Here is a 67,024-nt window from a genome sequence, read left to right on the forward strand (position 1 = left end):
TTTTTGGAATATAAGTGTTATTATTATTTTTTTATATTTATATGGCATTTAGGGGAGATTCATTTTGGAACGTAAGTGTAGTATTTTTGTAACATTTATCATTTTCACGGAATATTATTCGTATTACTGCTATTATTATTATTATATTTTCTAATGGAATATTTAGGTATTTTGGAATACTTGTACTATGTGTGTAATTTTGGGGATATTTATGTTGTATTTCGGGAATGCTGTATTCATACAGTATTGTTACTGTCATATTTTGAACATTTTCTTGTATCGTTTGTGGTTAATTACAGGTGGCTCTTTATGTATGTCAATTTTGTTTTTCAATGTTTATGTGGTAAGCATCTTATTTGGTTCCTTGCCATGACCAAAGTAAATGTATTGCCACAACATCCACATACATTATGCATAAAGGCTTGAATTGATGCCAAAATAGATATAAAAGTCATTTGCAAGGAAAATGTACAATATGTCTGCTTGATGAGCAATAGAGTTGTTTGACTCTACAAAAATTGGATTTTAGGGCCCCAAACCTCAGTTTGAGAACCCCCATGTTCAATAACAAATAGGAGAAAGAGTGATAATCAATAACTTGTTTCTTTCTTTTTTTTTTATTTTAAAAATGCAATTGATTTAGATGTACATATTTCATTGGAATGTTATTATGAACTCTGGCTGCTGTTCCTTATTTGGACATGCACTTCCTGTAAATGAGTCAGAGCTCCTCATCTGGACTCCTCATCGCGTGCGTGTGTGTGCGTGTGTGTGTGTCCGCGTGAATGTGTGACTGTGTGTGTGTGTGTGTGTGCGTGTGTTGGCATGTACTGCCTTTGTCTGACAAGTCAAGCTTGGGGGGGAGTGCTGCAGGGGGGTGGGGGTCTTGTCGCTTTTAGAGGCACACACACACCGACACGGGCTTCATTCCCGGTGCGAAACCTCCACGCGAGCGCATCCCAGCTGCACTGGGAAGAGGGGAAGAGGGGGCCCGGCCGCCGCGCACGGATCGTGGGGAGCTACAACCGAACCGAACCGAACCGAGCCGAGCTTCCTACCGCACACCGGAGCCGTTTTTCCTCCCTCGCGATGAGCTTCCCGCTCGGTCTGCGGCGCTGAACCCAAAGAGAGGGGTGGGGTGGGGTGGGGGGTGGGCGACGCACCTGCCAGCCCCTCTTGCGGACTGCACCCCGCTACCGGGGCAACTTTTGCGGTCTTTCCTTCTTCCGGACGAGGAGGAGGAGGACCGGGGGTGTGCAAAGTTGTCCCTCGTGCTGCGGTGGTGGCGGAGGAGGAGGCGGCGACGACAGCATCCTAATTTTTTTTAAAATTATTATTATTATTTTTTTTTTTTGCATTTTTTGACATTGTAAGCAGGCGACACGGCGGCTTGGGTTGATTTGTTTTCTTTCCTTTGCTATCCGATGGATATTCACTGCAAGGCGGACCACTTCGCGGCCATGCACCGTAAGTAGCACAACCCCAGTTTCATTGCTGCTATTATTATTATTATTATTATTATCATCATCATCATCACACGTAAATCAATGTGCATTTTTAAAAAAACTGCGTTAATGACAAAGTTGCATGAAGCATGTGTTTCAACGTGCAAGAAATATCCAGCTGTAATGTAGCCAAAATGATGCCACAATCATTCCAATGTACTCGACTCGCACGTGCAACTTGATATGATTTTATTCCAGTGAATAATTGATGTTTTTTTTTGTGTGTGTTAGCCTCGTGAAGCAAAAAAATAATTGTCGTGTAATATGAGTTATTAGAGCTCGATCAATTATTTACCATGAAGCTGTGAAAGTGAACCTCAGAGGAGCGAGCAAGCTGCTGCACGTGGACTGTGGGAAAGTTGTTGTTTTTATGGTGAGAAATACATTTGTAAAATATGTTTACTTTTGGTTTGATGTACAAAAACATCAGTGTTTTAAAATGAAATTTATGAGAAGCGAGACAGGCTTTTTTACACCTTGTTTTTTTTTTTTTGGGGGGGGGGGGATTTATTTGTTGTTGCTTGTTTTAGAATTGTTACATTTTGTTTATCCGGGACTATTTGGTGGACACTGGCCTCCTTCCCACAATAAAGTGAATCCATTACATTTGTCATGAGCAATGTGCACTAAGCTTCCACAAAACACTACTTGGCTTATGCTGCTGATTTAGAACAGCACAAAGTCAAATCCAAATTTAGCATCTATATGAACATTTGATTTGTTTGGAGTGGCAAACACATGAACCTGTTTTGATTGATTGATTGATTGATGGATTGATTTTGAAAACACACAAATGAATGTCATCAAGTCAGCTTGGCTGAGATGGCACGACTGCATCTGATGTTATTCAGTCGTCGTTGTTCCTGGCTCTCTTTACGGCTTTATGTAATGTTAGGCTGCCGGTGTGCGCGTGTGCTGCTGTTGTCTCCCACGTAGGGCACGGGGGTGTGAACCAGCTCGGCGGGGTGTTCGTTAACGGAAGACCCCTCCCGGACGTGGTGCGCCAGCGCATCGTGGAGCTGGCCCACCAGGGGGTTCGACCGTGCGACATCTCCCGGCAGCTGCGCGTCAGCCACGGCTGCGTCAGCAAGATCCTGGGCAGGTACGGACGAATTCACATTTCATTGAATCTTGGCTTCATTATTTAAAAAAAAAAATGAATTTTGGGATATTAAGCACTAAATTGTACAAAATACTCACTGCTGGCATCGGTTGAACAAAATAACCCAAAAATGTTTTACGATTTTGTTTTCTTTTTTACAAATGCAAAAAGAAATGGATGCTTTTCTGACAGTTTGAAATGTTAGCACAAACGAATGAATGTGTACAATTGAATGCATTTTAGTCCAATGTGTTTTTTTGACATACAATAAAACAGCATTTCTGTGGTTGTATTACTTAAATGTATAAATATATATATATGTTGTTATCAAGGAGTGAATTTTGCATTTGCACTAGTGCTCATGACTGATGCATTTTCCACTAATGGGAATTGAACAAAAGCTTTAAACAATGTACTCATTTTGACGATTTTTAAAAATGTAGTATTTTATAGGATTTTTATTATTATTATTTTTAACGCAAACCGAATTGTTCTTTCCACAAAGTTTGCTGGAAATGAAAATCGTCGTTTTTTGCAAAAGTTCTGCTAACAAACAAACATACATCTGTAAAATCAGCACCTCTCAATCAATTTTAGTAAAATAAGTCAATTTCTTTGGGGACACAAAATCGAAGTATTTTAAGTACAAGGTAAATCCTCAAAATAGTGGGGTTGCATTATTTATTAAAAAAATATATATACATATATATATATATATATATATATATTTTTTTTTTTTTTACCAAAACTTAATATGTGCTTGGTGGAGGTAATTAATAATTCTTTATGAATATTATTGGACTGGGCATACGGAGGGGGGAAAAAAGTCCTCTTAATTTCACGTACATTGGTCGCATACGATTAAAATGTGCTAAAGTAACATGTTTTGATTATTTTCGAGGAAAAGAGGGGAAATTAGATCAGTTCACCAGATTTTAATCATGTGCAAACAATGTAGGCGACATGATCAAATTAGATTTTTCAGCGTATAAAGGTGACGTGTGGGTGGGCTTGACTTGCTTTTTTTTTTTTTTACCTGAGCTACGCCCCCTGTCTCATATTTAAAGGGCCTGTTTTGCGTGATTGGCCATAAAAATGCTGACACCCAGGGGGCAAAAAATCGTTACAGAAAAATTTCACATGAATAGGGAAACCAATTTAAGTCTTATTGTTTTTTAATTATTATTATTATGATGATGATTAAAATTATTATTTGCATATGCAGGTACTATGAGACTGGTAGCATCAAACCAGGCGTGATCGGGGGCTCCAAGCCCAAAGTGGCCACGCCGAAGGTGGTGGACAAGATAGCGGACTACAAGAGGCAGAACCCCACCATGTTCGCGTGGGAGATCCGCGACAGGCTGCTGGCTGAGGGCGTCTGCGACAACGACACCGTGCCCAGCGTCTCGTCCATCAACCGGTAAGAGTGCATTTAATGGCAGGAGTTTTAAAACCAAATACATCATGCGAAACTCGTATCAAAAATATATATATATTTTTTTTTTTTCATGTAAAATAATTAGAATCTGTATATGGTCCCTAACGAGATCTAATTGTATTAACAAATCTGACTTGACACGTTTAATGCAAATTATTATTATTATTGGCATACATTTAATATTTTGCTATTGTGATTATTGAGGTCCTGCACGTGTCACACTTAGGAGCTGTTCTTTAAAAAAAAAAAAAAAAAAAATTAAATGATAATATTAGGAGCACTTCTCTGGTAGTCTCCATCAAAACGCAGGATGACCAATTAAGAGGGTCAAACCATTAGGAACAGCTTCCACTACGAATTTGACTTTCTTATTTTTTTAAATGGCTCTGTAAAGGCAGATTTGTTTTTGGAGCAGATGTTCCTAATATTCTGATCAATAATTAAAATATCTCTAGTGTCCATCAAAACGAAGCACATTCAGAGGGTCAAAACATTAGGAACAGGTCTCATGTGATGCAGTGCAATATTTGTTCAGGTAGATCGTTTATTTTTTTAATTTTTTTATTTTTTTCCTGAGTGGGGACAGCTCGTTCAAGTGTCCCTAATGAAGTGGCCACACAGTATTGCACGCACCTGCTCGATGGTGGCGGTGGTCCCTCAGCAATCAGCACGTGGACAACGAGGGGAGATCAATATGAGGGCGCCCACATCCGTTTTGGCGCCATCAAGCAGGCCAATCGTCTTTCTGAGCATGCGCGCAGTGGCGGCAGGGGGGCGGGGCTAACACTGCAAGCCTGTCAGTAAGATTTCAAAAGAAGGTGGGAAAGAAAAAAAGCAGCTTGGAAAATAAAACGACATCTAGACTTCTTTTTTTTTTTTTTTTTGGTGGTGGTGCATTTAAGGGAACTTTTTGTATAAGGGAAAAACAGGTTTTGTTTTTATCAAGTTCATTCAACTATGTGTATATTATTGTTAGTGGGGTGGCCACATTTGGCAACACGAGAGGGTCAAAATATTAGGAACGGCCCTCAGTCCCCTGCAAACCACAACCGCAGTCAAACATAACGATACATTTGCAACAAAAAGATATCTTGAATGCACCATCAGGGGGGGAAATATTTTCATCAAAATGGAATATTAGCCTCACACATTTTGATGTGTGCATGCCTGTTAAAGTGCAATATACGACTGTCCATATGTATATAAATATTATGCTGCATATATCAAACACGCGCACACGCACACACACACAGACACACACGCACACGCAAACACATCCCCAGTTGATGAACTTTGCTTAAAATGCACTGTTCCATAGAGGCATGACTTTTTAATGAGCTGATGGCTGAGAGCGTGGATGGACACACACACACACACACACACACACACACACACACACACACACACATTTTTTAAATAAGAAAGGGCTGAAGAAAATTCATTTCATGCTCCGTGCTCGCTTAAAAAGGCAACAGAGACACATGCGTGCGTGATAAATCCAAAATGTACGGATTAATACCGCCCCCCCCCCCAAAAAAATAAATAAATAAAATAAAAATAAAAGCCCCTCTACTCTCCTTTTTGAATTCCAATTAAAACATTCGATTTGGAGTTAGCTCTCTTTGTTTATGTGGGAAATTGAATTGAGAAGCGTTATAATTCCATCAGGCAATTTTCTAGTCCTATCAGGGGCTCAAACGGTGGAATTTATTTTTAGGTGCCATATCTCCAGGTAAATGTTTCACGTCTTTAGAATATAATATAGCATTAGCCTAATAGCGTAATTGCCTAAGTCGTTTTTTAATCGTTTTTGGAAAACAAGAACAAATATATAACACATTACACAAACAAAAAGAGTCCAGTTAGCCTCAAGTTAACCTTTGCGGATTACCTTGACCTAGAGGACTTGAGGATCTAAGCAAACATGAAGAAAACGATTTTAGTAGCATTGGTGGTTTTTAATTATTATTATGACAGTAAGTTAAAATGGCTCGGGCACTTACGCTAGTAGGCAAACGATACGAAACAAAAGTTTTGTGCTCAAAACCAGGCCTCCCCCTTCACTTCAGACTGGATTCGGTCTCGTTTTCCGCTCCAGCGCTCCCGACTGACCCCAGAACAGTCGACAAAATAGGACGCCGTACTCAAACACCTTTGGCCTGTATGATGATGTCATAGCCGAGACCAGCTACTAAAAAACACATGGCTTGTTATTAAAATACAAAAACCATTTTTGGGTGCTGTCCAATAGTATTGATTCAGAAACTTAGCGATTTTAATATTTCTTCAGAGGGGGAACATTCATTGATTCCCTAAAATTGTTTTGGAACATGGACGCCAAACTAAGCGAAGCTAACGCGAGGGACGGAAATGAGAACAAAAAGGACTGATAAGTAGTTTTAGAGTTTCCAAATGATGGTGACGGGCCTCCTTCTCGGCGGGTGCGCCGCTCAGACCGAACAAGTCTAACGTGAGCTAGCGCGGGGGCAATAAGGAACTATTGCTTTCCTGTCACGTGTAATTTATAGTTCCCCATTTGCATCTCTCGGCCCGCGTGCGCAAATCCCGGACTTTTCCGATCGATGCGGCCTCATCAGCCTCGGCGTGCTGGGAGGTAGGGCGGGGATGGCGGTCCTGCAGAGGGTCCCGGGGTGGGGGGGGGCGTCAGTAGGGTGAAGCGTAAGGGATTAGCCAGATATGGGTTCCAATCCGGCCTTCCATCCATATTCCCAAAAATTTCAAGTTTGGACAAAATTACCCATTTTGAATCAGAGCAACACCAGCTCACCCGTGACCCTAATGAGGACAAGCGACGTAGAAAATGGATGGATGGAAAATGTCTTATTTGCAGCATTCGGCCGGAAAGCTTAATGTTTCCATACCCGGGTAACATCTGCCTGGACTTGCAGGATCATCCGAACAAAAGTGCAGCAGCCCTTTCATCCCTCGCCCGATGGGACGTCCCTGTCGACGCCAGGCCATACCATAGGTAGGTACCGGGGCTCGCAGCATCACCGTGACCATTCTCATCATCATCATTATCATCATCAGTGGCATCAGCAGGAGCTTGGAATGGACTCACAGCAGGTCTTGATGAGTTTTTTCCCACCTCCCCTTCCCTTCCGTCTCAGTGCCAAACACAGTGTCTCCTCCAGTAACCAGCGCCTCCAACGACCCAGCGGGGTCGTACTCCATTAACGGCATTCTGGGTATTCCGCGTTCCAACGGTGAAAAGAGGAAAAGAGACGAAGGTAGGATATGTTTATTTAAAAAAAAAAAAAAAAAAAAAAAAAAGGCAGTCAAGTCTTGCCACTGGAGTGTCAGTTTGTAGCTTTTCAAAACTGGGAACATACCGGTGCCTTCAAATAGTTGCCCCGTTAGGCTCCACTAGTACCTCCTACTGTAAGCCTATGGCTATTTTCTCCCCAAAATACTGGACGTCATTGTACCCGGCATTTTCCCAAAAGCGCCCTTGTACCCTGAGTGATACAAAGGCTTGTCACTGGGGTGGTGTCCTCAAAGGTTTTGCTTTTATGCTCTTGACTTTTTCAGCTTAGTCTTGATCCATTACTCTTAAACGCCACATCGGAGTCCAACAGATTATTCCGATGGGGTACATCGGTACAGTTTTGCGGGAGTCCTACGGTAACCGCATGTCTGACAGTGAGGCATCGGGCATCGGGCATCCCCCCCCCCCCCCCCCCCCCCCCCCCCACACACACACACACAAAAAGGTCTACTGTTTTCCACTGGCTTCTAACTAGCGTGGCATCCTCAAATGTTCTGCTTTTGTATCCTTCACTTTCCAGCTTGGTCTTGATCCACTGGTTCTAAAAACCGTCCAGTCCAGTAGTTATCCCATTGGGGTACATGTCGATTTAAAGGACATAAATTGAATCCTACTGTGTCAAACCTGGAACCATTCCCGAAAAAGTGTACTGTGTACTTAAGGATACAATGTCTTGTCACTGGAGGTGGAGGGGTGTCCTCAAAGGTTTTGCTTTTGTAACTTTGACTTTGTGTGCTTGGCTCTGATCTATTGGTCCTAAAAACAGTCCAGTCAAGTAGTTATCCCTAAGGTATGAGGGACAGTTATGGAATCCTACTGTACCTCTAATTCAGGGAAAAAAAAAAAAAAAAAAAACACAACCTCCAAGGTTCTACTTGTACTCTCGACCCGTCACTTTTCTAGCTTTGGTCCTAAAAGCCGTCCAGTAACATCAGAGTCCAATAACAATCCGTCCATTATTGTAGATTTGAGGGACATAAATGGACTCCTCCTGTAGCCCTATTTGTACCAGCGCAGGATTGGTTCATGCCTCCAAAAAGATGGAAAAAAAAAAAAAAAGTGAGCCTCTTTTTTTACGCGCTGTGCTGAAGTTGCAACTCCGGCTCTCAAAGGCGCCATCGTTCCAGGCAATGACCCTTAATAAAGCACCTGAACTCGGCTACACTGCTGTGTCAATCCGCCGAGGAGTCTTTTTGATTTGAAGGCACGACCTCCACTATTGTCTCCTGCAATTAATCTTTATGGAAGTGATTAAAGGGCTTTAGATAATTACATGTCAAGATGATGTAGCCGACCACCCAGGTCAGTCAAGAAAGCATCTGAAGCTCTGTTTTTTTTCCCCCTCCTTCTTCTCCTTCAACAAAAGTACCTTCATTGGCCAGAAAAAGGCCTGAGGCTTTTTATAGATTATTGGTTCTGAAAGCAATAGGCTTCCTCAATGACGCTACATGCTCGAGCTGCTGATGAGAACAGCTAAAGACGTGCGCTGGTGTTGTGAGGTGTATTTTGGAATGATGCGAAGTGCCTTCTTTCCAGAATGAGAGCTAATCAGAGCACGGCGGTCGTTGACATGGCGTCGTCTTTGTTCCGGCTTTTGCGGGATATCGAAGGGGGGGAAATTGATGTTGAGGAGGTGGCGGGTGGTTGGAGGCGGGGGTGGCTAAGGCAGGGATGACTAATGACCTGTCAGAGGTAGATTTCCTGGCAGAGATCTAAAAGCCAGCATGACGTGGGCACGGCAAATGACATAATCAAGGGAAGCGATGCGATGGCGAGGGCATAATGCGAACGTCTGGTGTTTTCCAGGGTTCATTTGGAGCCGTGGCAGGACCCCTCGTATTAAGCGTAATGTCTCGAATGATGGAAGGTGCATATTTTCATGCAGATTCCTATTGAAGGGCAGGACCATATTAAAGGGCGCAGAGGAAGAGCTGAGCTGTTGAGAGGAGGTCCTCCAGGTGCTTCTGTGGTCTCAATTGATTCGCCTAATGTGACGCCATTTTGTGTGATTCGTCAAGCTTTAGTGTCAAATTCATTTTTTTCCTGCGGGCCACGTTGGAGTTACGGTTACCCTCAAAGGGGCCGCTATGACTATGAGACTATATAAATGTTTAATTAGCTCCTCATAATATTGCATATACACAAAAAAATTGATGGATACATAGTTTTGAAATCAGAAGTTGAGGAAAGTTTTTTTCAACGATTGTTCAAGTTAAACTAAAAAGGGGGTTGGTAAACGCAACAAAAATGCTATTAATGTTATTATTCATTACATATGACGATTTGAAATGTTGGTCCAGATTTTAGTAGAATCATGGAAGTTGACACACGATTTGCTTTCGCGGGCCACATAAAATGATACGGCAGGCCAGATCTGGCCCCCGGGCCATGCGTTTGACACCCGTGCTTGAGAACGTGGCTCAGTTCGGTCGATTTCCATTGGTAAAGGGGCCCCATAATACCCAACTGTCCCACTGCTCAGTACCCTTGGATGGGGTGCTTCAGTTCACTTGTGGAGGATGGCGCTCCAAACACTGATTTCTGACGATTCTCTGTCATCTTCTGCATGATAAAGAAGTTATATGAAAACAAAAAAGAACCAGGGGATAGCGGTGGAAAGACTTGTTGCTCGTTTGCAATACTGACAGTACACTGTTCTGTAAAGCGTCACATTTATTTGTAATTCTTGAATTTGTTGCCTTCTGAAACACTATCTTGTTGGTATGCGTACTCACTATCAGAATCTGGATGGAAATGCAACCTGTTCTGAACGGAACTGTACAACTTGCTTGAAATGGTTTTTTTTTTTTTTTTTTTTTTATTTATATACACAAGTGTCGCGGTCTAGGGTGGTGCCAGTTCTGGTACTGTTTTCAAAGGCAAGTTTTTGTACTGAATATCATTAGAAGAATATGTCTGAACCATACCATGGTAAACTTAACCCAAAATGCACCACTTGCTGGGGGGGGGGGGGACATGGAACTAAATATTATTAGAAAATATGAGATAATTCCCCTAACATATTGGTATTTATGGAACAATTTAGTGTATTCATGGCAAAAATGTAACATTTTCCTCGTAAAATATCACATTATCAGCATGTCAGCCATGTTTTCAGAGCGGGTTGCGGCGGTGCTCGCCATTGTTTTTGGATTTGGGCTCACGTTTATCTTGTTGGAAAGTAGACCATTATTATATATTGCCCTACCTTTTGTACTTTTTTTTTTTTTTACTAAATCCAAGGACTGTGGATTTTTGCATTTTTGGGTCCCGTTCATTGTGTTGTATTAAAGCCTATATGAGTGCATCGCCATTTTTGTTGATGATGATGGTCCCATTCCAATAGAACTGTATGAATGTTGTTTTGAAGCAAAATGCCACTCTGTGTCAGCTAATATCTCTGCGCGGCCACGTTTGCAGCTCGTACATATTGTGCACTGCTCGCTAGGCCGTAGTCCACAGTCAGTAAACGCCGCCACCGCATTTCCTCGCAGCGAGGCCTCATTTCACTCGGTAAGCCGCGTGATGATTATGGCGAAAGCAGTCATTATCAAGGCTTGGGGGTGGGGTGGGGGGGGGGGGGCAACAAAACACACACACACACACACACACACACGGGGACGAGCGGCAAAGGAGGGGAAGGGGTTAGTGCGAAACAGAGCGGCTGAGTATTTGTTCCCGTGGCGCTCTGCCAAGTAAGTTTCCCAGTCAGCAGTGCCCTTAAAAAGAAAGGTCCCGAATTACGGCGGCCATGTCAAGATAATGCGCTGCGACACGCGTTTATGTACACTGGGGCCGGGCCAGAGGAGCTTCGGGGACGCGGGTGTCATAAGAGCCATTATCGGCAGCCATTGTGCCGCGGCAAATTAAAAGTAGCATGTAACACTTGGCAGCCATTGTTGGAGTGGGCCCCCGAAGATGGCTCCGTCGGTGACCGCGGCCGTCCACGCGTTGTACCGAAGTGACATGTATTAGAATGTGCACCGCTGCAGAGAAAAGCGATTATCGCGACACATTAACATCTGTGTACATCCCCCAACTAGTGAGCTCAGAGGCTTCAGTAAAGACAAAGGAGCTGCTTTCTTAAGTCTCTGTAGCGTCATACAATATCATGTCCAAAATTCATCAATTCATATTTCAAAAGTAGTATATACATTATTATATATACTACTTTTTTTTTTATACTACTATATACATTATTATACTTAAGGTATATATTTACTAAATTAAAACAAAAAGTCCTTCAGTTAGTCCTGGAGTTGTTTTTTTGTACTTGAGTTAGGGCTTTTATAAAATCTTTTATTTATTATTATGAGTTTCAACAAGGGGCTTTACGTCTAACTTTACGACTTTATTATCATATTTTATTACTTTAAATATATGTCATCCATATATGACTATATTTTCCTTGTAAAATTATGACTTTAGTCTTCTAAAATTGCAACTATTCACGTAAAATTACAACTTTTTCCTGTAATATGATGACTTTATTCAGGGAAAATAAAAATAGAAATTCTTGTGGTATTACAACTTTATGTAATACAAAATTTTTAAGACTTTAATCCCATAAATAATGTTTCTCTCATAAAAAGAGGTATTTCTTTTGATAAAATATTTAACATTTTCTTCAATACATACATCAGGACTTCATTGTTGTAACCCCTCCACCCCAAATATCAATCTTTTAATGCTTTGAGAAATGAAATAAGAATGATAAATGCATGTGGTCTTATTTTAGCAGTGGCACCATGAGTACCCACTAGCTAACGGTCCAACGTCACTTCCCGGCCAACAACCCGCTCTGTCAGCCCCGCCTTGGCTTCTTAAATTAGTGATTTATGAGCGAAATAGGGCAATACGTTTAACGAGGCCATCATCCCATATTTCAATAAATTGGCGGGCGAGCGGCGCCGGGAACGGATGGATGAGATACGTCGTTCGGGACGCAGCGATATTCATTATTCGACATCTGGGAGCGTCATGAGGTGCCGTGCGGAGGATGAGCGATGGAGTGGGCCACTATTGCAAACTATTGTCTTGCTGAATCCTTATGGAAATATAAGAAATCAGAATCAGAAATCAAAACAAGTCATTTAGCTCAAGGTTGCCCAAACTGTGGGTCAGGGGCCAAAAAAGAGCTCTGGCTGAACTGTATTGCAATCGCCAGTCGTGCAAGTAAAGGTATTGAGCAGGTCTTTTTGATTCATGTTTGCTGTATTCGTGTTCTTGAGCAAAAATTCATGTTCAGTATACATGGACTATTTGTTGATGACACAGCGATACATATGTATTTTTGTACATTTAGAACAAAATTTCAAATTTGGTGTTTTAAAACACTTTGCGAAACACTAAAGTAACGGATTGCCTTTATCTATAGTCTGTGCTCAATTAAGCTCGCTTGTTTAAAAAAATATATCTATAATATATATATATATATATATATATATATATGTTCTTGATCAAGCAACATATAAAAATGCAGAAATAGAGTGATAATACAAAGGTAAACACGAACTTTACTCATTAGCTTGTTCGCTATGCATTTGAGCGGCTAGTTAGTAGCTTCTAAGCATATCTCGTCTTTTCTCACCAAGATAGCTTGTGCTAAATCCTATTTTCCACATCCGACAATGTATACAAATGCAGAACTACACCCAAATAAAGTGATAATTCAAAAGTAAATACAAACTTGACTCACTAGCTATTTCCCTATGCATCTGTGCAGTTAACTAGTTAACGTACCTATCTTAACCATAGAGGAAGATAAAGGGTTATCTCTCTCTCTCTCACTCTCTCTATCTCTCTCTCTCTCTCTCTCTCTCTCTCTCTCTCTCTCTCTCTCTCTCTCTCTCTCTCTCTCTGAATTTGAAAAGCTATCCGCCTCATAAAACAAATTTTGGCTCATGAAAAAGGTCTTCCTTGACTATCTATTAATTCCTGTCCAATCCATTCATCATAAATGGTCTGTTGAAGCAAAATGAACAAGTTTCTGTATTTCATTCATTCATGTTTACAACATCAGAAATTATATTAGAATGGGAGGAGAGGAAAAAAAGGCAACCAAGTTGATTTAATTTGATGCAAATGAGTATTAATTTGATTTTCCTTTTCTGGAAATGACAATGCGTTGGGTCAGGCGAATGTATGTGTGTTGACATGTTATTTAAACAAGGAATTCGACTGCGAGGAGCAGACCATTAATCTGAGGGCGGGGGTTGTGACCTTAAGGTGGCAGCTCTTATTTTATTGTGTAAACACTTTTACTCTGAAAATGCTTCTCTACAATGTGGGTAAAGTAGCTACTCTCTCCCAGTTTACATTTCTTTCCTTTTTTTGTTTTGTTTGCTTTTTGGCGGGACGTACCACTCGGCTCTGACTTCCTGCCGGGGGTCGCGACCTTCAGGTGGCGTACCCGCAGAGAGGCGTCTGCTTGCTGGGGGCGGTTATCTGATCTGGTGTGGGGGCGGCTCCCTCGATGTCAACTTGAATAGACTGTGCTGCCGCCATGATCAATAAACACCCTGGAAACTTTGTGAAGTAACAATAAGTATTCATTAGAAGACGCTTGAACACGTGGAATTACAAAAAAAATGGTAAAGGAGAATCATCATCTGCCATCGCGATGGTCCAGTTGATCCATCAGCTGGGAATCTGATCGTGGGAGGGAAAATGTCATCGATCTGAAGAGCGTGGGAAGTACGGGAAGTTCCCTTGAATAATGTGGGTTTGCTGTAATAAAACAGCAGAATTAAGCTAGCATGCTTTGAATAACATATCAAACAATGTATAAGCACCCCAATTGCTTGTAAATATAGTGATAATCCAAAGATAAGCGCAAACTTCACTTGTTAGTGTGCTCATTTATCATTTGCACAGCAAGCTAGCATATGTTGAACTAAGATAGCTTGCTCTAAAGCATATCTTGTCAGTCCAACATCGTGTAACGCCACAAAAGTACTCCTATAAAAAGTAATAATCAACTACAATAATAAAATAGTGACAATCAAAAGGCAAGCACAAACCTGTACTTGTGAGCTCGTTCACAGTGCATCTGTGCTGTTAGCTTGTTAGCATAGCAATTCAACGCTAAGCAAAAAAAAAAAAATAGCTTGCCCTAAATGTTCTATTATCAGTCCGATAACACGTAAAACCACAAAATCAATCTTTATATAACGCAACAACCCAAAGCTTTGAACGTTTCTAGCCAACTATGCTCTTTAGCTTGTTCCCTGTGTACCTGTGGTAAACTGAGACATCGCCACTTAATTTCATGATTTATGTGCGTACCTAAAGCAAATACACAGAGAATTTATACTGTAAAATCTGACTAATTGGGTTGCTTTTGGGAGATAACAAACACTGCAAAGATGTTTTTTCACCCAACAATCAGCACATTTGGTTTATCCTCGGGTTGGTGTGGAAAAAAACTAAACAAAACAAAAACATTCAGTAATACCCCTCCCGAATGGTAATAGCAAGATGACATGATTGATCGACTGAATTCCGTAAGGGGGGGAGCAAAAACGTGGGATTAAGTCGAGTATTATAGGCGCAATGAGTTGAGGCAGGATGTTCATTTCGAGTCCATTTCAGCTCTCTCTTGCCACCAGATCAGACAATCAATAGAGCGCTTGCATATCATACATCACCGCTCTCTCACCGCAGGGGAGAACATAATCTACCGCAAATTTAGAAGGACGGATTTGCAAAGGAGACCGTGCTTTCTGGTTAGCAGACAGAGAGCAGGAATATTGGGGTGTCAAGTGAAGCTCTTTCGAGTACAGTACTTTATTTCCTCAAATAGCGGACAAATTGACAATCAATGCCTCCCTTTTCCCGCGGGGTAGTAAGTGTAATGATCTCAGTTCGTAGACGCCATTGCATATTGTTTGCACGTGTGTGGACATTAAAGATAACTGCTGAGGTTACTTGAATTTGAGTACTGTTATTGTCATTTGCTTATTCTTTAAACAAAGGGGGGGGGGGGGGGGGGGAAATGATTAAAACCAGATATTGGATTTATGTGGGAAAAAATAACAATTGAAGATTCGATTTTTTGGCCATATTGCCCTACCTTCCTCCAGTCACTATTTGCGGTTTTGACAAACGTGGCGGGAGGGTCAGTTTTCTTACCGGGGCCAGCGTGTCGACTGTCGCTCTCTCTCCTTGTAGATGGTTCAGATGGTTCTGGTCCAAACAGTGATTCTCAGGGTAGTGTGGAGAGTTTACGGAAACACCTGAGGGCCGACGCCTTCACCCAGCAGCAGCTGGAAGCGCTGGACCGGGTCTTTGAACGCCCCTCGTACCCGGACGTCTTCCCTACATCGGAGCACATCAAACCGGAACAGGTTAGTGGAACCGTTTGTTTTGTGTTCTTCCTTTGAATTGAACACAAAAACACATTGACACTCTATATCTAGAGGCTAATTAAAGATGGCTGAGGGGGCCGCCACAAGGAAAAGCAGCAGGAGGGTATTGCTGGGAAAACTCCCACACGTTATTGATTTTGCCATGAAAAACACGTTCCTCGTATGGCCTATAATTGAGAATAACAGTACAGCAGCATGAAATGAAATCAACAGCAAGCCTCTTGCCTTAATTTGCCAGCTTCGTGTGACATAGGGGATTAAGTAGGATTTGGTATGAAAAGGGTTACGAGGCTGTTGCTTTTTTTTTTTCTTAATGAATAATATATTATAATATATTGGTACATCGTACAAAGTAGTATTTGGGCTGCACAGAAAATCGAAAGAAAAAACTCAGAAGAGTACAAGTTACAATAACCTTGGGTATCACGAGAATTAAGTTGGAACATTACAAGAGAAAGGCAATTTTTACAAAAATAGTTTTGATATTAAAAAACTCAATCTTAAGACAAAATGTGACCATTTGATGAGAAAACAAGTTGTAATAATACAAAAAAAAGTCGATTTTATAAGTGTAATGTCATGATATTAAGAGAAAAGTTGGAATTTTAGAAGCATAAAGTTCTAAAATTAAGAGACAAAATGACAATATTACAGCCATTATGTGGTAATATTTGGAAGAAAATTTGTAACTATTGTATAAAACAAAAAAAAGGCAAATTGTACAAAAATAGTCTTATTAAAAATTTTTTATTTTAAAACAAAATGTCAACATTTTACAAGAAAAAAGGTTATAATAATACAAAAAAAGTATATTTTATAAGCACAACGTCATAATATTAGGAGAAAAGTTAGAATTTTGAAAATAAAGTTCTAAAAAAACGGCATTTTTATAACCACTAAGAAAACAAATCGTCATTTAAAAAGAAATGTTTTCCATGAAAAAAGTTGTAACATTCTATAAAAAAAGGGACGATTACGAAAACAAAGTTGTTAAAAAAATGGTTCATCTTTTACGAAAGAAAAGCCGTAATGAACTATATGCACGGCAGCACATTAAGCATTTCCGGTGAAAAGGTCAGATGGCGCAACAGTTTCGGCTGTCAATATGTTACAAGCGAAGCCGATTGACTGCAAAATATCCTTTGTCGTCAATTTACAAAAAGAAAAACAAACGGACACTTTTTTTCAATATTTGTTAACAGAATCATGATGACTTGACAGTCGTAAATGATAAATGTAATCTGTGGCCCATCTTGTACCCCTAACTTGATATACAAGAAACCACCATGTTCAAGGAAAAACTACCAATCAGAGACAGAAGGCGGGACTCACAAAGTGTCAATCATTAGTCAATACAAACAATTTCTTACTATATGCTTGTCATAGATTAGTTTAAATCTGCATTCATCATGGAACATTTTTTTGGGCTAAATAGATGAATGAAACCCTCCATCCCTGCAAAACGAGGACGCATTTGGCAGCAATCCCCCCCCAAACCCGACATTGCATATTAAAAACTGTGGCTTTATTATAATGGATAACTTTTATTTACATTCCTTATACTATTAAACAACAAGAGACTATTCATTTCTCCCAGCAAACTACAAGTCGGCGCCATAAAAAGCAAAAAGCAAAAAAGCCTAATTGAGTTCATTTTAATTTCTCTCCAATCGGGCCGAATTAGGCAGGTGATAAATCAGTGGGACAGGCCTCACCTCCAGAAGAGGGCCTAATTTGCAGCTAATTACAAAACTGATTTCTACTGGAAGATCAATACCAAAACCAATTGGAAATGACTTGCAATCACAAAGAGCGTCAGGGAGAGTATTAAGCACGGCATGAAGAGAGAGGGGATTGACTTAAAAAAGGAACCGTCTCGAAAAATCAGTTTTAATTTAATGCAATATTAATCAGAGCACTTTCCCTTTCATGGGGGCCTCTCACTCCCCCCGCCCCAGTCTTCCTGTGCAAAATGTGGCCCTATTAGCCAAGTGTCTGGGCGCTGTAGCGACGCATTAAAAAGCCATTCTGGCGATGCGGTGCTCAATGGACGGAGCCCTCCCACACTTCTGCCTGCCATGTGGTCATCCTTTTCACAGCACCGCCTCCCATCTGCATGAGAAAACGTCTGGCCAACATCCGACCTTGTGCCAGCGAACAGTTGTAGCGGACAATTAGAGTTTATCGGCGATAGAGGCAGACAAGAGCGGGGTCACAGGCGTAGAAACCCCTCCAATAGCCACACCCCACCCCTCATGGGATTAGGGCCCACAGAGACACAACCCGGGCTCCCTGAACTCACACCGGACCTCGAACGAACATTGTCCCACACCGGAAGTCTCATCTCATTAAAGAGAGAGAGACGGAAAAAAACAAACAAACAAAAAATAAATAAATGAAAGACAAAGTGATTATTTTGGATAGTTGGATTAAAGATCTTGATGGAAACTGAGTCAATATTTGAAACAAAATTGAGAGACAAAGTCAATTTTCACTAACATTTGGCGGCAATGTTTGCATCAAGAAGTAAACGTTTCAGCAACCAGATTCAGGGCCCCATTTGGACATTATTATTAGGAAAATTCGGAATTCTATAACCTTTTACAATAAAAAGACTCGATTGAACCCCCACCCCCCCAAAAAAAATTCTTACACCAAAAAATGTTACAATTTGTAATACAATATACACTACCAGTCAAAAGTTTTACAACTCCCCAATTTTTGCCATTTCTTTTTTAAATTGAAATTCATGCAGTTCGATGTCTCATCGCACTCTGAAATTAAGGCACAGAACTAATTTTAAACAAATCTAATTACAAAAAAAATGAGGGGCTCAATCTATAAACAAAAATGTATTCTGAACGTTTGACTCATTCAAGCATTCATATTTACAACAGCTGAACACACTTCATAGCATTCTTTCTACAATGGAAACCAAATATTCTTCCAGAATGTTCTTTTCATCTGTTGTGGAAGTTCCCATAAATGTGTGGCGCTTGTACTGTATGTTGCGTCAATTTCACTTTTTTGGTGTTCAGGTCTGGATATTGCATCATTTTATTATTCTGAAATGTACATTAATTTTCAGTTTTAAGTAACTTTACCTGTTTTTTTGGGGGGAGGAGGGGTTGTTTTCTACCTGTGGCAGTTCACCTTCTGTATGGACAATTTCAATGCTATTCGTTGGATTTGAACTGCTTGACTTATTTATTATTTAAATAAAAAAGGAAAAATAGGTGTTCTAAACCCAGTATGTCCGATTTTTAAACTCACCAGAGAAATGAACGTACTAGAAAAACATTTTGTGGTATTATTTTGTTTAGGCTATAGTGGAGAATGTTTGCTCTCATAACAGGAAAAAAGAGCTTCGTCTTTCGTACTACTTGCTAGCAATTGTGCTTCAAATCTATGTAAGAACTTTCTCCTACGAAGTCACCCTTTAAAGTTAAAGCGCTAAGCGTGACTGAGGCATTAAAAAAAAAAAAAAAAAAAGTAACTAAATGTGTAAATCGTAGGGAGGACACTCCAAATTTAAAGGCGGATGGTGTCCCGCACAGGGGTCGGGGCGGGGGGCACATGGCGTGCGTGCAACAAAGCGTATCCGCTCAAGACGAAGGCTCGCGCGCACAAAAGGCCAGCTGACGCCTCGGCTTCCCATGCAAATCCGCCGAAAGCCCACTTCCTCTCAGACAATACCCAAATACATTCATGATATGCTTCAATTGCAGCCTCCATGCACACAATTAATGCTCTCATACAAATGTATACTGGGGCCGGCGCTCGCATCAAGGTATTGTCTGGTTGCGTAACCCCTCCGCTGTCCGTTCTCTCAGGCTAATGAGTACTCGCTGCCTGGCCTCAATTCCAGCCTGGACGAAGTCAAGCCCAGTTTGTCGTCCAACGCCAACCCGGAGCTGGGCCCCAGCGTGTCGCAAAGCTACCCTGTAGGTAAGATCGAGCCCCGCGTGCACACCCTGCGACTGCGCGCTACGGGAATGTGTGAACATTAAAAAGTAAAACCAACAAGTCAAGTGTGAAGGCTTTTTTAACGTTGTCTCCGTCGGAGCTTAAGCATCTGTCGTCCGAAGTTGTTTTGCTGAGCAAGCGGCTCGGAAATTGGGGCATGGTGACAAGGTCCTTTGGGTGTCACGAGATCAGATTCATCAGTGCGGGGAGCGACTGCTGGTTGGCTGCCTCTGTGATTTGTTCACTTTGTCACCTGGAGGTGGTGACGGGCGGGGGGCGGCGGTGGAATGGGGGTGCGGCGGTTTGTGTGTCTTGGGACACGAGTAATGCGCTTCGGTAAATACGCTCTGGCACCTCCGCCGCCTCATTCTAACACCGTGATCATTTACTTCACCCTCCTGTGTTGCCCGACGAACACCGCCCCCTCCTTCAATCCCCCACCCACCATCGCCGCACCCCCGGCCCCATCTCGCAGCCTACCTCTCGCCTTGTCACAGGTAATGATGGCCCGGTTAATTGAAAAATATTGTTTTCTTGTCGCTTGTTGCTATTACCGATACGACCGGCTGTTGACGATTGTTTTTGCTAGTCACCACAACGCAATGAGATCCAACACAAGAGCTGTATGAAAAGATCCGCAGTTACAAAGATAACTACACTGGTGAGTTTTTCAAGTTACATTGAAGGGGATTGGGTTCTTACTTGCAGGGGATCCTCGCTTTTCGAGGAGCGTAACCTGAATTTGTATGCAACCCGCAACACACCCTGGTGTATCACTAAGCTATGCTAAAGCAGCAGTTATGTCATAATTACAGAAAATATTTGTATGAAAACACTAGTAGGCCATAAATAATAATATATATTTTTTAAAAATCTGTTGGGTTAATAGCACTAATAAGTGCCTTTGGTGTCCTCATCAGCATTACTCATTTTATTCAATCGATATAAAGATTGCTAACATTGGCCAAAAATGTCCACCCTGTCATTGTCCACTCTGTCAGCAAGCTAACATATATTACCGTTTGCATGTAAATTCTCTGCTTGCAGTTCATTTCTAAAAATAAACTGTAGGAGCTTGACCAAAATGCATTTCTTGACCAAAATGCATTTCTAACATCATAACATCTACCCAATACAATGAATATGAAGTTTGATGGAAAATAAGTGTATACGTATGTGTATGTATATAAAGTCATGCTCAAAAACATTGGCACCGGTACCAATGTTTTTAGCCATGACTGTATTGTCTATTATATATATATATATATATATATATATATATGTCTAAAAAAAAATCCTTCTTTCGTTATTCTGGCATTTAGCAAATAGAAACAATTTTGGGGATCCCAATTGACCTAAAATAGGAAACGTTTTGTTGGATTTGATGTCAGACAGCGAGGAGAAAAAACACAAAACAAAACATTTTTCTTTCTATACAGTTGTGGCTAAAAACACTGGCAGCCCAGTGGTGCCAGTGTTTTTTAGCATGACTGTGTATGTATGTAGTATATATAATCTGAGTGTTGGTTCTTCCCTGATTCTTGGCAGGAAGTGAACATTTAGAGGTCAAAGCAATGACGCTCCTGTTGTTTGGCTGGAGGCTGCTTCGCTTGATGTGGCAAATATTAAAAATATCTCCAGTGGCTTTGTGTTACTCACCAGAGATTTAAACGCCTTGCAGGGCAATTCTAAGCCAAGAAAAAGTGCCGAAATGATGCACAATATTTAGGCCGGGATCCAATTTCGAATTAATTGTGCGTTAACAAGAGGGGGAAACTTAAGGTTTTACATCCGTCCTTAGAATGCTTTCCCAACTAAAGTCATTGATCATGTTGATTTTATGCCCCCGGAATTTGCATAATCTATTAGACTTGATTCATGAAGTCACGGCCAGAGATCGGATTGTGACTGCACCGATAGAAATCTTTTGTGTCCTCTGCTTATCCTATTAGGCGCTTGAAAAGCAGCAGGCTCCCCAAAAAGGATTTAAGGGCATTGTGCGAAACATCGAAATTCAGAGGCGAGGTCTTCTCTCTCCTTTTCCTCCACATTAATGCGAATTACCTGCTAAATAGTCCCTCTTACCCCTAGAAGTCTCCATGAATATGTGACTAGGATAATTGCATATTGTCAGGTAATTTCTATTGTTGATATGGGAAGTCATTTTTATTTGATGAATCCCATCCGAGGTGCTCCGTCTGCTGCTTAAAATTCAAATAAGCTCCATCTTTGAATAACTTTTTGTGTGTGTGTGTGTGTGTGTGTATTTTCAACTAGTCAATGGCGAGATGGCCTCGATACGGCCGATTGTCCACTCCTTCTATTGAGAGTTCCTGAGATGAGGTGTTTTTCTTCTCATCAATCAGTGGGAGTTTGGCACATCCCCACTATGCATACAGACAAACCGAGAGTGTGTTATTCCCCGCTGGGCCTGCTAATGGAGGCCTCCAAAGGCCTTTAACGCACGCGTCAATGACACTCACCGCCATCCTTTTACACAAACGCTTGTACCTTGGGAAAAACACAACAAAAGGACCGCACAAGAATTTGTGTCCAGAAAAGTTATGGTCAGTGGGAATTGATTACGTTTTGGTGCAGACTGGGATAAAGGTGTGCATTTCGGATTTTATTGTCATTGTTTTGCAGTTACAGTCTACTTGCGTCGGGCCCAAATGAAAAAGTGACAACACATCCAGCATCCATTTTGCCGCATTCACATTGTTGAACATTTACGGTAGAATTGTGAGTCAGTTCTGGATTGTTTGTCTCGTCTTGTTTTGACTGCGCCTTATCAGCAAATGACTTTGTTGAGGTTTATCATTGGCTAAAACAAACTGTATGCTTACAGGTAATAGCACCATCAGTCGCTTTGCTATGCACATTGTTTTTTAAAGTAGCCGTGTAGGTGTCCGTACACCCTCCAAGATGAATTGTGAGTCCGCCATCACAAAAGCAAACTAACCTTTGAGCACACGTTTGATAATGAGCGACTTTCAGCCGTTGTTTGGGGATTTAAAGCAATTTGGCTCACCAAACATTCTTTACTCCCTTGTAATTAATTAGGATGTTGGGATTCCCCCCCCCCCCTTTTTTTTGGCTTGTGTACACCTCAAAGATGGAGGTCAAAGATTTGCGGTTGTTGCGGCAAACATGAAGGTGTCCCCGTCATGCTAGACTGCATCGAGCTAAAGAGGCAGTCGCTAATGACCTCGTGCTTGTGCCAAATGAAGATGAAGTTTTGCCGCTGCGCTTGTTGTTGTCATCATCAAAACTTTGTGGGATAGTTTCGTCTTTGCCCAAGTAGAAGTCCAAAATCATGTTGAATAGTGATGCGCCGGAACACCCCAAAAAAACAAAAATCACAGTTGCTACATACGTCGGTTTTAAAGGTTAGGGTTTGGGTCACATTGGGTACAATAAAGGAACAAAACACAAATCAAATAAATTGCTTTCCTTTGGTTGCCAATTGCAGAGCACATTCACACCGAAGGACAATTTAGACTCTGCAATTAACTTAACATGCATGTTTTTGGAATGTTGGAGAAAACCTGAGTACCCGGATGCACAAGTTCCTCGGGTTCACTGAGGACTCAAAAGTGTTCTTCTACGTGAATGTGAATGCGTGTTTGTCTATACTTGTTCCCTCGCTATATTGCGGTTCAACTATTGAGGATTCAGTGTATTGCAGTTTTTTTTTTTTTTTTTTCCATATTCATATCGCTGTCAAAAAGGCATGGACAATAAAATAAAAAAGCCCATTCTTGAATTAGAATTTCTGTTGAGGAGGCAACAAAAGGCGAGGATGCAGCTAATGAGGCTATCATGCATGTATACACACGTTCCCCAACCGGTGCCCGCCTGGCTCTCGAAAGGATGACATAAAGCATGTCGCCCGGCTCTAACTCAAATTGTACAGAGAATGAGCAACGCATGCCATAGTATCCTTCAGTTGCATCTTGGGAAAATGACTCAACTCTTTACAAAACCTCCTTGACGGAGGTAATCAAGAACTAAAGAACGATTGACTTCCTCTCATCAAGGTTAGCACAATTTCTGAATGAAGGTTTAAGCGAGGTGGACTGTATTGACGTCATGATCAAACTCCGGGTCGGTACCGCGGTTAGCATTGATCTGGCATCGGCTAATAATGTCTGAGCCAAACACTCTCAATCTCAGTCGCTGTTTTACTTGAAAAGGTGTGACTTTTAAATGAATTTGCTGCGTGCACATCTGCTGCCATCATATGAAGACATGGTTGGGTCGCTTGTGACAATAGTTATCAGTGTGTCTCAAACACACACACGCACGCACGCACACACACACACGCACACACACACACACACACACAATGGGCCTCATGCACCGCTGGCGAACCAAAACACTCCACCCACCCTCAGCACTCCCACGGCCCCCTTTGACTCGAGTGCACTGGCTTGTGGCAAACTAATTCTTTTCGTAGGCCCAAAATGGCCTCCCTCACATACACGTCACCAGTGTGTTTTTTTTTTAAATTTGTATAAAATAAAAAAATAAATAAATAAATAAAATACAATCTAAACTTTTGATTTCATTTTGACCTGCAGTCTGGTCATTACACTAACACTTAGACTTTTTGTTTGCTTATTTGTTTGTTTTTTTAGACAATTCCAGGTGAGCACCATGATCTCCGTACCTTGTAACTTGTATTTTATTTATTACATTTTTTTCTCAAGTGTCAGTCCCCATTCTCCTCCTTTTCTGGAAGCGACTTTCTTCAGCTTTCTGGCATAAAACAGCTTTACGGGTTGGGGGTTCTAGCACCACCCGTTGCTTTGGCAACCTGTTTTCATATACTGTAGACAAATATTTGACCATTTTATACCAAATAAGACATCATTTCAAATCTGTTCTATGTACACATTATTTGGAAAAACATGCATTTTTGGGCAGAAAGAGCAAAATAATTGAATAGCTGTGGGCAGCAGGTAGCCCTCAAGGACCACATGAGTAGTCCGCGGGTGTGCCTGTACTAAAATAGCTCACCAGTGATGGGACATTGTGATTTCCTGGAACTATTGTAGAAGTGATCTTTTGAAAATGTTGAAAAAAATAAAATGTTGTATACTGATATTTGTCTGAGTCTGAATCCCACTTTGTTAAATCATTGTTTATAATTAGTGTGAGAAATCATTTACTTGATCAGTGTCTTCACATGGAGAAATAGGATTCATTACTAATAATAACATATAATTAAAGTTCATTTGAGAAAATTTGCTATTTCAGATCTGTGTATCAAACTGGTAGCCCTCGGAATTTATGAGCTCCCGAGAAGTAGCTTAGTTTAAAAAAAAAAAAAAAGTTGGTGAGCCTGGATCTAATGGAATTAAGAATGCTCATATTAAGACACATAACTGTGCTGTATTAAGCTCTGTGGATCTAAAATAAGGAAAACTACTTGTTCAAGTCCACAAATCCAGTAATTTCTGTAGTTTCCCTTACCTGTAAAGCAGTACCATAGCCAGTTTAATTGTTTGAATTGAAATGCTTGTTTACATCTACAGTAAGTAGCAGTGTTTGGGCTCTCCACTACTTTTGGGTGCCCAAATAAACTATATCTGGAGGTATGGGTCAACTGATGTCTTCAACTCACAAAGCCGGTGCATCGTGTTGATCTTTCTACGTGTTTACGTCAACGCTTCATAAACAGACAGCGCTTTTTGTGGCGCTCTTGTCCTCATTAAAGTTCCATCGGGAGAGACTTTTTTTTTGGCTCCCCCTTTTGAGCCCTCGCCGCCACAATATAGCGGGGGCCACTGGTCCACAATGGCGCTTGTGCAGATTGAGGTTATGTGCCGCGCTCCAAAAAACATCACCGCGGGCCAGCGAGGACGACCCGCACCGTCACTCTCAATTACAGAGCTGAATATGTGCAGACGCGCTGGTGGCGCTCCGCAGAGGGGGCCAGCGGGCTCAATCCCCCGAAAGGCTGAATCAGCAAAGACAGCAACGTGCTTACATGTAGCCTACGAAACGTTAAGTACTATATGGCATAACTACAGTATATTCATCTATTTGGTCAGTTAGGGTTTCTTATTTTCCTGATATCAACTCATTTAAATGCAACAAAAAAAATGTCTAATTACAATTTTTGCAGAAGAAGCTACAAAATGCTCATGATGCTGAGTAGTTTTTGCATTCGTATCATTTGAAATCTTTTGAAACTATTTTGGACCACTTTTGTATGTTCAAGTCTTTTTATTATTATTTTTTTAGCATTGGTTTCCAAATAATATGTTTTAGTGTATGATGGCATTCATTTGCTGTCATTCCAATCAATGTTTGCTCATGAAGAATATTTATGATACACTCAACATATTTCAAAGAAAGGCTGAAAAAAAAACACTATTAATATACATAGTTTGTTTAAAGAACCCCTAAATACCAAAATGTTCCAAGAATTTTTGTGTGAAAAGCTACAAAATTCTCATGATGAACCCTTTTTTGTCTTTTGAAAAATTGTATTCATTTATTTATTTATTTTTATTATTATTTACCTTCCTCCTCAAAACAAAATGCATTATTGATGGCATTCATTCGTTGTCTTTCAAATCAATGTTACCTAATTAAGAAACATTTGCGATACCAGCAACATATGACAAAGAAAGGCTAAAACTGTACTGATTGTTTTGTTGTTGTATGTAATACTATTCAATTCTCCTTTTTTTTTTTTTGCATTTGAATTGAAATATTTAGAAAAGAAAATTGAAGCAAACAGTTTTGGAGTCACTTTACTCATCTTTACTTGGTTTCCAAATATAAAAAAAAAAAATGAAAAGAAATATTAATTTGATAGCTTTTTTTGTTTTTGTTGTCATTCAAGTAGGCTTTTGGAATGTAACAAAATTGACTTGAAAATGTATCACTTGCCTGAAATGGATTCCTAATACTTAACCAGACGAAACTTTATTGCTATTTTTTTCCCAAGTATAAAAGTATTGACAAAGTATGTCTCCTTTTGTGTCATTTTTGTCTGCTCAGGTCGGGACATGGCCAACACAACCTTACCCGGGTACCCCCCTCACGTTCCCCCTACTGGCCAGGGCAGCTACCCGACGTCCACACTCGCTGGAATGGTTCCTGGTAAGCCAAAATTGTAAAGTTGACTTTTACTGTATTTGCTGTCATTTTTATGCTGAACTGACATATACATTTTTACACATACTGTACATATTATTACCTTGACAATGATGGTTGCATCCATTTTTATTTCCTTTTTTTTTTTTACGAAAAATGTTTTATATGCAAGCCTATGTAAGTTTGGAGATGTTTTTATTTTGCCTTTTATCTTGATTGAACTGTGATGTGTGAGAGGTAAAGAATGCCACTGAACTAAACATTAATTGAAATGCTTCGGAATATAGATAATAATGAGATACACGCAATGGTTGTTTCTGACACTTTTGCATAATTAAACATGCCCCAGGTCAAATTGACCCTAGCACGAATATGATTGCTGTTCTGGAAAAACAAATGTAACAAGAGGGTTAACGAACTAAAGCATTTTGTTTTTTCACGCAATTTAGCAGAAAGGCGTGGCTTGTGACGGTGCAGATTAGGAAAGCAGAAGTAGGATTTTTTTTTTTTTTTTTTAATACAAAAGAATGCCTTGACTTCCAAGTTTAAATTTCTCTGTGACTATGCTTGTGGCGCAAAACACTTGTATCTCAAATCATCTTTCCCTATTGAAATGAATGAAAATGTCAGTCCATTCCAGTCCCACATTGTGATCGTTCTGGTGTGCGCCTTGGCCACAAGGGGCAGTATAATACAGAAATACTGATTATGTGCACCAAGAAGACGCTCCCACTTCATCAGTTTTCATGCAGTTTTCTCATACTGTACATCCAGTAATATACTCCTAGATACGAGAAACGAACCAAAAAGACAATACAGTTAGCTAGCATTATACTTTGGTTCATTTTAGGATACATTTCTTTCCAAAAAAACGATTCATCAGCCAGGAAGTCAAAAATCCTGAATTGTAATTCCCGGAATTTGACGAATAAAATCTTATGGGTGCAAATTCCCCAAGAGAAACATACCACGACTTTCCAGCCTCGCTCCAGTTGTCGTGCGACGTTCCGGTCCATTCACCCTGCACACAAGGAATGAGATTTAGTGGCGGGCGCCAAACATTGTTAAAGCAAAGCCATGCTTCATATAAATTACGGCCTTTACAGTCTCGTAAAGGAAGCAAAGGTGTCGAACCAACGCTGCAGCACTCGCCGACACTTCCATTTCTCCTGTGAAATTCTGTGGCGAAAAGCTCAATGGAAGATTTACGGCGCTGAATAAGAAATGTACGCATGAAACAGTTTATTAATAACACTCGCCATTTATTAGACCGCCTCGGAATTAAAATCGGGGGGAAGAAGAATGAGGAGATATCCATAAATGGGACACGGAAAGGCGGCCTCACTTTCACCTCCTGTATTGTTCACTGTTGCATAACTTAAGCCAAATGAAAAAGAAATAAATTACATGCCTGAACGGTCACACATCGATGACTATCGTCCCCCCCCCCTCCTCAAATGCCAAAAAAAAAAAAAAAAAACTGTAGGGGTCCCCCCCCCCCCCCATGGCATTGAAATGCTAATTGATTTGTTGTCTTGTTTTGCAGGGAGTGAGTTTTCGGGGAACCCCTACAGTCATCCGCAGTACACAACCTACAACGAAGCTTGGCGATTCAGCAACCCGGCGTTGCTAAGTGAGTCCCACGGCTAGCTTAGCCTGCTTTCTAGCTTGCTAGCCTACTACTAAATCCACATTCCCTTTAGCTAGCTTTTTTTAGATCATTAGCTAATTTTTGGTTGAAAATTAAACAAACATTTCATAGTTTTCTTTTACGAAAATGTATGACTATGGAAACATGTCACACACTGGAGTTGCAACAATTTACACTTCCTTCATTAAAAGAACAAGTTTACAAATATATTGCGCATTAGATATGACGTATACAAAATGTCTCTGATTCTCGTACATACGGTATTACATTAGCTGCGAACAACATTGCTAACCTACTGCCATGTGCCCTCGGGAGAACTTCTTCAGCTCATTTGGCTAATCTTTTAGTAGAAAAGTTCACAAAACTGTATTTCTTATTGAGAAAAGGTGAAAAAAAAATTGGTTAGAACTGTAAACAAACTGTAGTGGTTGTGTTTCAGTCCAGTTGCGATCAATTCAATGCCCTGAGAATGATATGATCTGGATGAATGAGAATATTCAGACACGTCATAATTGTTCTGCAAACGAAATGTGTCTCGTCACTGGCCTCAAAGATGGCTGACATCCTACACTCTAAAATGCTACATTTTATCATGAAAACAGAATTCAGTCATTTTGGGCTGTTAGTGTAACTACCTACATACTGTGCTGTTTTAATGACATTCATGCTAAAAAAAAATATACTGTACAATAGAAATACTTAAAACTCAAGTTCACTTTACTCATGATCTTTTCATTAACCTATGTCCTTATAAAATCAGTTATAAATAATAGACGAATAAAAAAAATAGGATATACACAATGACAACAGGCATCTTTTTCCATTAGCTAAGCATGCATCGCAGTGTCAAGCTAAATTTACATTATTTTTACATCCACACTATTCTCAAACCAAAATATTGATTTAATTATTATTATTATTATTAATAATAATAATAATAATAGGACCCGCTATTTGCAGGCGATAGGCGACCGTGAACAGCGTAAATCCGCAAATAATTGACACTTAACATAATTGCCATGAACATTTTTTGGGGGAAAAAACATATATTAGCGGGGCATTGGGTGACTAAATAACATAAGCGATGGGACTTCCACTAAAAACGGGAAACAGGTTCCAAAAAAATATCTGCGAATAGATGGAATTGCAAGTGCCAAACTGTGAATATGCGAGGGTCCACTGTATACTTTTAGAGTGACTGACATGACGTAATCAGGTCTTTGTGATGGGCTTTTCTCACTTTTCAACATTAGGAAAACTATTTGTGATCAATGCTGATGATAACATTTTAAGTAAATAAATAAATAAATAAATAATAATGTTGTTACGCATTGTTTCAAATGATGCGTTCTTCTGTTAACTTCCAGGTTCCCCTTATTATTATAGTGCCGCGTCGAGAGGCTCAGTCCCACCCACTGCTGCCGCTGCCTATGACCGCCACTAGTTACCATGGAAACCAAATCAAACTGCAGGACTACGGCCTCAGCCTCCATATTTGAGCACAGTGAGGACACCGAGCTCGCACGATGAGACCATTTTTTTTTTTTTGTTGTTCTGTTTTTTTTGCGGGTTGGGCGGTTCCAGATTTCTTCACCACCCATTTGAAATTGATGAACAGTAGACTGTTGTGGAAAAGTGAGGAGGAAAAACAAAACAAAACAACTAAAATCAGCCATTGTGGATCAATACTGTACATTCCTTTGCTTGGCAGCTCTCAGCAAGGACTGTTCGGGGCTTAAAAATGTAGCAGCGGCCTTTTATTTTCCTATTTTTTTCTCCCTTGACTCGAGTCAAACGGGAATGCCGTGAGATGAGCCGGCTGCGTTTTTATCCATCATCAAGCATGGCGGATGCCGTGAGAAGATTAGGACTCTGTGAAACACAATCAACATGTTCAAAAAAAATAAATAAAAATAAAATAAAAAAATACAGTGAGTCGCCATGGAAGGAAATGGATGTATTCCTAATGATATTTTCAATTTCTGTTCTGTTTTTTTTAAAATCATTTAACGGACTAAACTGCTGTGTCAGGATATGAAAGGCAACATTTTGTGTCGTTTTTCTTATTTTTGTTGTTGATTTTGCACTATTTTGGAGGTTTGCAACACTGGAGCGTTGTTGTACAGTATATGCAGGAATCCTTTATGCATATGAGCTTTAGGTTTGGCACTTAAAGCGACGTATCTCGACAACGTGCACTACTGCTGGATGTTTTCATTTAAGTTGATGAAGTCTTTGGCAGGAGAAGATCCAACAGCCATCCCCCATTGTCGCTTGGCACCACTCCCTAAAAAGAAAATAAATAGAAATTTGAAATTCATTTTTTTAAGTCACTGCTGATGGCCATGGAGTCAAAAAGTTGGCCAATGCCTTATCAAACTTTAAATTTGAGGGGGAAAAAAACAAAGCTTCAGCATCATCATGTTTCAGGCTTCTTTTTGTTTTGTTTTGACTGAATGTAATTTACATTTGCCAAAGACTTTTCGTTGTTTATTTACAGGCCGCCTATCATTGATATCAGTGTTATTAATATTATTATTATTATTATTGTTTCCATGGTTATTATTTTTAATATTATTAGGGACAAGCCACATGCTTCACGAGGAAGTCGAAATGTATAAATTCTATGCAGTGCAGATGGTCATCATATGCATTTGAAGCTGTTAAAGGTACAGTGGGTGGGGTTTATTTAATGTTCATTTGTAGGAGCGTGTGTGTGTGTGTGTGTGTGTGTGTGTGTGAACGTGCATCTGTGTGTGTGTGACAAAACACTTCATGTAAATACAGTAAGAACTGTCTTTCATGTTCATGGGTATTATCTCTTTCATTAATGCTGGTCACACTTGTATAATAATAATAATAATAAAAGTGTCTGAAATCTTTTACCAAAAACATGGCTGTTATTTAAACAATTATTTACTTAAATACTAAAAATATGTACGTCAGCCTTGCATTGGTTTCAGCCTCTGGAAAATGAGGATCTTGTAAATTTAATATGTTAAAGTATCTATTATTATGTCTTTTTCTGATCTTTTCATCACCTCCTCCCATGTATCGGATATTAAATATCTTGACATGCCAGTAACACAAGAGCGTAAAAGTGGGGAAGAAATGTCAAATGTATACAAACATTATACACTAATTTCCCTATATTTCAGATGTCATAAACGCTTAAACTTAAGCTACTTATAATGCAGCATTAGACAATATCATTACTCAGATGTATTACAGCAGAGGCCACTTCATAAAATGTTTGATGTATATTAAATTCTCTGTAAAGTCAATGTTGTTAACAATCTTGCCAAATTTGCAAGGGGCTTCAAAAAAGTGAAAAATCAAGTTGCGGTCTCCAATGAATACATGTAACCGTGCACCGCTAAAAATTATGTCACTTCTTTGAGCAACTTTGTTATGCCCACATGTTTGAGCCGTGAAAATACATCTACTTAAAGCCTCCGGTGCCTGGAATATACAGTATCCAACCAGGTCATCGGGGGGGGGGGGGCTTTCCATTCCGCGGGGAGCCGCCAGCTAGCTTGGGAGCTAACAGGTTTCTGGGGCTCCTCTCGGCTGGTGGACGGGTGGTGGCGGGCTCGTCCATGTTCTCACCTCCTCGCTTGGGAATTTAAATTTCAAAACCAAGATGTTGTGTAAATCGTGGCATCCCGGGAAGATGCATTTTTGGGATGCAGGCATAGCTGGCTATGTAGCTAACTGCATGCTGTCGTGGTAGAAATGAGCCTAGTAATAATTACTAAGTAACTCACAATTGCGCTGAATAACCACTGATGCGAATAAAGGAGCTCAAATTCTTACAGAGTGAGGGCGTGGCGTTGAATGTCATGTCAGCCCACATCAAACGCTCGAGGGGTTCATATACGGCCCACGCGTCGTGGATTGCTCAACCTTAAATTAGAGGACAAAAATGCATACATCATGACTTATTTCCTGTGCTTTCAGAGTATAAATCTGTGTAAAAAAAAAAAGGTATTTGTATAAATGTCTCCTGCTAACGGGCCTGTTTAGCGACAAATGAAGCGACTTCTCAGGTGTAACTGCGATCAGAGACGGGAGCCGCGGAATGTGTTCTCCGATTCGGATCAGAGAGCAGCGCATAAAGTGTTTAACCTCTCTCTCTCTCTCTCTCTCTCTCTCGTTCCCTCTCTCTCTCTCTCTCTCGTTCTCTCTCTCTCTCCGGTTCTCTTGCCGCTTTGTAAAGTTGAATTAATTATTTTCTCTCTCTCGTCACCTCGGAATTCAATTTGTGCTTAAAATTTGCAGCCGCTAGATTTATGCGTGAAATCCCTCCTCAACCTCCACCTCTTTCTCGCTCTCTCCGAGAGCTTATTTTCACTCTTTTCTTCTCGCCGTAATCCCTCGGCCTGGTACGACTTAGTTATGTCGTTATTGATTTACAGCTGGCGGACACCGTCTCGATTAGCCGTGTGCAATTGGCTGAGGATTTGGGCGTGCGATAAAAAGCACTGTGTACATGTGACAGCACGTCGGGGACGCTAATGGGATGTTTAGTGCGCTGTCGGAAAATAAGCGTACAGTAGCAGTCCATTTTCTAGCCCTCAAAACCACACATGTACCACACAGAGCTAATTGACCTATTGCTAATTCTCGGCTACATCTTAGTTACTGTTGCTAGGGCGGTTAAGCTTTTGGAAACGAACATGACCTCACGATAGTAGCACAACATTAGCATTTCGGTCGACGCGCTAACAGCGTAGCATTATTTCACAGCTGCTAGTCCTACAAGGCTGTTGATTTTTGACAGCTTGTCGACTGCGCAGCGCCACATGACAACAGACAGCAGCATATAAATATACAGTATTTGTTATACTGTATATGCTACAGTATTGGTATGATGTGATTGGTTATGGTCAAGCGTATATGAAGGTCCTTTGAAAGGTGTTATATAAATCTGAAGCTGTTATGGTTATTGTAACATGGGTTTGATAGAATGGTCCAATTTTGAACCAGATATAGTTCCCACATAGTTGTAACTTCCTCGCAAAGTCTTAGGGGCAAACCATTCTAACGTTAAAAGAAGATATATAAACAGCACAGACAAATTTGCGTTCGCTATATAGTCTGGTCCTCCAGCTTTAAACATGATAGTAAAAGTGCGTTATGTACATTTAGTAGACATGCCACTTAAAATCCTTTAACAAGATGATGCATTTTGTCAGGACTATAACGAGGCACTATGAAATGAAATGGTCTTCACCAAAAGGATGTCAACGTGAAAGGGTGGTGACTCCATTCTAGTCTCGGAACACCCCTAGTCCTTAACCCTTTATTATTGCTTGTGCTTCTTTCTTATTAATTAAACATATATTTGGCACTTTTGTTTAGTGTAACTCAAATGTGGAAGTGACAAGAGCGACATGGAACTAAGTTTAGGACCCGTGTACTTGACTTGTGTAGGACGGCGTCAGAACCACTGTTGACCTTTCGAACTGCTGACTGCACACGCCGCATGTACTTGCGTTCGCCATGAATATGCTGCGACTGCCGAATGCTAATTTGGTTAGTGGCGTGTCAAATGCACAATAAATCCTTGGGATGTTTTTTTTTGGGATGATTTTGGTGACCACCTAAAATTTGGTCCCTGACAATTTGCTAAGCATCAAATCCTTGCACCTGAAGAAAAATATCTAAAACGATGAACGTTTGCTTGCATAGACACATTTCCAAATGAGTCCTAAAGACAGTTGATTAGATATGACAGAAATCGCAGAAGTGCAAATATTGCTTTTGGGAACCAAACGTTTACAGTAAAAAATGTTTTGGGGGACAAAAAAAATAAATAAAATCCCACGGTATACGATAAAAACGATGGATTGCTCAGGACAATTTCAAACAAAAAAAAAGTCAAACAAACGCTGATGGGATCAGGTAGAGATTAGATAATTGTGAAAACTACTTTCCACGTGATACGATAACACTGAAGAACTATTGGTTGCCCGGACAAATTTCTAAATGAGTCAAAAGACTAATTATTGGATCAGATAGAAATCACACAAGTGCAAAAACAGCTTGCTGAACTGAACCTCCAAAAGTAAAAAAAAATCAAATCTTTGCGGTTAAAGAAAATCCCAAGGAACACAATAAAAACAAAGAAGAATGTTTTGTTGCATTGGCACATTTTCAAAGGTTGATCGGTTAGAAGTCAGGTGAACACCAACATCACTTGCTTTGCCAGGGAATAATTAGCCTAATGGCTATTGACGACTACATGACGCACTTAGTGAACGTATCGCCCGCCGGTGGTGCCGCACTTGCTACCTGACTGGCTGGAAAATGGGGGGGGGTTACCCTCCAAAACAGACAGAGGCGGCCTTCTAATCAGCTGTCAGCCCCGGCGTTAGGCGCTGGCAAATATTCCGAGAGAGATACTGGAGAGTAGGGAGGGTAGGGAGCAGAATCATCAAACCCCCGCCCCCCACACCACACCACCGCCCGTGTTACCCCAGAATTCCTCCTTCCTCCGCCTCCGCTCACTGTCAGGCCAAACACATGATGAATTGCCCTGTCAACGCAATTCATTCAGGGACCAATTAATTCAGCCGAAATAAACTACAGCCACCAGTCGCAGGAAAACTGCCGGCAAAGCGGCTCTTGTTGGAAAGAAAGCGATACGGGCGCGTGTGCACGGGGCGAAGGCGGCGATGAGAACCGGGGCGCCGGGGGAGTGCGGTGGAAGTTCGTCTGACAGGAATTGGTCATTTAATGCTTTAGCGCACTGGAGACAGCCCCCCGTCATAGAGGAAGCCATGACAGGACTCCCCTGGTACTTTATTTATTAATTATCCAGAGCGGCGAGGGGGCATTTAACTGTCTCACACCGGGCTTGTCAACTCGACTTCTTGTCATTAAGGCTCGGCAAACAAGTCCTCCAGGAAGCAAGGCGAGTCAAAGCAGGAGAAGATGTAATTATGCGCGCCTAGGACAAATATTATTGTTTGCAATCAGCTGTCACACCGGCGCCTCCCAAAACAACTGTGTGGCAACAGTTACGCTGGATTTATTGCTCAAACTTTCACCGGTCTTTTGTCAAGAAAACAACAACTATTTTTGACTTTTTTCGTTTTACCAAACTGTTAAAACTAAAAATTACAATTCAGTCAGAAAGTGGTTGTTTAAAACAGTACCAGCATATTTAAATATTTAAAGTCATTTTAACTTCGGTACTGTGTTAGCATAGGATAGTGCTTCAACTTATGTGCAAATTCAGGTGATGTAAGCACCGCAGGAAAGGAACTAATAGCTCAGCAGTGATGGGACATTGTGATTTTCTAGGAATGTTGTAGAAGTGATCATTTGAAAATGTAAACACTGGCAGAGATTGATAGAAATGAAGTGATGCATATTGATATTGTTCAATAATAAACTAAATAATAACATGTTATGAAAGGTATTTTGAGCAAATTTGTAATTTCAAAAGACCACCTTTGGCAACTGCCAGATGGGGAAAAAAGATGGATTGAACTACCGCTTGTCCATCACATATTTTGGTTGGTTTTCAATTTTAAAAAAATACCAAAAAACAGAATACATTTTTCATTGAACACCGATGATATTTTTTAATGACAACAGTCCTCCCGGTCGTTCTGTCTTCTCTGCTAGAAACTCGATGAGCGCGAGGTTGGCCTTATCCAGTCAATCAGCTTGCGCTGTCCCGGTTTGTGTTATGGCGGTCGGGTCGGTAAATATTTGATGGAAGCTTTTGTTTGGTGTCTCGTGCGTGCCGACGTAACAAGAAGATGTCAAGGCGGCAGCAAGCAGCGCAGCAGCTGGGACGCAGCTACAGTGACGTCAAGTGTCCCTTCACCCGCACTGGCAAACGGCCTAGAAAAAGATCGACTCGCGCTCATCTCACTGGTCATAACATTAGGTACACCTGCAACAGCCTAAAGAATTCTGCTATTAATTTCGGATTAATTTAATGCTATCTTCATTGAAGGGGAACCAAACATCAATTGAAATTTTCAAGAATACATTGTATGTGCCCCCTCTAGTTTAAATACAGCATTCTGATTAATACTGGGTTTGTGTGATAAATATTAAGCGGATGAATTCATTATTTTTCATCAGTCTCGGGGTGCCGACATGTTGCACAATATCGCCCTTTGCTGTCAAACGCACTCGAACAAAACTTTTGTAATTTTGGGTTCAAACCTTTTCATCATCCACATAGTTGTGCTAGTTATCGCAGCACACGCGGGGGGTCTGCTGATCTAGTTTCCGGTGTTTGGTCACGTGGCGTTCGCAACGCAAGCGCGAGAGCAGTTGTGACGTTAATTTTGGGCGACAGAGAGGGTGGTAATGCGCTACATGGCGGTCCCCTGAGATGGACAAAAATGTATGAATATTTTTATTATTATTCCATGAACGCGATAGTCATCAGAATATTGTGTTGAAACTAGTAGTGGCACATACAATTGATTTTACTTCACCTTAAAAAAAAAAGGGGGGGACGTTATTTAAAAGCAATACGGACATTCCCAAGTGACGCCATACTTAGAGCATGTTTCGCTCTTCGTCTCGATGATACAGGTGCACCCAATAAACCGTTTACCCCAAGACGTCGCCAGCTATAAGACGACGCACATAATTAATTAAACACGACTAATTGGGAACATGAGAGCAGGTGCCAGGCTATGGGCTGACAGCGCAGACAACAGGAGGAGGAGTAACGAGTGTAACGTGACAAGGAGGAGGGACAAAGCAACTTTCAAGTGTTTTGTCACATGAACCCTCCGAGGAATTGACGTGACAGAGAAACAGTAGACCAGGACACCACGGAAGGAAAGGGGGTTTGGGGGGGGGCAACTTGGTGAGGAGGAGAGGGGGGATGTCAGTCCTTTTGTTAGAGACTTGAGTTTCCCTAATTTGACGCTGATGCCAACAAGGGATTTTCCCCCTCATTATATGTGCGAGAGTGTGTGTGTGTGTGGGGGGGGGGGCACCTCGTGATCGTGTGCACTCTAAGGTCACCATGTGATGCTTTTTTTTGTTTTTTCATTTTTTTTATCACCAACTCCTCAAGATCAAACTGAGTACAATGCCACACACTTTTCCTCTTAGTAAAGGATTTTGAAGTCAAGTCGTGTCAATTACTTTCTTAGTTTATTAGTTTTTCATTGCGTATTTGTTGATAGCATTCCGATACATTGTATGTACAGGAGGCCATTCCACCGAATCGGTGCCATTTGCTTGTAACTCTCTCAAAATAAACACAAATCACAAAATTTTCAACTCTAAATCATCTCTGGCAACTTTATTTGTTTATGTCACTGTTTTATTGTACTGGAAAGTCATCATTTGAGTAGCAGGAATGAAAATAACAGGAGCGAGTTTTTACCATTGAATTAGCAAATAAATGAAATATAGCCACATGGCATTTATGCTAATAGCAGGGTGACACTAAGCACATTACAGTGATTCAACAAGAAATAATAATTTAGGTTACAAGACTTTAACCCCAGTCATAGTTGAAAATATCATCAAATATACAGAAAAACTACCTGTGAGCTCCGTTTTGGCCTTTCCACGGCCTGCGGACCATGTGACTTGTGGAATATTCCACATTTTAGGAATTTTAGGGGAACAGGACTGAGCGAAAACACAGGGACACGAATTTAAAGTAAATAGTTTTCTTTTTAAGAAAATAAACTTACAGTGTAGTAACACAAATATGTTTCAAAAAAATCTCTCTAAAAGATTTAAATGATAATTTATGGTAAAGTCTAATTTTAGGAAGTGGGGACTGTCAACAAATGCAATTTTTCCGATCTTCGGGGTAGTTTAAATCAACCTTTTAAATTGTATTTATTAAATAAGAAATCAGATGAATGTGCATGGCATTTTTATTGGTTTAAAAAAATTACTTTACACTTACTTTTATCATGCATTCATACATGGGGTCGCAAATGGCACAGATTTGGTGGAATGGCCCATACACAGGGTGGGCCCAAAGTAGACGCACTTATTTATTTTTATTCAGCTACCATAATAATTGGAGTCAAAAACAAAGAAAGTGGATTCTGAAGCAATATTAGACAGGTGCCGAAGGAAGGAATGCAGAAAAAGCAAAGGAAGGAAGGATGCAAAAAAAAAAAGCAGGTCTGAGGTATCAGGAAGGGAAAGAAGGGAGGAAGAAAGTCAGGAAAGCAGGTTTCAGCAAAAGGAAGGATCAAGGATGCAAGAATGTGTTTATATGTTTATATATGTTTTGGGCAAATGCCTGCATCTTTGCACATTATATACATATTTTTCATTCTTTATCTAAAATTGCTCTTTGTTAATCTTTTATATTCTTTGAATAAGTGGAGAGAGACTAGCAAAGTAAGAATTTCATTGCTCAGTGCGACCATTGTGTGTGTGTGTTTTTGTTTTTTTTACTGTACATATGACAATAAGCATCTTGAATCTTCCTTTTGATTCTTCATTGTTTTGATTGTGCCTTTTCCACAAACACTTTCTTCAGGCTTCTTATTGGCTAAAAGGTCCCTGGGGGTTATGGCCCCACCTGTTGCGTTTTTGTGCGCTTGACAGCCTTCAAATGTATTTGCAAGGCTGATTTCAGGAGACTTTCAGACATAGTCTTTACGTCATTTCAGGAGGGATCCAACACATTTCAAAGCCACAAACAATACAGTAGGTTTAAGATTGTACAAACTGCTCCCAATGGCCCTCTTTTCCCTCCTTCTTGGCGCCCAACACTTCACTAAGTCCACCTCAGAAGGGGCTTCAGCCTATTTCATCACAATTTGCAGGCTAACCACTTACAAATGTGGCATGTGATGATAATAACGAGGCTTGATGTCACTTAGCTTTCCACGAGGAAGGCGAGTAGAATAGCAAAGCGGGACGTCGGGAGCCCCGCAGGTCCTCCGAAAGGTGGCAGACACCTCGCATCCAGCGAGAGCAGCCTCCCCTAACGGCATTATAAATTACCGTAGATCCTATTTGTGTCAGTGGAGCCAAGTGAGGGGAAAATTCAACATCAGCCTATTTATTCATTTACTTACGGCCGACACTCGGCACGGGCACTCCGCCGCGGAACAAAATGCGATGCTTTTTCAGGGACGCGCAGGAACGTTTTATTTTGGGAGCGGAGGTGTCAGCCTTGAAAGGAAAAAGCCTTCGAGTGAAGCCGTTTTGTATTTTTGTGGGCAGCAAGTCACTGTTGCAAAAAAACAAAACTATTGATGTTGCAGTTTTCCAATAAAAGATTTAAGACGTCATATTTTCACAAGTAATTATTTGTATTTTATTGTATAGATTATTGCTTAATTTGAGAAACGTATTGGAGAATTAACTGCGAGCAGCTTGAAGTGTTTTATGTTTTCTTTTAAGTGTCATAAAATCGACTTGTACTCCAATATATGATTGTATGACTTGACTTGCATAACACAAGTGATGACTTGACCCGATTTGCTGGATTTTTGCCACAGTAACTTGGGACGAGAAAGTTAAGACAAACGTTTTACTTACCACTCCCACCTCTGGTTTTAGGTTTGGCATTTTGTTCCCTTACTGAACCCAGTGAACAATGAGCTTAAAACCGATCCATTTTTATGTGCACCGCTACACGCAGTAATAACTATTTGCTTTGTCGCCAATGACAAAAACCGGAGATATAGGCTGTTTTCTTAGCATACCGTGACCTACACCGGATTGGTTTTCAGTGTGTTTAAAATACAAAATTGTAAGAAAATCAAACTGGCTGCTTTAAATTATTCGCTTAGAATAGCAACACGTCCACAGCACATTTGTGATTGCACTGCAACGCTTGGTCTGTACCAATAAACTTTGAGGAAGAATTCGGTCTGAATGCTCTAAGTGCAACCGCTGGCGCAAGCATTTTGGAAGATTTCCAATTCAAACAATTGAAATTGGAGCAAACACACACACGTTGTACCGAAGGTTAAAAATAAAAAGTGATTTCTCCGTTTGAGATCGAGTTTTGTCCCTACGGCGGCCATGTAAAATGCGCCGTAGTTTATCACTAACCTATGCTAGCGCAGTAATAGTCATAAATAGCCTCAAGTAAATATGGACATGGAAAACACTTGTAGGCCGTAAATATAAAAGAACAAGCGACTGGAAAACCTGTGAATCTCGTGGGTGTTGTGAAAATTATGCAAAAAATATATCCGGATGATGACACTGACATTCTAATGTTTATACTACGTGAGTGAGGATCCTTGCGGCGAAGGCTCACCTGCCTGAACCCTCAAAACAAGAATGTCAAGTTTGCGTAATCAATAACAAGTGACAGGAAATGGATTTTGGAAGGGGGGCGGAGGGGAGTCATTTCCCAGATAACAACGCCACCAGTAATTTAAAGGAACTAAGTGACTCGATTTGTTCTCCAGCGAGACTGTTAATTCGCCCAAATAAAAAAAAAAAAGGGGGGGGGGAAACGCTAATACCGGAGAAGAGATGGAGCCCGGGGTTTAATTATCAGGGGATGACTCTGACTGTGCATCATCATTAGTTTGACTAAATAGCGGCGGTCACTGACTCAAGTGGTGGTAAATGGCACAATTAGTGGGCCGAGCGGGGAGAGGTACATTCAATTTGAAAGCCTTCTTTCCTAATCCATCTCCGGTGATCACGAGAAGTGCTGAGCGGTGCGTTTCGACGCTCGCCGACATTAATCAGCTTCATCCCCAAGTAAAATGTCACCGTTGTAATCAAGAACGAGTACGCTCCGGCAAACCGGACCCCAAAAAAATCGCAACTGACTGACGGCTTTTGTCTTCCGCTGGCAACTTTTTTTTCCTAATCTACGAGAGCAAGCGACGGTGCAAAACCTTGCGGAGACGCGCGGGAGGGGATGACACGCTTCCTTCACACGAAGCCGTTCTTCCGTTTTCCGCCTTTCCCGGCGCCCCCGCCCTCCTACCCCCTGGTGCCCCTGCGCTTAATCCCTCACTGCACTCGCTCAGTAACCCCAGCAGGTGCAGTAGGAATCCATAAACACAGCTGGTGTGCCTCAGCACCAGAACGCTCGGATTTAACTTCACCTCGCAACCTCACCCCGGCCATTTTTAACCGCGAAACGGCACATAACGTAGGTCCATTGTTGCATTTCCACACACAATTGTACCTTTGGGTTAATGATGTTCCACTAATGTCCCGCAGATGGCGCCAATGCGCATTGGCAACAGTAAAAAAAAGCTTACAAAGAAGAAGCCGTTTTTCGAAAACACGTCGATAAAGTGGCCTTTGCCTATTGTTGTTTCTTTCGTCTGTGTGGAAAAATGGGTGGAAAGAATGACCGACTAACTTTCTGGATGTTACAATTAATGAATTCGGTAACCCCCTGCATAGTATATTTGCAAGAAAAAGAAAAAGACGGTGATTTTGAACGTGAACACCAACGTACCAAACCAGAGCTGCGACTTGACTGTTTTCATTGTATGTTCCAGTTTGGTGCTGTTTGTCTAAAGTCCTCCAGATGGCAGTAATGTCAATTTGTTGGCAGCTGTCAACCAACTTAAGGTGACAACAGTTCAGCAAACTGCGGAATGGGAACGGTCATGCTAAAAATGGGCTCACGATTCAGAAAGTTATGCCTGGCTTTAGAGTTTGGGGACATTTTGTCTTAGTTAAAAAAAGACATTGACAGTGGTGTGTTTGGGAAATTTTGTTTTTTAAAACAACGCCAAATCTCTGATGAAATCCCAAAATGTAGATGGGTAACAGTTTCAACAAATACAAGTATTTTGATATTACTGAAAGATATGTCTAAATCATATGTTCTAACCCCAAAATGTTGAGATAGTTTAGAAGTTTTCATGGCAAACAACAGCATTTCTAACACATTTGTAAGTTTGTAAGTGTAACGTTGTGCTTACATTTATGTATGATTTTCTTCGGCATTAACACCTCGTCCGCTGACTCCGGCGGAGCGGTTGCAATTCCATGTTCTCTGCACCTTTGCATTCTACCTTGTTAAAGCGTCGCGGCCCTGCGCCTGTCTGCTGGCGTTAGTCTTGATTGGCCGGGAAATTCACTGCCTCCTGTCCGTAATGAGAGTGGACAGAGGTTAGAACAGCTCAATAAAAGAGATAACCAGTATTTGATTCAAACAGCCATGCAGAACATTCTCGCCGATAGCTGGTCCGAAAATGTCTTGTCAGGAATTTTGGATTTTAAATTACACCTGATTAACCTGACGCAGGAAGACTTTGGCTGACTTGGGCAGAAAAGAAACATGCGGTGGAGTTTGCCCCATTTTAACTTACAAAGGCTTTGAAGAAAGAAAAGGATGAATGCTAAAAATATCACATTTTTAATTAAAAACGCAAGTCGTCTGTGTCGCGGGACTTTTTTGACGCTCCTGTCATTCGCGTCCACGAGACGCCGTGCAGAAGTGTGAGAACAGACTTTGCTGATCAAGATCAGTGAACAGATTCATGTCTGCAGATGTCCGCTTGGTTGTCAAGAGGAAAACCGCTGCTAGGAAACTGCGAGAGACATTTTAAACCAAAGCAACATGTACAATGCCATAGCCTCTTATTCGTAATACTGTGACAACAGGAAGAATCGCACTTATTGCATTGGTTACATTAAACAATTATGTCATTCTCAAGTCTAATTATGTCGAATTTTAGGTGATGTAACCTCTTCATAAGGCTCACAAAGCAAAGGGACCCATAAAAGGACAAGCTAACAAATGCTAATTATCACTTAGTCAGTTAAAAAAGAAAAAGAAAGACTTTTTGACAGTTATGCAGCTCTTCTTTTAACACTCCACCCACTTTTGTGGTTTTTGCTCACTTATAGTCAACATTTGAAGCAGCCTTGCGGTAGTGCTGCTAAGTATTTATTGTACTGTGGGAAAAGGTGGGAGTGTTCATAGCTTAGCTAGTTGACATTAGCGGTGATTATTGAACTTCCCGTCAGAACTTTAACAAAATCACAGGGACTATTCACAAAAGACCAAAGCGATAAGATAACAAATGCCAATCTTTACTTCGTTTGTAAAATATGGATGAAACTACATTTTGTGTTTACTTCTGTTGTCTTTGACTAATATTTAAATGTGTTTGATGATGGGAAAAAATGGCATTCACTGCCATTGACGGCTTTAGAAGTCAAATATCCATGTTAACTGGGAAGGCTGGCAGTGAATGAGTTCTAAGTGTGACAAAGATGCAAACATAAAAAAAATCAGGAAGGGGGCAAACACTTTTTCACACCACTGTATGTCAAGTCAGTTGGTGAATATTGACGGTGACAATGAAACAAAGAACTGCAGACTGCGCACAGTATAGTCCGGTCTTTTCCAATTTGGAGGGTGTATTCTCACACCGCAATGCCTAATAGTCTGAGGAGAGACCACCTTAGCGCCCCCAATCATGTGGCACTCAAATTAAATGGAAAAGAACGAGGACAAACAATTAAGCAATTAAGACCAGTTCCATTTATGGGGCAAAAGGAGCGGGCAGCAGGACTGAATTCATTTGAGCACAATGATAGCCTGCTGCTCTTTTGAGGCACTTGTTTTATTTTCTTGCTCTTTTGTACCGAGACTCTTGGCTTGTCAGAACGATGTAACCAAATTTGTGCTTAAAAGGTCCTGAAGAGGTCGCTTTAAGAAGGCCCTTAAGGTAGGAATGGTCCTTGAACGGAATGGTCTTTTTGTGTTTTACTGCGAGTATGTTTGTCCAGTTTGAAGCTTCAGTCCTGCCCTCTTCCTTTGGTGGCCAACCAATCAGCTCCTTATCTGCCTGTATGTCTTTTGTACTGTGTCAATTATTGGGCAGTTCCGACGCCAGTGAGTCATTCAGTTCTTGGGTGTTGAGCTCGCCTTTAGGCTACCCAGTTAGTACTTCCAGCTTTTAGTCCATTGTTTTTTTTTTTTTTTACCTTTGATTGATTTACTGTTCTTCAACCATACACAGGATTATTTGTGATGACATAATGATTTCAATTTGGGGGATTCATCCTTCAAATGTTGTTTCCACTAAGCACGAGACTATTGTTCACTTAGTTTAGCACAAGTTTTCCATTTTCAGTCGGCATGTTTGCTCCCTAAAACAAAGGCGTGATTAACACTTTTTAGGGACTGCATTTACACAACCCAACGCACACACAATTGGAGAAAGATTACAGACGCGCTTAAATATTCCAGATAAGTTCAATTACACTCCCTGCAGAATTGATTTAGCCAAGCAAGCTAATGTTAATCAGCGTTGTATTGGGGTTAATCTAGCCGGTTATTACCAATTTGCTCAGCGCAACGGATGCGACCATAACGAAAGGAAAAAGGCGTAAAGGGGTGGCAATCATTTCCCCAATCATGAGCGCGATGGCTTATAGACACTAAATGTTTGAGAGCAAACCATTTTCTCTCCAGCTGGCCTCTTTATAGATCATGAAAATATACTACTTAAATCAAAGGGAGACACACAACGGCAGCCCTGCTGTTCAATAATGATTTTTGTATTGGAGATCATCTACCGGGGCTATCAATCATGTCAAGCATCCACCACTCTGGGGGGAAAGCTAACAGAAAACACGGACATATAAACTATCGCCTACTTGTATTTTCCCCTAATACATACAAACGGCGGTGTCATACTAGCCTGATACTTTACACTAAAGGGAGTCAATATTGCAAATTGTTCCAAATTCACTGTCAGGCATTTTCGCAGTTGAAGACTCCCTGGTTCCGCTGGAAACGTACAATTGACCCCGTCCGCCTCGCCGGGAATGGTGCAACATTAAAACCTGAGGCAACGTGTTGTCATCCAAATGAGATAAGTTTATTTTCTGCCGCCCGGCATTTGTCCCATCAGTCGGGAGGCGATAAAGCTCGAAAGGAGCGGCGGCGGGGGAAAGGGGGGGGGGGGGGGGGGGGGGGGGGTCGGACTCCTCACATGTGCTCGGGAAGGCTTGGCCGCCGCCCAAATGTCTGCCCGTGCCTTCTGTGCAGGCGCAGGCACGGAAAGCGGGAGGTTGACAATATTGAGGTACAAATTTCCTCTAATCGGAGCGTGATGGTGTACAGGCTCCAGAGGGAAGGCGAGCTGCTGCCGCACAGTGCCAACACACGGCGAGATGGATGCAATGTCGGCAGGTGGGACGATAGCGGGGGGGAGTTTTTACGGGGGTGAGGGTGGTGTTTCCAGGGATTCGGGCCCTTTAGTGGACCGCTCATGTGTGCTCTCAGCAGGCCGGCGTTCTGCCCCGAAGAAAGGCGCTCGGCAGACAAGGGCTGGCACACACACAGCGGCGCAACTTTAAAGGCTCTTATTGGACAGAGATTAATGGCTAGGTACGACAACTTTCAAATTGACTTTAAAACTTTGCGTAGGGGAGCGGTAGCGGCCTAGATTTCAACCTCCACTTGCATCCCTGAAAACACGGGTGTCAAACTTGTTTTCATCACGGACCACACTGTAGTAAACAGAAGGGAAAATAAACTGAGCTGCATTCTGTTTGTTGACGGATGAGGCGTGTTCTTGTCCCTTTACCGAATACGTTCTTTTTGGGAACCCTGATAACGACCCCATCATATTACACAATTGTCCGAGCATGTGGTCATGGTCATTGTTAAGGCTAGCTTTGGACAGAACTCAAGTAATTGCGGCAAGCTTTGAAACCAACTCACATAAAATGACGCAGAGGGTCGGATCTGGCCCGCAGGCCTCAAGTTTGACTACTGTGATTGAAAATGTCACAAAATCTAAATCTTGTCAAGTTATTATTTGACCACAGTTAGCATTTTTCAGAAGTGGTTTGGCTCTAAGCATCATGGGTAATTCGATCTAAACTCACAGTTGTGTAATATCCATTTAGGATGATTTTGATGCAACTGTTGTGACTCTCCTGAAGTATATCCCAACAGGACTGTGAATTGAAACACGGACCATTTTGCCTCGTTACCCATCATTACACAGGAAAATTTTGGCCATTTTAATTCCCTACATTTAAGTAAATAAAATTCAACAGAAAAGACGTTCAGTTTTTCAATGTTGTCCAAAACACAATGGTTTAACTTTCTCCCTTGAAAGTAGAAACAGTAAGCGTGATAAAATTATTATTATTTTTTTTAATCTAAGATGTTCATGAGAGCAATTACTTTCACTAAATGCCCGTTTTTTCGCAGGGGATTACGGTCATGAGCGTTAAAAGACCCCCCGACTCATCCGCCAGAGAGATGTAGTCTGATAACGGCGGCCTTGCAGCTAAACCAATTTAAACATTCATCACATACTTGCTGTCTTGCGATGATCCTTTCATTACGCCGCCCCAAATTTGAGAGTAAGCCGGGAATCATGGGTCACGAGGAGGTGCACGGAGAACTCGAACGCAAAGCCGTCAATTTAAAGTTTCAATAAACGTGAACTTTGTTTTTTTATGTGGGGGCGGGGAGGGGGGGGGGGAAGTTGCAGCAAAAAAGATGGAGGCCATTGATGTAAACGATTGCTAAGGAAAGGACATGGTCTATATAAGATCCTGTTAAATTGTCATGTAGATGAATTGATGAAATTTGACGAGCAGTAAAGTGGAGCGAGCAAACACACATCATGACCGACACAGTGGTGCAGTAGAGGTTGTGCAGACAAACAAAATCAGCCCATCACATTAATGGATTTGAATTTGGAATTTTAATTGACTGCTCTTTATCAATGTGCAGCTTTTTGAGGGAGAACAAGGAAAGGATCAAATAGCAAGGCAAGATTTTCAACAAGTTTTCGCCCCGCAGTATCAAAGTGGAAAGAGTGCAGGGAATTATTCCACCGCCCACAAAAAGGCCCGTAATTATTCGCAAACACCACAAATTGCCTCCACGCACAACTCCCTGCTCGTTTCACTGTTTGGCCGAGTCGGCCGTCCCAACGGCAAGCACACCATGCGAGAGGATTTCTTTTTTTTTCCCCCTCTAGCTGGAAATACCATCATGCAACAGCGAGAGCCTTAACCCAGACCATGTTATGATTTTTGTGTTGGAAAATTGTATGCTCCGCATAAATGTAGTGTATGAGCTGGCCATTTTCGGTAGCCCTAAAGAATTGCAAATGTGTGATTAATTTTTGAAGAAAGGAAAGTTTTTTGTTTTTTTTTGTTTTGTTTTTTTAAATGGGAATGAATACCTTAAAGATCATATTTACACCGCAAAACCACCAACAGTGAATGAGTTAAATGAGTTCTGCAATGTAGTCCAATCCACTGGGCCTCGTTATAGCTGTGTTTGGAAAACCCATTTGAACATTTGCGAACACACAGGAATGAGTCAACTAGACAGGAAAAGACTCACGTTCTTATTAATGTTATTAAATTATCTTAAATTGAAAGTTATTCTCTGTAATCATCAACTCATTAAGGTTTGTATCTATGCCAAAATACACCAAAATCCAAACAAAATATATGAGTCATAGACATTATATGAGTCAGGACATTTTTTTTTTCTGGTCTCCAAACCAACCAAACCAACACCAACTGTTTAAAGCTGGACATTTGGTCAAGTGCGCCAATCAGATTTGTGCGAGTTTTCAGAACAAATCTAGGCACACAAAGAGAATCAAATAAAAAAATTTTTTTGTTGTTGTTCGAATTGGTTTAAACATCACACAACGGTTTGGTTTTGACAGTTTGAAATGAGCGCTTATCGACACCGACAGCAACGACCCGAACGTACAATGTGAGATTGAACTGAAAAGGTAACCGACAAAAATTAGGAACATGCAAATGGCTCCGAGCTGGGCTTTGGTGGAACTCAGCTCAGAATCCAACTGTTTCCAAAAAGAATACCCAAATAGTTATTAGTTTGTTTTTTTTAATCGTAATAAGGCACACCACTTCCATCGCGCCGGAGCCCATTCTAGGAAATGTTCCAACTCCAAATCCGAGCTAAGCATCTGAGTACACCCGGAGCCATTTTCCGTGCACTTTGAAACGGGGAAGAACAACACCAAAGTTGACGCGTTAACACGGAAAAGAAGCAAGCATGGGAGGACTTGTATGGTCTCAAATGAGCAGTCAGGGGGGCATTTGCAAGCAGTGGGGGTGGATGAGCAAGACCCCCAATAGGAAGAAGACGAGGAGGGTGTTGGAGGGGGGTGGGGGTGATATCCATAGCAACAGTCAAGTCCCCAGCTGTCATGTTTGGGCTGAGATGGGTGCCGTGAGCCCAGGGACCACTTAACCTCGGCCGCACTTCAGCTCAGGAAGTGAAGATGCGGCGCAGCGCCTCACTTAAAATGCAAACTTTACACCGCGCGCCCCCCCCCCCCATGGAGGGGGGGGAGGACACTTTTTTTGAATTAACCCGGGGAGCTATGCAAAGAGGTCTCTCCTCACAAATAATTAACCATCAATGCTGTGAGATGTCATTGAAATAAAATGTTTCAAAAAGTTAATGAGTTAATCATTTCACTCATTTCTTGAGCCACATTTGCCAACAATTGAAAAATATGGGTAAACTCACTTTTAATTCATATTCATCGGAGGGTTGTAAATTTAAAGTGGAAAATCCATGTTTATACTGTATGTTCAGAACTCACATTTGTGTCAGCTCTTGTTCAATTTGAACAAACTCCGCTAAGGCCACATGTTGTCATGTCAAACAATGTTGAATCCAAATCCGATGCAGATTGCACCCTTTGGAAGCACCGTATATTTAACATGAAAAAACCCTGTTGATGTATTCAGAATGCACTCAATAAGGACCATCAAAATGTGTCCTTTTTGGAAAGAAATTGCTCGGATTACATGTTGTGTTCAATCTGTTTGAATCCAAATCTGATCCAGATTGCATATTTGAATTTAAAATGGAAAATTCCTTTTAATATGTTCAGAATATCTTTGTCAAATCATGTCCAATATGGATGAACTTTGCTAGGATCAACTAAAGTCTCATTTGAATTTGATCCACATTTCCCATTTGGAAAATTTCCCACAAGGAAAATCAATGTTTACATATTCAGAATTTACATCTGTGGCAAATCTGATGCAGTTTGAACAGAATTTGCTCAGTTCACATGGTAAAACCAGGTTTAATCTGGATTCAATCAAAATTGTGCATTTGAAAGCAACGTAAATATCCCAAGGAATAGCCCCGTCCCCCCCCCTTAACCCATCCAGAAGCTTATATATCTAGTTCAGTGTGCACTCTCTAATTTAGCGACTGGCTTCTTTATCTTACAATGGTTTTGTTAGATTTTGCATGGATCTCGTTAGTTAGTAGCAAATCTTACGGCTCGTGAAGGTTGAGGGATTAAGTCTCAAACTGTCCTTAAATCCAAATTCTAATGGCCAAAACCTGTTTCCCGTTTAGCCAGATTCTGTCTTTTGGAAGGATTAGGGGCCTCCAGCGAAACCCACATTGCTCTCCGCAGGCCAGCCAAAATGGTGGCAGTTGTTTTGCAAGGGAAACTGCGCCATTGTCCCTGCACGGCGGTCCCCTTCTGGGCGTGAATGGTCGTCTAATCAAGCTTCCACTTTCACTGCAGCTGCTTTAACAGCGAGCGGCGGCGGCTCTGACCTCTGAGGGGCCCGCCTTCCATCCCCCCCACCGCCCCCGGTCCTTTGGGACCCTTCAACAAGCTTTAGAGGCCAAATGAGGTGTAAGTCTATTAAAAGGGAGTTTGTGTGTAGATCACAGTCCCTCTGGGGGCGGCAGTTTTCTTTTTTTTTTTTTTTGCCTTGTCATTCAGGTGCGGTTAATTTCCGTCTGCTCGGCGAGGCCCCGCCCACCCTCAAACCAGGACCCGCTGCTCGAATTTGAAATGACGAGCGTCTCTCGGCGGAGGAGGCGGCGGCAAGTGATTTATTGTTAGAACGCCACGGTGACACAAAGAGATGGGGCTTTAATGGCGCGGATTCGTATCCCATTCCACGTGGCAGTGCCATTTGCGCCGATTCATTTACGAGACTCATAACGAGAGCGCAAATATCACCCCATGCAAATGAGGTGGGTGGCCCCTTTATTAAAAGCCCCTTTCATACTTGGGGAGGAACACCAAGTTTCTGACGTACAGTGGCACCTTGACTTATGAGTTAAATTCGTCCCAAATCCAAGCTTGTAATTCGAATTACTCAATTGAAATTACAGTGGTGCCTTGAGACACAAGCGCCTTGACTTTGTCCAGAAGGGCAAGGGTAATGTCGTAAATTGAGTTTGAAATTTTGAGATCAAAGTTTGGGGTATATTTACGGTTTGAACCACAATATAGGCAATGCAGACAATTCTAAAAAAATATTTTTTGTGGGGGGGGGGAGTGGTCAATTACTGCTGACAGCCACTCAGGCGCATATTTGCTGGATATATATATATATGGGGACTGCTACGTTATGCTGTGATGTATTAACCCCCTCCTTTTGGGCTGAGGAGCATCTTTTCCCGATCAAGCGTTGACAGAGTTTGTCAGAAGGGGAGCGGGGTCAGCGGTGCAGCATTAACCTCGGGGAGGCATTCTCTGTGCAGTGCATTAGTCACACTGGGGATGGGGGACCGGTGGTGGCGGGGGGCACTCCATAATAGATTATTGACTGGCGGGCAGCGGCCTGCGCCGCACCATGTGGTCCTAAACCTGCACTGACCACTTCATCGCCAATGTGGGAAGAGGCCCACGTGCAGAAAAATCACACAAACGCACATAATATTCTCATAGTGACTAATGACAAACACGTGAGTCATTCTTTGGGGGGGGGGGGGGGGGTGCGTGTGTGACAAAAACGTACGTTCACTCATGGTTATAAAATGGCAGTTGCAGGCTCATCAAATGGAAAGTGCTGAGGGGGGGATAAAAAAAACAAAAAAACAATTGCTTCCGCCAACTTAGACTAGCTAATTAAAAAGGCAGGCAATTTCTCTTCAACAGTCACACTCAGGATCTTTAATTGAAATCAAAATGGATGGCGCTCGGAAGGAAAACGGGGAGCAGGGTGGCGGAGGAGCGGTGCGGAGGTGTCGACACTTTACTGGTCTACCTGGAAAATGGGTTTTATGATACTTAGATTGGGGTTTTTGGGGTGGGGGGGGGGGGGGGGTTCAAGGCGAAAAGCACGAAACGGTACGGCAAAAATCAAAGTTGGGTGCGGACTTTGGGTTTAAGGTCACATTGGGTACAGTTCGGGAACAAAATGGATGTGAAGACCTGAAAGATTTATCTTAAAGGATATCAGTGTGTTTGTGTGTGTGTGTGTGTGTTATTACAGTGGTTATCTTTTTTTTTTACATATTGTTTGGACAAGATTTTTGTAATCCATTGCTCTTGCACTCTCTCAACATAGTGTTTAAATGTGTTTGTTTTAAAACGGTGTTTAACAGCCTTAAATCAATTTTCAAGTACGGTAAATATTAAATAGGGTATTTCTATTTTGCGGATTTTCAGTTATTGCGGTGGGGCGTCTGGAACATAACCCCCGCGACGGAGAAGGATTTACTGTATAGCATCTTTCCATGAAGCTAAACCTCTGAGAAGTAGAACTTGCAAAACAAATGTCATATTTTCTTCCATCCTCACTTCCTATATGACAATGTGTCCCAATATTTTTTTTTTTTGTATTTTCCACTCATAACATGCCAGTTCCACATGTGACTTCCCTTTGGCTCAGTAATTCATCTCCGAGCACTAATTTACCCCCCACCGTCAGCCCTGTATGGGCACAATGCTGAATTTCAAATGAGCTAATCGCCCCCAAAAAATCGCCGTCGCTATTTCCGGACCTGTTTGTTTTTCCTTCCGTCAACGATTAACCCTTTAGGCGAGGAATGTCCGTATGTCGTCTTTTCAAGAGCATTCTCGGGAACGTCCCTTGAGCTGGGAAGTTACGCTGTTTCGGGGTCAAATTGTTTTCTCAACGGCTCCATATTAAGTCTTCGTGATATTCATTGATTGAATAATTTAGTCTGATTCTAAAAGGAAAGCCAATGACCACCGCTATCAACCGGTTCAGGGTGTACCCCGCCTCCTGCCCGACGATAGCTGGGATAGGCCCCAGCAGTCCCGCCACCCTTGTGAGGATAAGTGGCTCAGAAAAGACATTCATACAAGAAAAAGGACGGTTGCGTTGTATTTTGCCATTGGAGAACTAACTTTAACGATCTTAAAATAGGTGCAGTGTTCTTCAAGACACCGTGAACCTGTCAAAATGCGTGTGCAGACACTCCAAAAGGGATTGGGAATACGAGGCTATCAGCGAGCCATGCATGACATTGACTGGTGGAGGGCTTCACTGTTGAAGTGGGTGGGGGGGCTGCCTGCCTGCTGAGTTTTCCCTCCTCCGGCAGCAGGCCTATAAGAGTGGTAAGTGGCAGTGATGAGACACTGTCCCTTGTGCCTCCTTCGGCTGCCATTCCCTTTAAATTGAAACAGAGGCCTGCAAATAAATGCCACGTTCTGAACCGGGGGAAGGTTGGGAGGGTATGGCGCCTGAACGTTGCATTTCATATAAGCACCCGTCGGGGAATTGGCTTTGATTCGCTCTGTTTTTTGTTGTTTATATGATGAAGGAACAGGGACTGCGCGTGGGTCAGCGGGTGTCCATTTATCTTTTTATGTTGGGTCGCAAAGAGAGCTACTTGCAGTCAAAAGCATCGAATTCCGCAACATACAGTAAGTCCTCTTCAACATTCTCCGAGTATCAACGTGCCTTAGTTTGAATCCCTGCTCATTAGCTTTAAATGGAGTCTCTCTTTAAGATTAATTGATGCCGGGATAAGAGAAGATAGCTCCCAAGTGCGTCCCCGCTGTTTGTTATTCCCGTCGCCCTGGAACAAGACGGGTAGCAGTAAATTCTCAGAGTTGCTGTTAAACTGGCGGCGTTACCATATGTGCGCCATTTCCATAGAGTGACATCCAGCTCAGCAACCCCCTCCTGGATCAAATGGGGACTATTGATCCTGCAGCACTCCATTTCAAGTTAATTGTGCTTGAAATGAGGTGCACATACTCAAGCATACCTGCGCCTGGAAGGTTTTATTTATTTATATTTGTCAGGGAACCCCTGTGTCAGATCGAGAGAAAGTATTCAATTGACTCAATCTTGAGGGGGGAAAAAAATACATTTAATCTGGACTGGATCTGACTTTTAGTGGGCTCACACAGATGACTGGAACATTTACAGAACTTTTTACGTCACGTGCCTCCTTCTCCACCCCAACAGAGTAAGTGCACCCTTTTCCCAAGGACAAGCCCCCAACCAAACCATTGCGGCATACCTCTGGTTTTCATGTTGGTTACACCAAGTAAACATATGGTCTTCTATTATTGTTTAAATTGTAACTATAACACAAACGATGATCCCAAAACAGTTTAATATCATTTCAAACTCATTAACCCTATTCCCCCCAGCCCCCCCAAAAAAACAATTAATGACCAAGCGATCATTTTGGAACTCTCCGTAACTTCCACGAACAACCTAGGCTAAATTTGGCTCGACTCTCAGTCGAGATGTGTCACTTCACTTACAATGTTCGTTTTTATTTTTGTGAGCGCGGGGTAGGGTGTGTGTGTCAACTCTCTCCGGATGTTGAAGGGGCTGCGTGTCTTTAAAGAAGTTTGGGCAAGGCTGTACCAATCAATGACCGCTTCCCCTACTGTCCGTGGGGCGACATTTCAATGGAAGAAAACACTTCCGAGGCACCACAGCAGAGCGAAACCCCCTCCCTCTGATTGTTTCAGAGGCTATTCTTTTATAATCGTATCTATAAATAAGTGGAAATACTGTAACGGATAGCATTAAACTGGCGGACACACACGCACAGAGGCCAGATTTAATTTGCATGCCAGATTAGCTTGGTCTCGGGTCGGGCCGGCGCCTGAGGGCGACTTGTTCATTAATAGGATCTAGTCTCTTTATATGCATTAAGTCAATTGAGCCCATACATAATCTGATTTCAGCGATGCTGTGTAAATGTTGAACTGCGCTCCCTTAAGTGCACCGCTGGTGTTATTGGTAGTGGTGGAGGAGCTTGTCTAAGCACCCCATAAATAAATATACGATGGGGAGGGTTGTGCTTTTGTTTCCAAAACTTATCAAAACACAGCATGATTATCGTTAAAAAGGAGCCATTTTGGTCCAAAGGTAGCTTATTGTTTAACCTCACTGACACTGCTCCTGTTTTTGTGACTAGTCAATGGATATCAGCTACCATTAGCAGTCAACTCCACTGCTAGTTGTGGTCTAGAAAACTGGTGTAAGTTTAATATATATATCTTTTTGTAACTTTGCCTGAGTAAAGTTTGACATTGGAATGCCACTCAACGTCTGAGTTTCCACTGAATAAAAATGCATAAAAGTTGCATTCCAATCGTGCCTCGCAACTCGCGGGCAGCCAGCTAACAGCTAGCGCGAGCGACTAACGTTAACAGTCGACCTCACTGCCAAGACCTTTGTCGGAAAGTCTGAAATCCGCGCCCTGATTCAGAAATGTGTGCAGAAAAGTGCGCTGGATTGACAAAACTAAGTACCCAGACACTACAGATTCAGAATTCACAGAACAATGGCACTAAAAATATATATTTTTGTTCTTTCTTTGTGATTTGATATGAGAACTTTGCATTAACGATTCTGTATTGAGTCTTATTGGATAAAACGTATTCAAAAAAATTTATCAAGGATGCCAATGAATGATTTGTTGTCGGACTACTGTAGGTCAAGTTAGACATTCATAAACAAAGCAAATACTATAGCTTAATTGCCATTTATGAATGATGTTTGCTCAACTGAAACGCTTTGAAAGTGGAACTCGTAAACTCCGAGTAGCATATCTGACTTCTGAGCAGTCTCAAATGCAGACCGCTTGTTTTATTCGACAGAGATGGAAAGTGTTGTGTTAAAAATGCTGCCCCCTGTAGTTTTGGCATATACATGACAATACAAATCTACAAATAGCACACCTAAGCTGATTTTTAGTGTTGAGAAAGGGAGGTTGGGTTATAAAGAAAGCCCATTTACAAGGAGAAAATAAATGTAGGTTGGTCCAGATGACCATACAGTATGTTTGGGGAAACTGGCTGGCCAAAGATGAGTCAGGGAAAGACTGCTGAATGCAACCAAAAGACACGGCCAAACATGGGCCAGGTCATGCCTGAATAACCTGACCAAGGCCTGAATTTGCACGCTGTGCACACCCCAGCATCTGTGCCAATGGGTAGCCACACAAATGCCCACAAGAAGATCTGAGGAAAGCTAAACAGTTTATAAATGGGGGGGGGGGGTTACAGAAATGTGCCTGAATGTGTAAAAGTCAAAAACAATGCAAAAATCTAAGCAAGCAAGTTGACTTTAATCTTTAAAAGTGACCCATAGTGATTTGAATGTCAGTATATTTGTCACTTCTTTCCAAAGCACACAATTGAAGAAAAATCCAATATTTAGTGGAGGATTCCCACACTTATATAATCCCCAATTATATTTTGTTCTCCTGTGACACCTCAGTTCTCTCGCTTCTGTTTATATGACTCACAAATATCTAACACTGAACTGTGTAGCATGTCGGTGTGGCCTCATGACTGTAGAAGAGGCTCTTTTACTTTCTGCCCGACTGAGTACGGCATAATGGGGGATGGGGGGGGGCTTGAGAGGCGGCGGGCTTAAAGTAGCGCACGCCGTCTTGACAAAGCCCTGGTGGCCTGCTGTGGAGACGGCGGCGCATCCGAGGAGGCTGCCACAAGAAACTCATTTTCAAGAGTACTCTTAAAGCCGTCTAATGGAAGTGTGCACACAGGCTGGACATAAAAAGCACCACGAAGCTTCCACTAAGCAGTGCAATATAGCGCCATTTGCTAGGAATTTCTTTTTGAGTTTCCTATTATGAAAAGTTGTGACTGGAACTCGGTAAATGATCTGTAGCTCTTCTGTTGCAGCAGTGGTAGCTTACCTCTGGTACCGCGAAGGGAGGAACTGGCTGGAATCACCCTAGTTAGTTGATTTCTTGACTGAGGAAAGGCAATTCAACAGCTTGAGCTTGAGAACACAAAAGTATTCAATTCTCCAATTGTTGATCCTCCTTCACCTTCGGGAATTTTGATTTCGAAAGTTGGTTTGCAATGGAGGTTCTATAAGGATTCAATTAGAATTAGTTAGCTTGTGAACAATGACTGATGTGTTCCGCTCAGAATTTATTATATAAAACAAAAGTCGCTGACAGGGCACTCACTTGGGACCACCCCTGCCCACAAATCTTCCAATTGCCTCAACTTAGATTTCCCTGCTACTTACCAGTGGGTGGTCCTGCTATTCACTCTTTAAATCCGTGAGTATCTTTTTTTTTTTTTTTTAAATTATTATTATTATCGGATTTCAAAGAATAGCAGAAGTTCCTTGTAGCAGACAGTTTAGACTGTGGGTATGATAGGGACCTAGGCATATGGATGATTGGGGATCATTCAGCCAAGTTCCCCTGGTCCGGCCCCAGGACCACCTAACGTGCAGCGAGGAGGGGTATTACTTTTTAGATGACAGTGCTTCCCCCATACTCCCCGTCCCCTCCGAGACCTTACAGTGGGCAAGCATAAAGCGGGGTTTCACGAAGCCTGCGCTTATCGGGCTTTTGAAACTATGTGAAACATGCCTAGGAACAAAAGGCCGTCTCTCGGCCTCGAGAGCCGGCCCAGAGGATCTTTTTCAGCAACCACAGATTGGTCTGTGTTTTCTTAATTGACAAACCCTGGGCACATTGGCAGGGAGCCCAAGGTCCTTTTAGGTGCACCACCTTTCAGCGGGAAACCAGTCCACTGTGTGCTTCGTTTCATGGAGGTCTTTCAAGTCTGGGTCATGATGACTCTCAAAAGGTACATTCCTGATCCACCTGCATGGAAAAAGGAATCCTCACTGTCAGACTCAACAGTTAAAGAGTCAGTGTTGTTCCTTTCAGATATTGTACGGTATGGTTTCCAGATATATACACAGGGCGTTCCCAGACTATACAAGTCAAGGGTCCAAAGCCTACCTTAGAGCATTCTTCCAGTGATAAAAGCTTGCACTCCTAAAAGGTATGCTGCACATATCACATTACGCTGTCAATCAAGTCACACGGTCCAGTGAGTAGTGAGCGAAACCTTAAAATATTCTCACAGAACATCCTTAACGACAGTGTGAAGAAAGCACACCCTCATCTGGCCAGATGGGGTAGCGTGTCCTTGTGTTCCACACTCAGTCAAGTCTGTAAGTTGGAAGGGTTCGCTGTTAAACTCCGAATAGCATCACCATGGAATACCAAAGCTCATTGAACGAATAACATTGTTCACATACTGACAGATGGCACTCCAAATAGATCATCTTCGCCATTTAGGTTAAAGGTGAAACAGCTCCGAGAAGAAGTCCAACTGCCTTTTATTGATGTTGACCACGACCTGCAGATGGCAGAGAATCCACAAAGACGATGTACTGGTACTGCAAACAGCCACATCAATCTGAGACTTGAGGCTTCCATATCCGAAGTCCAGATGATCCACTCAATCTTATCTGCCGTGCAATGTTGGTGAACGGCTTTCAGGAGCTCAAACCTGCGGATGGCAGTTGATCCCCTGTGGATATTAGCGGGCTGTTGAAGACAGGCCAAGCTAGTTCCATGAGTAGAGCGGGATAGCGCACTTCCCCCTGGAATCTCATCTGATCCACAAGTAGCATGACCATTCCTCTTTAGGAAGCTCCCTTTCTTTGGAAAGCGTGATCTGGGGGGCACAACCTCCCAGCCATGCGCTAAAGCTGCTTGGTTAATGAAGTCGCTGCAAATTGGGCCGGGAACTAATTCAGACTGGCGTCTCCTGGACCCCCTTTGCCCGTGGAGATGTGTTTCATTTAGCCTTATCAGCGACTCCGTCACGTGGATTTACACACGGACGACTCGCTCTCACCCTATCAACGCTTTAATGCGAACTTTGTTCATGTCATTAATGCTCAGGTGGAAAGCCGCTGTGTTGTCTTTTGTGCATTTGTGGCTCAATGCTTCTCGGAGGTAGAGTACAAAATGACAAGATGTCATATTGCCTTTGAATTTTGTGACAGCCATATACTAGATTGTAAAAGTGAGGAGGAACTACGTTTGAACGCCAACATTTGTCATGAGGAGGATTGAGTGAATGATGAACGCCTCACAAGATGTGAACTGTGATTATAGCTCAATGCTGACCTCTGGTGGCAAGAGGACAACAGCTCAACAGCCCATTCTCAAAGAGGTATTTAGTAGGATGTACAAAAACAAAGGCAGTCGATGCTTGATCTTCCATCCATCCATCCATTTACTGAGCCGCTTCTCCTCACTAGGGTCGCGGAGGTGTTGGAGCCTATCCCAGCTGTCAACGGGCAGGAGGCGGGGTACACCCTGAACTGGTTGCCAGCCTATCGCAGGGCACATACAAACAAACAACCATTCACACTCACATTCACACCTACGGGCAATTTAGAGTCTCCAATTCATGCATGTTTTTTGGATGTGGGAGGAAACCGGAGTGCCCGGAGAAAACCCACGCAGGCACGGGGAGAACATGCAAACTCCACACAGGCGGGGCCGGGGATTGAACCCGGCCGGGTCCTCAGAACTGTGAGGCTGACGCTCTAACCAGTCGTCCACCATGCCGCCATGCTTGATCTTATTTTATTTTATTTTTTTTTGACATTTTAAAGGTTGAATATAGCATGTCAAAATAGGGACGTTTCAGTGTTTAACATGTTTGAGCAGTGTCCCGCACGATTTTTGGAATGGACCTCAGTACTACTATGCACAGAAGCTTACATTGAATAGCGCAGTTTAGTTAGAAGGCAAATTGCTGTAGTTGTAAATGGTGAAATTGGTGTGAATTTTGAAGGGAACACAAACAAATCCACTTTAAAGTCTTTGTTGGTTTCATATACAGTATCGAGTAAACGTACAGAAAGTCTCATTCACCAATGGAATTGAGAGGAAGTGTGACAATATGAAAATGAACTCAATTTGCCACACATTAGGGACTTAAGAGTTTGTCAGAACATCTGAAAACATACTATGTTCGACTTTATTCAGATAAGAGAGGAGAAGAAGAAAAAAAAAAACTTGGGACTAGAAATTCGAAATTAATTTACTGAAACTGCACTTAGTTTTCATGACTCTTTGTTTATGGTCATGTACATTATGCCACCTCAAGCTACATCTGTATACTGAATATAAAACACATTAGTTGCTAATGATAATTTAAAAAAAAAAAAAAAAAAAAGGCCAGACTCTCAAGACAATTATTTGCACTGTATTGTTTATTAAAAATTTATGTGTATCAAAACCATAATGAACAATTTTGGAATCAGTAGGTTACTGGCAACAAAAAAAAAACATTGAATGGGTTGATCTCATTACACTAACCATTGCCTCCTAACATTGTTTTGGTGTAGCAGCGACACATTCTGTTAATCCACCTTTTATACAGTATGTTGGCACAAAGTGCAAGTGCAAACTAAATAATGCGGTGTCATATACACAATAACTTACTTTAACTAACTCTTTAAAGCTCAATTATATTACGATTAATATCTTATTTTGTGTCCAATAAAACGCAAGGTTAAGTGACACTTATTAATTGCGACTGTAAACTAACCAAGTCCACACCTGGCTAAGTATTGGATGGATAAATATATTTCTACCATCATGATGTCATCTTTCAATCAGTTTTCTATAGTTCTGGGCCTCATTCGGGTTAGCTGTAGCCTGTCACAGCTGAAGTTGGACAAGAGGCAGTGTACACCCTGGATTGGTCGCCAGTCAATGGCAGGGCACATATCGTGAATTAAGAGTTTTCAATTAATTTAAGCAGGTTTTTGGAACGTGGGAGAAATACGGACCGCAGAGATTCGAACCAATGGCCTCTGTACTGTGGGGCAGATGTGCTAATCACTAGTTCACCATGATTCCCCTTTATTATGCTTTTATCTACAATATAATACTGTATTATATAAGATACATAAAAACTTCAGGCTAAAGATTCTTCGTACATATCAAAACACACTGGTTGTCGAGTTTACATCAAAGGCCATTTTTGCCAATCAATACGTGTGGAGTTACAATGTACTTTTACGTCGTCAACAAAACAAACGAAATATAATCGGTGAAACAGAAAGAAATAGAAATGGTTCATGTAAGGATATTTTACTAAGATATTTTAAACTGGCCAAAAGGTCATTTTTCATGCGCTGAAATGTGCTCGTGTGTGGATAAAAGGCCAACAACACAAACAAGTACATAATTTCTTCGACTGTGTGGACATGGCTTATACCTGGAGATTGACATAAGGACCATAATGCACGGCGAGCAGTCCATCCCTCCCCGGTGGCGAATGAACGTCAACGAACACGTTGCGCTTGCGCAGAAGCTCCAGGCTGGACTCGGTCACATCGGGGCAGTGTCTCACCTTCAAGGACTGCAGCATGGGGCAGTACTCGGCAACGGTCCTATGAAAGGCAGCACGCTATTAGATGATTTCTCAACTACAACACAAAAATCCAAAATACACAGACCATTCTAAAATAATGACGTGTGTTTTGAACATAAAAAACAAACCAAAAGATGTGATACCTGATGGCCCGGTCCCTGACCCGCAGGCAGCACCTGATGTCCAGATGCTCGAGGCCCCTGCAGTTCTTGGCCACCTCCTCCACAGACTCATCTGTGATCTTTTCATTCAAAGCCAAAGAGAGTAAGGTTAACCGCGCACACTTCCTGGCCAGGTAGCAGATGGCGTCGTCCTTCAGCCGGCAGCAGCCGCTGAGGTCGAGCGAGCGCAGAGCCCCGCAGCGGTCGGCCAGGCTGCGCAGTAACGGGCCGTCCACGAAGTCGCACCGGGCCACGGCGAGCCGCCGCAGGTGTACGCAGTTCGAAGACACGGCGACCAGCGAGCGGCGGGTCAGGCCGACGCATCCGCTCAAGTCCACCGTCAGCAGACGCCGGTTCTGGCTGATGACGGGCAGCAGCTCCTTGTCCGTCAGCCAGGAGGAGCAGTTCTCAAGTGACAGCCTGCGAAGAACTTTGCTGTGCTTCAGCAGCGAGCGAACGGCCTCCTTTGGAATACAAGGTCCAACCTGTACAAAATGAACAGAGTCAGAGAGGTATTCATTTAAAATAGTGCCTCCATTTCACAATTTCGGTTAATTGGTTAAATAATTTAAATTTCATAGAAATGTTTAACTCAATTCAAGTGACAGCGTGCAAAGAACCTTGTTGTCCTTCAACAGTGAGCGAACAGCCTCCTTTGGAAGACAAGGTCCAACCTGTACAAAATCAACACAAGTCAGAGGTACTCATCGAACAATACAGTGCCCCAATTTCACAGTTTCAGTTAATTGCTTAATTAATTTTAATTCAATTTAAAAGAAAGACGTTGCTATCGGCTACAACTCACACCCAGTCAGTCACACCACACGCAGACTCCCTAACATGAGCCAACGTTGAAGCTTAAATATTCCTTTGCTCTTTCATCTCATACTGGTCACAACCGCCAATCAACAGGCCCACACACACACATGGAATTCATATAAGCCCTGATTACCCCCCCCACACACACACACACACACACACATTCAAGCGAACAACAATAAACAAACAACAAAAACAGCCACAAAGCACAAACCCGTAAACAATCATAAAAACAAACGCACACACAAAAAGATTGGCTCCCGTTTCAGTTTAACTCCTTGTCTGTACGTCACTTATTTAAAATGCAACTCTGTCAAAGATATGTTTTGACATCTGAGAAAGGTGTCTCTGGTTCTTATTTTGAAGTCATCACTTCATGGCAAAGAAATTAATGGAGTCGAAGAAATGTGATTCATCATGCATAATGTTTTGCCAGGAACCTTATTCATTATGTTGCCTATATAGTGCATACAATGGCCAAAATCTAAAGATAAATTCATCCGTTGATAATTATTGTTTGTGTGTGCGCATGTTTTTGTACCTAAAAATTGTAAAATGTAAAATTAAATAAGTACGACAGTACAGTCAAATGTTCTGCCTGTAATTCATATCTTGTTGTGAGCAATAAGCGACCAAAAAAAAAAGTTTTTTTTAGCCATTATATATTTTTTTAATTAATTGGACGATTAATCAGTATTGGATTTTTTTTTTCTGCCAAATATCGGAATTTGCCTTAAAAATAAAAACAAACAAAAAAACAACAACAACAAAAAATAATAAAAATCCATATCGGTCAAACGTGTCCCAGCTCAAATGAAAACACTTTAGATCCTTAACAAATACTTACTAGCTGAAAACTCCTGCATCTGGCGAAGAAGAGCCGGATGAGCGTGCGGAACTGCTTGCTCACTCTTTGCAAGGTGACGAGCTGTGTCAAAGGTAAATAGGATAAAATATGTGGAACTAATATGTCGTCCCATGGTAACGCCAAGAAGGAAAACCTGCACAGAAAATAATAGCTAGTATAATAGCATAGTACTTTAAAAGCTTAACTTTTAACTTGAGTAAATGTTGTCGCGACCGCTGAAGTAACGAAGTACAAATACTTAGTCACGCTACTTAAGTAGGTTGTTCAGGTATCTGTGTGAATACGTTTGCCATTTACTGAATAATATGTTAAAGTAAGGAGTGACCATGGGCATAAACATTTTTTTAAAATTAAAATTAAAAAAAGTTACTAATAAAAGAGACACATTACGGAACACTTGTTCGTCAGGTTGACGAGTCCAAGTGTTTCAAAGAGTAAAAATAAACAATCTCTTACGCTCGTGCTTGTTCCTCTTCCTCCATGTTAAGTTGAATTATTATTAATTTTGTTGTTGTTGTTGATCGCGTCAGAATGAAAGGACTTCTTCTTCTTCGTCTCATCCATCTTCTTCGAGTAACTAGCATCGCGATTATTGTTGTATTACCGCCACCTACTGTCCGGCCCCCACAACCACACCCACCTGTAAAGCTTTGGGGAAAGCAAAATCAACTATTTTTTGGTATATGTTTTATTAAAACATTATTTTTGTTTTATTCTACAAACTACTAGCAAATAAAAAAAATAGTCATTCATAGCATATATTTAAAGAAAATCAAAAATAGTCCAGTATTATTGTGGTCCCTTTATTTTCCCCCAGAACTTTTCAAAACAGATAAGTTGTGATTCTGAATACAACCAATGACTTTCGACTATTGTAATGAAGTATGATTCCACTGATTCACGGTTTTTGGTGTAATGACCTTTAGACCTCATTCATCAAACGAAGATACAGTTCAAACTACTTAGCACGTGCGTGTCAAGGAGCAGGATAATTAATGGTAATGCTTAATGCACTTTAACCCACCCCCTCCGCTTCTCTCCCTGTGCAAGCAGCATTAAGACAACAAGGCAAGCAGCACCCCTCATTATTAGCTGTTATTGGACCCACCTGTTAGTTTGTAAAAGCATTAATAGAAAACACTCACACCTCCACTTCCACTCAGCCCTTTTTAAACATACACAAATGGAGAAAGAAAACAACAACTACAACAACATTTACTCTCCTGGCTGTTACCTGACTCCAGTTGTCGCTGGCGCACAGAGCAACAAGAGCTTGTTGGATTTACCTCGCTTTATGGAACATTTATTTATGGTGATATTGTGTTTTACAGGAAATGGTCCCAGTAATCATCAGTGATTTTTTTTTTTTTTTTATCTAGTGTGAAGATCCAGTGTGGGGGAACTGGGTACAGTGAGTATAAAAAGTGTACACACCCATGTTTAAATACCAGGTTTTTGTAATACCAATGAGACCAAGCTAAATCTTTTTAAACCTTTTCCACCATCAATGTGATCTATAACAACATCCTGTGAAATCAACGGCAGTGCAAAACTTTCAGGCCTCTACAAGAAAGCAAACAAAAGTCAAGAAAAGCCTACTAAAACAATTGAAAATTATTTGGGGTTAATCAGAAGCACTTTTAATGGTGGCAGGTGTATACTGACTCCTGTTAAGATGAGTTTGAATGTGACTGGTTAATTCTGAACACAACTCATAAGAGGGTGTGCAAAACTTGTGCAACCACATTGTCTCAATTGTTTAATTGTACTTCTCCTCTGGAAAAGATTTTTATATATTTTTTTTCCCCCAAAAATGATTTGTACAGGTAGTAGGTCACATTTATAGTGGAAAAAGTTTTAAAATTACTTATCTTGGTCAATATTTTTCTATATCAAAAAAACCTAGCATTAGGTGTACACAGGGGTGTGTAGACTTTTTATATCCACTGTTTAGAGTATACCCAAATTATTTTCACAACTGCACTATACATTGTATTCAATATCACATATAACTAAAAATCCCTCTTAGTATGATACAATGATACACCACCGCACACTACTACAAACACAAACGCAGCATTATAATCTTAGTAAAATCAAAGTTTTAGATGGATCTCCAGATATTGCGCAACAGTAGGATTAGAATGTGAGGCGAAACTTTCTGTCCCCTTTAAAACCTTCAAAGGTCAACAATCAACCTCTCGACGCGAGTGTTTGTGTTTGTGTGGCCAAATTGCAGCCACCTGCCCAACTGGCTTCCTCTCGTCCGAACGTCCAAAGACTCCCCGCTGACGGCTAAACAGACGCACAGCTGAGAGGAAGAAACGTGTCATCGGGCCATCAGTGAGCTGCAGGGGACCTGCTTGTAAACTACGTTTTCTTCTCCTTCATCATCGGTCCTGTCTATTCACTACTGGACCACGACACGTTACGAGTGCGCTCCATTACTGAAGTTCCCCAATGCAGTTTGGACTGTGTTTTGAACCCATTACAGGACTGTAATCGTGACGATGAGGATACATTAGAACAGACATTTGTAAAATGGAGGGGGGAAAAAAAACACGCAAAAAAACTGTGAGAGATTGAAGAAATAAATAAAATACTGCAAATAAAAATGGAGCAAATAGTAATAATTGTGGACTTGATTTTGTTTGTGATTTATAATTTAGCAAATTTATTCGATATTATTTTTCTCGACTATGATTACAACAAAAGTGAGACTATTAAACAGACTTGTTACACACTCACTTTTATTATTATTTTTTTAAAATAAAATATATGCTTTTTCTGAATAGGAATTGTCATACATAACGTGACCACACAATACTGTATATGTGTCCCCATTTTGAATGTTATTTTTCAAGATCATCACTATTAAGAAACTTTGGAATACTGCAAATTAACATATAAACAATATTTATTGATCTCAAAGGATGAGAGGCTGGATTGATTCTATGGTTCAAATGTCAATTAATTCAAATGGCTAGATGGATAGACAGAGAGAGAGAGAAAGAATGCAGGGTGTCAAAGAGGTTGGTGTGAAAATGTGGCCATTTGGCCTCCAAGTGTGAGCAGCCCCACACCTATATAACAGAGAACCGTCGGTCTGGAGGCATTTGTTGGAAGCCAGGGCAAAAGACAAACTGGAGCAGAAGCAAAGAGGAAGATTAAGTAAAGCGAAAAGAGCAGTGGGGAGAGGTACTGCTACTACTACTACTTTTCCCCAGCTGAAGAGCACAGAGGCACATTATGCTTGGCGTGGACGTGTATCCGAGCTTTGCGCTGGGACCTCAGAGGATTGGAGATCGCTTCTACAGAGGTGAGAGGACCTGCACTTTCACACCCACATAAGTCAACTCAATTCTATTTAAACTTGAAAAAGAACTGTAGCTGATCAAACATAAGACAATTGAACATTTGGGACGAGCAATAGAAAAAGTTCTATCCCCACGAGCTTCCGCATAGACTTCGGTACGTCCAGGAGCAGCTGGCCAGCTGACCTGAGGCACCGGGCAGGAGTGTGGGGATGGAGCAGCTCAGAAAGGTAAGGCAGGGCGAGACCATTTCGAGAAACAAATGGCAGAAGCTTAAAATGAACTTTGAAGTGCACAGGCAGCCAGTGGAGGGAGGCCAGGATAGGAGCTATGTGCTCCCTCTTACGTGTTCCAGTTAGTAGGCGAGCAGCAGCGTTTCGAAAAATCGCAGCTCATTCCCAACATTTCTCCGAAATCCCCAAAGATCGGGAGTGTGACAGGGCGGCCAAAGCCCCGCCCCCCACGAGGCTTACGGCGCCCCAGCCGGGCCTCCACAGCGAGCAGGCGGCCCAAGCGCAAAAAGACGACGTGAAGATGGACCTGGAGAACTCGTCGCTGTGGAAGCAGTTCAGCTCGGTGGGAACGGAGATGATCATCACCAAAAAGGGCAGGTGAGTGACGGGAGGTCGACTTAGTACACAGTAATGATAAATACTGTATAGCTATCTTTATTTATATACCAAGGTTGTGTACAGACTGTACATGCTACGTAATTACTACTTAGGTACTGCTGATTAGATTCCAACAAACAGTTCGTTGCCTTGTATTTATGATGTGTAATGACAATGAAGTTGAATATGGTCTAATCCAAACCTCTTCCCTCCTACAATTCCCTTCTCTTCCCTCTCCTTGCAGACGGATGTTTCCCGGTATGAAGTTGAAGCTGTCGGGCCTGAACCCATCCCTACGCTACATCCTTCTCCTGGACATCATCCCGACGGACAACTCCCGCTATCGCTTCCAAGGCGGCGGATGGCAGGCGGTGGGCGGAGCCGAAGCCAGGCTACCGGACCGCGTGTTCATCCACCCGGATTCCCCT

General features: G+C 41.7%; 3 protein-coding genes across 3 annotated transcripts in view; 2 read left to right on the plus strand and 1 right to left on the minus strand.

The window, feature by feature from the left end:
- Positions 1-1,424: 1,424 nt before the first annotated feature.
- LOC133418004 (paired box protein Pax-2a-like) lies at positions 1,425-29,931 on the plus strand. Its single transcript, XM_061706308.1, has 11 exons — positions 1,425-1,467; positions 2,442-2,607; positions 3,833-4,030; positions 6,958-7,037; positions 7,204-7,308; positions 15,519-15,685; positions 19,540-19,650; positions 19,932-19,941; positions 26,690-26,791; positions 28,332-28,418; positions 29,804-29,931. The coding sequence occupies exons 1-11, from the start codon at positions 1,425-1,427 to the stop codon at positions 29,878-29,880; spliced, it is 1,146 nt and encodes a 381-aa protein (XP_061562292.1). The 3' UTR covers positions 29,881-29,931.
- Positions 29,932-32,315: 2,384 nt separating this feature from the next.
- Positions 32,316-63,224, minus strand: fbxl15 (F-box and leucine-rich repeat protein 15). The gene is made up of 7 exons (XM_061706312.1): positions 63,128-63,224; positions 62,651-62,804; positions 61,605-61,658; positions 60,967-61,469; positions 60,668-60,842; positions 42,320-42,484; positions 32,316-32,342 (listed from the first exon to the last, which is right to left on the minus strand). Exons 1-6 carry the CDS (start codon positions 63,151-63,153, stop codon positions 42,452-42,454), a joined length of 945 nt encoding a protein of 314 aa, XP_061562296.1. The 5' UTR covers positions 63,154-63,224; the 3' UTR covers positions 32,316-32,342; positions 42,320-42,451.
- Positions 63,225-65,920: 2,696 nt separating this feature from the next.
- The window catches only part of tbx6 (T-box transcription factor 6), a 3,750-nt gene continuing 2,646 nt past the window's right edge, over positions 65,921-67,024 (plus strand). The window contains exons 1-3 of the mRNA XM_061706305.1: positions 65,921-65,990; positions 66,410-66,596; positions 66,841-67,024. The exon at positions 66,841-67,024 is cut by the window's right edge and continues 84 nt beyond it. Coding sequence (XP_061562289.1) covers positions 65,921-65,990; positions 66,410-66,596; positions 66,841-67,024 — 441 coding nt within the window. The remainder of the gene's footprint in view (positions 65,991-66,409; positions 66,597-66,840) is intronic.

Source organism: Phycodurus eques, chromosome 19, assembly GCF_024500275.1.
Source record: "Phycodurus eques isolate BA_2022a chromosome 19, UOR_Pequ_1.1, whole genome shotgun sequence".
NCBI lineage: Eukaryota > Metazoa > Chordata > Actinopteri > Syngnathiformes > Syngnathidae > Phycodurus > Phycodurus eques.

Coding starts and splice junctions, on each gene's coding strand:
- LOC133418004 (XM_061706308.1), top strand. CDS start 1,425: ATGGATATTCACTGCAAGGCGGACCACTTCGCGGCCATGCACC. Junction 1,468..2,441: donor CCACTTCGCGGCCATGCACC/GTAAGTAGCACA, acceptor TCTCCCACGTAG/GGCACGGGGGTGTGAACCAG. Junction 4,031..6,957: donor AGCGTCTCGTCCATCAACCG/GTAAGAGTGCAT, acceptor CTGGACTTGCAG/GATCATCCGAACAAAAGTGC.
- fbxl15 (XM_061706312.1), bottom strand. CDS start 63,153: ATGGAGGAAGAGGAACAAGCACGAGC. Junction 61,659..62,650: donor GATGCAGGAGTTTTCAGCTA/GTAAGTATTTGT, acceptor GATTTTGTACAG/GTTGGACCTTGTCTTCCAAA. Junction 61,470..61,604: donor CACTGTTGAAGGACAACAAG/GTTCTTTGCACG, acceptor CATTTTGTACAG/GTTGGACCTTGTATTCCAAA.